This window comes from Odontesthes bonariensis, chromosome 3, assembly GCF_027942865.1.
Source record: "Odontesthes bonariensis isolate fOdoBon6 chromosome 3, fOdoBon6.hap1, whole genome shotgun sequence".
NCBI lineage: Eukaryota > Metazoa > Chordata > Actinopteri > Atheriniformes > Atherinopsidae > Odontesthes > Odontesthes bonariensis.
The window spans coordinates 37,702,255-37,761,893 of record NC_134508.1 but is presented as its reverse complement, the minus strand read 5'-3'; the positions used below and the strand labels follow the sequence as shown (position 1 = coordinate 37,761,893).

Sequence of the window (59,639 nt, the reverse complement as noted above, 5' to 3'; positions counted from 1 at the left end):
TGAACCAGCCAATGGGATACTTTCCCTCCAGATGGCTGATGATGCAAGGCTCTGTTTCTCTAACAACACACGGCCAGCATCTGTCACAGAAGTCTCTTTGTGGCTTATTGATCACTACACTGGGAGTCAGTGTGGGAAACAGAGATGTGCTCATTACTCACACACAGAACAGGGCACGTGCCAAAATACTCAACAGCATTTGGACACCAAGTTTAAAAAGTTGTATGAAAGTAAACATCAATCAGAAACATTTTATAGATGTATGTTATATTTTAGGTTTGGGCTCAATAAGCACTACACACACGTAAAATGGTCCCACTTTGTCTGCATTCAAATTTTCATTCCATGTGTAAAAGACATAATAAATGATCATGTCTCACGTGTGTGCTGTAATGATGGGCGTGTGCTCAGTCAAAGTCATTGATCTCAGCATCAGGCCTTAGATAAGCTTTCTCTGCAGGGTCACCGTTTTCCCAGAGTCACATAGAGCTTTGTGTGTCTGCTCCATCTGCTCCCCTGAGACCCAGTCATTATCCCCCAGGCAATAATGATAGCATGCTGCTGTCCTACAATCTTTATTGTCTCATAGAGCTCTGTGATTGGCTCAGACTGTGGGAAACTCCAGCTAAACCAAGACCCACACATTCAATGGAGATGTGGGACTATAAATGGGAGGAATGGAAGCAGAAGAGATCAGATCCTCTCTCACTGAGACCTCTACAGCACAGAGATCCAAACATGGCACCCACAATCACTCCAGCTATGACCAGCTCTCAGGAGCATCTTGCTTTGGACCACAAGGTAAACTGAAAATTCATGGAGACACAGTTGTATAGTGCAAATAATTAAGATTAAGATTAAGATTCAGATTAAGATCAGATTTATTGTCATGCATACATGCATACACACAAAATTTGTCCTCTGCTTTTAACCCATATAATGCCCTTGTCCATGCAAACGTGCACTCTTGAACAAGTTAATTAATAGCTATTTACTTGTCTCTGCAGCTCAGAAAGCCGCTGGTGGAGAAGTTACGTAGAGAGAGAATCAACAGCCACATCGAGCAGCTCAAGTCTCTCCTGGGTCCAGAGTTCCTCAAACAGCAGCCAGAGTCCAAGCTGGAGAAAGCAGACATCCTGGAGATGACCGTTTGCATCCTCAGACAACTGCAGCAGCAGAACCAACAGCAGAAAAAACTGCTGAACCACTTCAACCAGCTGCAGTCTTCACCTGATACAAACCTAAAAGAGTCTGACTTCTCTCCTCTGAGCTCCACAGTCCAGACCAGCCTCACCAAAGAGAAGAGTCCAGGCACTGAGGCTCTCTGGAGGCCGTGGTAGACTCCATGGACACAACTTCCAACCAGGAGTCCAGGTCACTGGACTGACTGCTGTGACATTAATCACCATTCGTCATTCTTCTGTACATACAGAAGACTATTTGTATATTTTCTTCCAAGTTAACGAAGAAAACATGTTAAAATGCATATTGCATGACCAAAATCTGATTACATCCGTAATTAATATTATTCATAGTACGGTATTTCATGAATATGACTGTGTTGAATATATTTTGATCAGTTTGCTCAGAAACATAAATTGCTCCTGTTTCATTTCATCCATCATAAGTGACACATTGCAAAATCTTTATTCTATCTTTCTTGAGGCTTTCTTTTTAATATCTTTCTGCCACATTTTTCCAGTGACCGTCATTATCTATTCAATGAATATTCATGTATGTGATCACACTACAACGAGAAGTTCTGATCTATTTTAAGATATTTTCTTTCTCACTGCTTTGGTTTATTAAAAGCAAATGGTGTATTGTTGGTCTTTTATCAAGACATCTGTTTATTTCCTCGGTCTAAGTGGAGCTCTGTTTAAAAGATAGAAGTTGTTTTGTGATGTATCATTACTTTTTGCTTATTTTTTCATTCTTTATGTGACTCATTGTCCCTTGTTGAATAAACAAACCAGATAAAAACCTTTTTGCTCTTCTTATTTTAACTCCATGTTGTTTGCAGAATGAGTGATGGGAGTTCTCTCAAACAAACAAAATTAAATCAATGTTTTTTTATTATGAATAATTTTACAAGAAATTCAACATGTTCAAATTCATATTATTTTACTCAAACTGAGGTGGGAAGCCCATTGGAACAATGATCTTGGCTTGCTGTGATCATTCATCCTATCATAAACTTAACCCTAACCCACCCTGATCTATGTGAATCAAACTTCTTGAGCTTAACTTTACTTCTACTTAACCCTTTAATTTCCGCACTGAGAAAGAAAAAAGTTAAAATGTTTTTTTTTATTTCCCTGGAGCAAAAATAAGTTGAATAAATGCCTTTCTCACAAAAAGTTGGGGGTACATTTTCTGGTAAAATATGACATTTTGAAAAAACAAAGTCATAGTACAAAGTTTTTTTTTAATAGCATCACATCCTTAAAGCAAGTTTTAGGTAGGTTCATTACTACTATTTTTTTTATAAGAAAGAGCATAGTCAGAGAAAAATGTGCTCCACCAATTGGTAAAGCAGGATGTTAAAGGATAAGACCGGTTTTTTGACATTGGGCGCTTGATTTCACATTATAACATGATGTTCTACTCACCCCTGCTTGTTGTTGGTAATTTGGAGCTGTTCCGAAGATATTCGCGAGGCGTCTGGCTGCTCTCTTGAGATATTCGGCCATGAAACGGTTTCCTATGGGCAAGCTTATACAGGCACAAACTATGCTGTTTATAATTTATTAATTACTGTACATTAGCACTGATAACGTGGAGGTGCGTCGCTTACTTAAAAAAATCCGGGTTACTGTAATTTTGATTTTTTTGTCATAAAGTGGGTGTTACTGACGTCCTCGTCTGCTACTGCCACAGACAGCCCACAGACCTGCTGCCTATTTATTCATTCGGCTAAAATTCAAAATTAGTAACCCGGATTTTTTTAAGTAAGCGACGCACCTCCACGTTATCAGTGCTAGTGTACAGTAATTAATAAATTATAAACAGCATAGTTTGTGCCTGTATAAGCTTGCCCATGGGAAACCGTTTCATGGCCGAATATCTCAAGAGAGCAGCCAGACGCCTCGCGAATATCTTCGGAACAGCTCCAAATTACCAACAACAAGCAGGGGTGAGTAGAACATCATGTTATAATGTGAAATCAAGGGCCCAATGTCAAAAAACCGGTCTTATCCTTTAAGGAAAGCATGTGATTTAGACACGTTCCACATGGATGCTAATACATTTAGCAGTAAATCCCTAGTTTCAATCTAAACACGTTGAACCGTTTATTTCATGTCATTAATATGTCTTTTTCCTGTTTCCTTCCACTATCCATTTCATTAAAGTATGAAAAAGGCCAATAACATGATGGGTCCAAGCAAAGCTTGCTCCAGTGGTCATATGAGTAAATTCTTTGAACCAGTCCTTTAAAACATTAAAACAAGTCAAGCAAAGCAATCATAAAGTCCTTTTTAAAAAAAAATTAAATAAAGAGTAAAGTGAAATTAAAGTATTTCATATAAGTAATTATGCTGTAAGCATGTACTGTGATAACTGACATGTTCTTTTGTAACTTTCTGCCTTCAGTTTATGCTTTGATACATATTAAATGTGGGCACCACAAAACAACTGGAAACTGGCATGCAGCCAGTCTCAGGTGGGTTTATCTTACTGCTTATCTCCTCCATTTGTCTCTGGGTCAATCTGCTGTCTACATAGAGGCTCAGGTTTCCCATTTCCCCTCCTCTGAGCCCCACGGCTCCCTGCACAAGGCTGAACGTGCCCCAGTCGCACGCCCTCCTCTTTCTCTGCTGCTGGGAGCCACAGAGACACACGGCTTCCCACACTTCTGTATGCAGCCTGCTCAGCACACACAATGGAAGTGTGTCTGCTCCTGAAAAGCCTTGGGACCCGTTCTCAGGCAGGGAGAGCACAGAAGGCCACTTCACAGATAAACCATCTGGTTTGGCTCTAGCTCACTGCTGAGATATATAGAGACAGAATATTAAAATATTAAAACATTATTCTGTCATATAAGTTGATAAGGTTTTATCTTTAATTCATGGTGGGAAAGAACTGTCAGAAAACTTTTTTTTATCATAGGAAAAAGTGTTATAACTTAGCAATAGCCTACTCATTCACTGGAATTTGTGTTGCTTTTTTCAGTATGAATCTGAAACTGGCCCTGTTATTATTTGCAGCATGTTTCCATAATTTGCAGTATTTTTCGTATTCTTTTCATTTTATTTTATTAAAGGGTCTTTCCCACCTATTCTCATGGTCAGTGTCAAAGTTTAAGAGTCACAGAAGGAAACAAAATTTTCCCGTGTCCACCTCATGGAAAAGATTTTCCCACTGACCTCACTGATGAGTGGCATTCAGATAAAGCATCCCACCTGTTCTTCATGACAGCCATTAAATTCAGTCCATTGTCTGGAGTTTTGATGTTCCTGATTGGCCAAGCGGCAGAGAGAGCTCCGGACGGGCAGCATAAATACAGAGCAGCGACACAGATGAAAACACAGACATCATCTGAACCTTTGGAAGCAACAGCAGAACTTCCTCAGAACAGAAGAAACAAACCTCGATATGGCTTTCTACACAGACCTCGCTCTTCAGGACACCATGAAGGAGGAACTCTTCAGGTGAGCTAAACTTATATTTCCTCTAAATACTTTGTTTTTTGTTTATAATGTGTATGTTGAAGTTTTTATTTCATGAGGTTATAAAAAATTCTTCAATATAAACTAAAAAAAACATGTGACTTTGTTTCTTTCAGGTGTAAACTTCACATGCTGGAGAGGAAATGCTGCACAGGAGTGGAGAAGCTGAAGGCACTCATTGAGGAGCACTTGCAAAATGGTTTTCCTATTTCAGAAATCCTGGAGAAAACAAAGTCTTTCCTCACCTTGAGAAAAGCTTTGCTGTCACACAACGGCTACTCCAAATATTCAAGGGACATTCTACGTTTGTTTCCTGATGAAGAGGAAGATGTGGTTCCACTGTGCTTTTAACAACCAGAGATGGACAATAGAAAATCACCTGGAGACCAGAATGAAGCTGCTTCAGTTTTATGAACAGTGAAGTACAAATTTACATGATGCCACTTGCATTTGTGTGTTGAAAACGTGCTCATTATAGAGAAATGCATTATTTGCATTATGACAAGCAAATATACTGATACTCAGAAGGCTCATTTCAGACATTTTGCAGAAGACTATTTTCTTAGGTCATGAAAAAACCTGTTCCACATGTATGACGTGGTTTTATTCTAATCTTAACAGCTGCCAGAGAGAGATTATTGGATTCAGAGTCACAGTGAAGAGGATACTGCCTGTGCAGAGCACCAACTGACTCATGATGTGCTGCTATTTGTGAGATCTATGATTCTTGTAGCTGTAATTTCTGTTTAGATAAGACCACAAGAGATATCCAGTCTCTTATCTATGCAAGTTTTTTTTTTAGGTTGTTGTTGTTTGGCAACATTTTTTATATTACTTTAATTTTACCATCAGAATTGAACCATTAAACTTGATTCAACGGTAACATTGCCAAACAGTGCAATGTTAACTATAATTCCTGTGAAAATACTGACTAGCCTAACATTGTGTGATTACACACTATATTTGTATCTTACCACCTTGTTTCAAGGTATTGTCCTTATATATCCTTAAGTACCAACCTTTTTTTCTGGAAAGGGATTCATTATTGTTTTGTGTATGCTGTGTATGCATATTTAGTTTGACTCATCAATTTTGTTTTTATTCATCCAAAGTGGATTTTAATTTGTTTTTGTGTTGGGCATATTTTAAGAAAATAACTATCCGAAGATGAATGTCTTTTCATGTGACTTTATATGAATTTATGTCTGTGGAATTAAACCTTTTAAAGTCATCATTATATGTGCCAAATTCTTTATGGATCATTGAACATTTGGGAAATATGGCTTTTCTTCACCTTTCCCTGTTCCAGCTATTAATGCAGTACAGTTAAGCCATTACAACCTGTTGTGACGTGCTTTTACCTTTCAATCCAAGAGCAACGCACATGACTTCAGTCTTTTCAAGTGATAATATTTTAACTAAAAAGAAATACTAACATGAAGGCAAAGTTGGTAGAATAAAAGTAGAAATTTTAACCCTAAATTTAGCCTTTAGCTTTTCTGAAAACCCTCAGGTTTTGGAAGGTTTATATAAATCAAGATCCTATGTCATAATGGGTTAAATACCATGAACAGAGACATCCCCCGTCCCATGACAGACAAACTAAAGGAAAAATTAGTACAGTGTCGTACAGTGTAGTAAAAAAAGATTTGGTCAACTTGAATAGTTTGATGTTAATATAAAACAATCTGAATCCAAAAACTATGATAGTTACAAGATTTTCACTCCTGTGAATACTTGAGATTTTGTTATCTACTTTAATAACACCACCTTTTGCATTGATAATATGTGTTGTACATGAGAAGTGAGCCATAAACTTACAAATTATTCTATGTCATTACTTAAGTAAAAGCCAGTATGGCTATGGAAAAATATTCCTTCACAAACAGACATCCTGCAAGAAAGATCACAACAAAGTAAAATGTTCTCAATAAAATGCAGTTCAAGTATTAAAGAAAAGGACAGACTGAGTCCCTCCGAGTTGTATATATTCTTATGGAATTATTGAATTAATAACAATACAGCAAACCAAGTTTGAGCAGTATGCTTCTGATTTTGCATGTGGAGCTAATTTGAACTGCTTTACAGTTTTATATAGAAGGATACCAAATACATTTGAGGGGTGTCAGATAATTAATTGGGGTGAAAAATAGGAAAAACACATACATATGTATGTTTTCATTTATTGTAAGTGTTCCCTTATCTTGAATTGTGGGTAAGACTTTAAATTATTGAGCATTTACTGAGATGAAAACATGTGGGAAGCTTGGAGGGAATAAGAATCAGTGTTTGGTGGAGCTGTTAACTACCTGAGATGTGACCCCAACTCAATTTTTGTATTAAAAGATTGCATGTATTTTTTCTTAGTTCTATGTTAATTCTTCAGCTGTGTGTTTTATTTTAAATACTTGTTAATTTAAATGATTTTTAATCATTTTTATTAAAGGTATCCAACTAAGAAATGTAGTTTTTGCACATTATTACCCCCTGAAATGCAGTGAAGTGTCTTGAAGAATCTTGAAGAGGCTCAATCTAAGTACAAGTACCCCAAAATCATTTGTAAAGCCTAGTGTTTGAGGTATAGTCTATCTGATTGATCAGCCATTGTATTCTAATAGAACTATCTCTATTGCTATTAATTTTTGTAATAAGCATCTTTTATCTTAAAGCAGATTATGAAAGTGGTTAAGAGTTGGTGCTTCGTAAATTACTAGAGTAGCTGATAAAGATTATACAAGAAAATGATTTGTTTTTTTTCTGATTGTTTTAATGCGCATCACTTGGCTTGAAGAGATACATTCATTGTGAGACGTCTTACAAATAACAAGCCCTTCATTGAAGGTATGGGTGCTGTTACTCACAGAGTTACAAAGCAGCACATTTGTCTCAGATGTCATCTGCTAAAATGCAGAAGGGGAACATAATTAAATACCAAAAAGTATCAATGTATTTCATATCAATGAAAAGGTTATGTGGAAACCACATATAAATTCTAAACATGTTCAACATGGAAAATCTATCTGCTAAATAGAGCAAATACATACAATGTTGTTAGGGTTACCAACAATATATAGATTCTCACTTTGAGAATAATAATGTCTACATCAAAGAGTAAAAATCCTCATCAGAAATATGTCACTATCTTTTTTTAGAAAACAGTACACTATCAAATCTGATGTATGCAAATATCACAGAAATTTCCATTCAAACCTTTACAAAAGGCAATATAAGCAAAGTGACTCTTAGAAATAAGAGAACCATAATAACGAGTACATGTAAATACAATTAGTACACCAGGGCATCACTTTTATGAAAGTCCTTGAGTGTCTACCACGGCCTCCAGGGGGCGCTGTTGCCTGGACTCTTCTCTTTGGTGATGCTGGTCTGGACTGTGGAGCTCAGAGGAGAGAAGTCAGCCTCTCTCCGGTTCTTATCAGAAGAAGACTGCAGCTTGTTGAAGTGGGTCAGCAGTCTTCTCTGGGACTGTGTCTCCTCATCCTCCTTTGACAGGAAGTGATTCATCTGTTGGACACAGCTGGAGTAGCCCTGATCAACAGCTGCTGAGTGCACAGCTTGATGCTGCTGCTGCAGTCGTCTCAGGAAGCAAACGGTCATCTCCAGGATGTCTGCTTTCTCCAGCTTGGAGTCTGGCTGCTGTTTGAGGAACTCTGGACCCAGGAGAGACTTGAGCTGCTCAATGCTGCTGTTGATTCGCTCTCTGCGTAACTTCTCCACCAGCGGCTTTCTGAGCTGCAGAAACAACAACAAAGTCATTAATAAACATATTCAGGAATCTGGTCTCAATAACACAAGAACAAACTTTTATGATAAATAACTGGATTTTCATGAATCTTAAATTTACCTTGTGGTTTGGAGTCAGATGCTCCTGAGAGTTGGTCATTGCTGCAGTGATTGTAGGTGCCATGGTTGGATCTCTGTGCTGTAGAGGTCTCTGTAGAGAATCTGATCTCTGCTGGCTTCATCCCTCCTACTTATAGTCCCACATCTCCATATGAATGTGTGGGTCTTGGTGTGCCGGGAGTTTCTCACAGTCTCGACCAATCGGAAAGCTCCGCTAGACAATAAAGGATGCAGGACGCTGAATGGTATTATTGCCTTAAGGATAATGGTTAGATCTCAGGGGAACAACTGGAGGGCGTGGGGGAAAATGCACAGAGCTCTGTGTGAATCTGGGAAAGTGTTGACCCTGTAGAGAGAACAGATCTGCTGCCTGATGCTTGGATCAATGACTTCGATTGAGCACACACTAATCGACCCATCACACACGACAGAAAATTACAATAAAAAGTCATTATGTTTTCAGTTTATAAAAGTAGAATATTCATATTTCAGTGCCTCATATTCAGCAGCGTCCTAAAACTGGCACACCAGTTTCACTTTACATAATGCAGAAAAGTAACCCCCAACATGACCAGTTTATTTGGTTTAGGGTAGAAGTAATTTACTATACTACATGAAGAGAAAATTAACCTTTTTAATAGCATGTAAATGCTTTTTCCTTATCAACAGGGTATTGCCCAGCCATTTGTTTTTTTATTAAATCTTATCGTAGATTTTACAAATAAGTTTTAACCTGAAATGAATAATTCTGCTGCGCCATAACCAGGACTTGATCAATTCAGGAATGGCCTCCCTTTCATCCTCCTGTCAACATAAACCGCCAGGAATGCAGGGGAACAATTTGAATCTAAAAAAGGGGGGAAAGAGCTTTTGAATGTCCATTAATCCTTTGGATGTCTGCATTCCTTATAGACATTTTACAAAAGCCTGGTAATGACGAGGCTTGATGACAGGAATTTCCATTCAGACACAGTGAGACAAAACTCATAAACTGACTCCATAATTAATGTGATGTGCAAGCAGACACACTTCCTTTGTTCTTGAAAGCTGTGAATGGACTGTGGGAAACCAGAGAAAACTCACTCACAGAGCCCCTGTGGGACAATAGATGCAGACTAGACAAAGATGTCTGTGATGGGGGGAGGAAAGCTTTACTACAGATTCAAAAGAGTTACATATTTTACTCAGTAAGGCTGTGAATATACTTGTGAAAGTCTTTTAATAATAATGTTGGGAGGATATTCTCTGCGTTTGAAAAAACTTGAATGTTCATTTAAAATAAAGAGATCTGTGGCTCATCTAAAAATATCTAAATTTTCAGTTAAATCAAAAACATCATATGGGCTGCTTTATCTGATTCATAATACCTTAATATTATTTATATATATATATATATATATATATATATATATGTGTTTAAATGTATATCTATAGATATATAGATAGACATATATTATTATCATTACATAATATATAATTTCCCTTTGGGATCAATGAAGTACTTTTCATTTTATTTCATATTTTTTATCTATGTTTATGTATTATTTAAACCAGACATATTTGTTTATATCCAACCAAGATTTAGACCAAAAACACATCCCCTGAATCTGTTATAGCAGACAAACCATTCAGTTGAGCCACCGTAACTTATAAAAGCTAATGTTAATTAACCACCAAACAGGCATCCATTAGAGAGGAGAGCACAATATCTAATATCATTCTCTCATGGGACTTCTGATCATCGAGCTATACCTTGAACAAAACCAAAAATACAGGATTGTTTACAAATTTTTATTGCCCTAAATACAGATAAAAATGAACACTTTTGAACTTTGAACAACTTTAGATAAAAATTTGTTGTAAAATAACAAATGGAAATGTTAAAAAGTGCAAAAATCCTACATTAAAAGCAGACAATAAGAATGTAACAGATGTAATAAAAGACTGTAGGATAATATGTATAGTATGCTTGCATTTTTATTGTTACATAAATGCAAGGGAGGTTTGAAACCTACATCTAACTATAGATTTTTGTGTGTCGTTCTCGTTGTTAACTATACCCCTGTTACACCACGGTCAAAATATTTATGCTTATTTCTTTCATAGTCTAACTCTAATTGAAGATATTGTCTATACAACAAACCTAACCCTTGGGAGAGAGCCGGGAGCTGCTTGTGTGGATGAATTAGCATTTAACAAGGCACATGTCCATTGTTGAGTGGGAGCTCTGTCAATGGGCAGAGTGTGGGAAAGCTGTGAGAAGGAGAGTCACAGTTCAGTGTGATTAGCATCCTTAGCCCCACAAGCACCTGACTATTCTCCAAGGGGAGTTGGCACACTTCTAGGGTAGTTTTTTTTTTTTTCCATCAACTTCTTTCTTTTTTTTAAAACGCATTTCTTCCTCTGTCGGCCTTTCTCGAGTGCCAACTCCATAACTTTTGCCAGTTTGATTTTTACTCTGTGTAACGGGTCATTATTTGTCTCGAAGCCTTTTTATTTCTTTTTTCCGCTGATGGATGCCAAAGTGTCATGGTGATGACAGCCTTGCAACGAGGTTTGTAAAGACTTACCGAACATTTGACAGACGTAACTTTGAATGGTGCGCCTGAATAAATGGACCGCAAACAATATAGTGCAAATACAGTTTTGTTGGACACTGGCTTTCTTTGAAAAGACTCACTATGGACCTTCGTTCCATTCAATCAAATCCACTTTCTGCTTTGATAACATAAATATGCTGTGTAAAAGCTAAGGATGAGAGTCTTTTTAGCACTAACATCTGCAGCCTCTCTTCTCCTCCAGATAATTTGTACTCTCAGTTTATGTCTCCTGTAAAACACAGGACCAATTGTTATTCTATGTTGCATTGATTTCTTAAGTTACCCAGCTAATATAAAATATATGTAATAACAGATACTAACATTTTATAATGTAATAATATTTTACATACTGAAGGTCTAAACTAGCATATGTAATGATGAAAGGCACCGGTTGCATTGTAAGACAACACAGTTGTTAAAGTGAACATTGTTTTCCCAGATGAAGGATTTTATAAAAACTGCAATTTAAAAAGGTTAGGAATATGTATAGAATGTAAATAAAAATAGATTGCAGAGATGTGCAAACCTCAAAAAGCAATATTTTATTCACAATAGATCATACAAAACATAACAAAAGTTGAAAGGGAAATATTTTACTATTTCATGACAAGAAAATATTAGTTTATGTGGAATATAAGGGCAGCAACACACCCTGAAAAGTTGAGACAGGGACATGTTTATTTCTGTAGCATCCCCCTCTTCTTTTGGATAAAGGATTCTAGCTCCTCAACAGTCCTGGGTCGTCTTTGTTGTATTTTGGGTTTCATGATGCGCCTAATGCTTTAAGCTGGATAAAGGTTTGGACCCAGTCCAGCACCCAGACTCCTCTGCTACAAAGCCATGCTGTTCTTAATGCAGTGTGTGGTTTAGGATTGTCTTGCTGTATGATGTTGATGTATCTTTCAGCATTGCTGGTGCCTTTCAGGTTTTGCATGTTCCACAGGCAATAATGCACCTGAATACCATCAGAGATGCAGACTTTCGAACAGAGCACTGATAACAAGTTGGATGGTCTGTCTTCTCTTAAGTCTGGAGGATGCAGATTTCCAAAAAGAATTTCAAATTTCACTTCCATAGAACTGTTTTCCACTTTACTTCACTTAATTTGAAATCTACTCAAACTACTCTATAGGTGATTCTAGGTGATAGAGATGATGAGGTGTGAGAAAAAGATAATGTGAATTACTCATTCCTTTAAATAAAAATATAATCATCAGCTGCTTTTTCGTTTAAGTGTGAAAAAGTTTATGCTGATCCGGTTTATTTGACTACAGTATCAGTACAGAGGTGATATTAGTTATAGGAGCACTGCACTGGGCGTTATTTGTTTGTAACGCTGTTAGATTGACCCCATCATCACCCCGTCTGCAGTCCTCATGACCTGCAACTTTAAATGAAGTTACCATCTGAAATGACTGACTGCTACCATCTAGTGTCAATATAGTGTATGACAATTTAAAGAAATACAAGCTGCATGCTTCAGAAAGTTTAAACAAATACCTGTTGTCTCTTTATTCCACCATGACGGTTAAAATCAGCTTAGTTCACACTGTGTCTATGTGTCACAACTACAAGATACAAGGAGCTTTCTTGTCATTCAAGACATATAAAACATGCAAAGGATGAAATGAGGTTCCCAGGTCTTGGTGGTTGTAATAAATAGACAACAATTCATAAACGATAAAGCAACCAAACTAAATTAAGTTGGCAGTTTAACATCACAACCAAATATATTGCAGCATTCCCTGAATAGTATCTTTTGTATAAGTTTTATCCAATTCCGGTTCGAGTGGGTCAAGAGGCGGGGTACACCCTGGACAGGACACAGGTCTATCGAAAAATTTAGAATCATCCGTTTGTGGACTGTGGGAGGAAGCCGGAGTACCTGGGAAGAACCCACACATGGACAGGAAGAACATGCAAACTCCAACAGATGCAATCCCTTCCATTCAGATTGATATCTCGGGGGTTTGGAGGCCAAGTGAACACCTCAATCACTTTGTTACGTTTTTCTATGCAGTTTTTGAGGTCCGCTGCTGTCCTGCTGGGGAGGCTGTTACTATAGGGGAGGACTGTTGATGTATCGAGGGGGTGTGACTGATCTGCAGAAATGTTTGGGTCGCTCTCAGTAAGATCCATGTGAATACTAAAATATTCAAAGGCCAAATATTGCATTATAACAAGATGAGCTGTGTAACTCACTGTACCTGCCTGTGGTTTTAATGTCATGGCTGATCAGTGTTTAAGATGCAGGGATGTCAAGATAGAGAATTTTCTTTGCAAGATTGCCATGATTTAAATTATTCACAAAACTGAGATTCTCTCAGAAAGTACAATTTTTTTTTCTAAAAAGTCAAATTTATCTCAGAGTTCTTTTCTGTGTGTGTGTGTGTGTGTGTGTGTGTGTTTGTGTGTGTTTTGTCTTGTTATTATTGGACTCAGACCTGAACTTTAACAGCCACATTAAATCTGTAAAATCAGCAGCTTTTTACCACCTAAAAAACATTGCCAGAATCAAAGGAATAGTGTCTAAACCAGACTTAGAAAGACTGATCCATGCGTTTGTCTCCAGCAGGGTAGACTACTGTAACGGCCTGCTCACTGGGCTCTCTAAACGGGCTGTAAGACAGCTGCAGTACATCCAGAACGCTACTGCTCGAGTCCTGACTAGAACCAGGAAATACGACCATATTAGTCCAGTGCTCAGGTCTCTGCACTGGCTTCCTGTCGCTCAGAGAATAGACTTTAAAACAGCTCTGCTCGTGTACAAGTCTCTTCATGGTCAAGCGCCAAAGTACATCTCTGACATGTTAGAGCCATATGAACCAACTCGGGCTCTGAGAACCTCAGGGAGGGGTCTCCTGCTGGTGCCCAGAGTCAGGCTGCGTTTCAGTTTTATGCTCCTAACAGTCTTCCAGAAGATGTGAGACAGGCCTCAAGTCTGACTGTTTAAATCCAGGCTGAAAACAGTTCTGTTCAGCTGTGCATATGACACTCAAAAGTATTTTATCTGCACTCTTCACTTTTAAATTAATTAATTAATGATTATTTTTAATGTTTTTTTAAATTTTTTATTTCTTATTAATGATTTTATTGCCTTCTTGTGATTTTATGTAGCTGTAAAGCACTTTGAATTACCCTGTGTACGAATTGTGCTCTATAAATAAAATTGCCTTGCCTTGCCTTATTGGTGAATGTATAAGACAAAACATGGATGCAACAAGATAGAATGAGAGACTGTGACTATAGTGTTCAAAATCATACAAAAAGAACAATTCTTTTTGGAACTTTATGGAAAGTGAACTAGGTGAGCAGATAAACAAGAACCACAACATCCGTGCTTTGTACAAATTTCCACTGTTGTTCAGGAAATGAGTAACCACAGCGTTAGTCATGTTTTTGACTCTAAGAGCAAAAAAACAATCTGAAACTTTAAGCATCTTTTCACGGTGTAAAAAAATATAATACCAATGTCCAAGACTGAAGAAGATCTCCAGAATCTGGAATAACAACTACTGTTAGGGTTAACCGGATTACTTGCCATTAAAATGGAACAGGTGTTTCCGATACTCGTGATATGAAGGCGACACCAACGCCACTCACTATGCGTGAATGCTGATTGGACAACGGAAGGGACGTACCTACGCCACGCACGCAGCGTCACACCATAGCCGACCATGGCGGAATGTGGTGGAGTTGACAGCAACACGAGTAGTCATACCATGGATAAAAGCATTACTCTTCCTCCAGACGAAATATTCCGCAATTTGGAAAATGCAAAGCGGTTCGCTATAGACATAGGTAAAGGAAACTTAACAGTTTTCTTCAATTCTTTTGTCAGTTTTGCACGAACGTTGCTATTCTTTGCGTTTTGTGGGCAGCGCTACCCCAGCTTGGTACACTCTCAACAACATGACTTTAGGTGAAAGTAAACATGACGAAGCTAATGTTGGCTGCTTAAGTATACCTTTAACGTTGACCTGTTTCACAGGAATTCTGATTACTCTGAAGAACAACGTCTTGAGCTTTTAGGATTATTTGCTTAAAGCGGACATGTTTCTATAACACAACCTGACCCAACTTTGATAAGTCCAACTATCTTTACGTTAGCTGCTAGCTATCTTGTATTAAAATATCTCCGATTCTTTATTACTTCGTTGGTCGTTCATTTGTTGCTTGTTAGCTTCCTCTATGCTACCCAGAGATTGTCATTGGTCCTTTTTCTCAAACAGGTGGATCTCTAACTAAGCTTGCCTACTACTCAACTGTGCAACACAAAGTGGCCAAAGTCCGATCTTTTGACCACAGCACTAAGGTATCGATGCAAATCCGCAGGCAATGTTCTGCCGTCAGCCGCAGAAATGCATGCACTCTTCACTGTTTCTCTTCTGTGTCTTGCAGGAAGCTGCCAGTGACAAACTGTATGAAATATCCGTCCAGGAGGAGGTCACCGCACGCCTGCACTTCATCAAGTTTGAAAATGCTTACATTGAAACGTGTTTGGACTTCGTCAAAGACCACCTGGTCAACACTGAAACCAAAGTGATCAAAGCCACAGGTGGAGGGGCGCACAAGTTTAAGGAGCTGATAGAGAGGAAACTGGGACTTAAGTGAGTGTATGAACCAAGTGCACATATATTTATAGCCTGAGCTCATTTAGCTAAAGCTGAAAGAGGGAAAATTCTACATGACCTAGTTGAAATAAACAAGATTCCTCACTGTAACGGCCCAGACAGCATGTCCATGTGGGGCCCATAAGGTTTAAATTTGGGCTGCAGATAAGGGTCCCAAGTGGGTTTGTCCACAGTTTCCACGGTGGCCCCACCTGTGTTTGCCCATATGGGTTTCAAGCTGCTGTGTGGCTTTAGTTGGACTTTGCATTTAGCCAATTTGAATGTGAACATTATTTTACTTCGTGGGATGTTTTTATCTGTATTACCTTTGTAATAATTTAAGGCTTAGGGTAATCCTAACCCCTAACCCTTCAAGTTGCACTTTGAAAACCATATGGGCAAACACAGGTGAGGCCAAATTTAAACCTTATGGGCCCCACATGGACATGCTGGCTGGGGAGGACCACTCAAAGTACTTTTCTGTCCTCTTCCTGCGATGTTTTTATTTATTTTCAACCTGGTGAGATCTTTGTCCATTTTGCCATCCACTTTGCTGGCTAAAAGAAAAATGTGTGAAAATAAAAAAAATAATGTCATGTGTTGGGATAAAACATATGTCATATCTTTAGTTTTCTGGTTTATAGTAATTAACCAAATAGATGCAAAGTCTTCTCATCTGACTGTATCTCACGTTTGGATGAGATCGAGTCAAGCTAATTCCCTGTTCATGTTTTACAGAGTAGACAAAGAGGACGAGATGACCTGCCTCATCAAGGGCTGTAATTTTGTGCTGAGGAACATACCCCATGAGGCTTTCGTGTACGCCAAGCATGCTGACTCCGAGTTCCGCTTTCAGACGGCTAATCCAGACATCTTCCCCTACCTGCTTGTGAACATCGGCTCCGGGGTTTCCATAGTTAAGGTAATAACTGAGAGTCAAGTTTTTATGTGTTGTCCAGGGAGGTCGCTCTTTCTCTCAGACAAGATTTGCTTATTCGTTCATTTATGTGGGGCCTGTCTACCCCACAGATAAGGAAATATCCATAGCAGTGTCTTATTTCCGAATGGTATTGCATAAACTAAATATTAGCTCGTCTGTAAGAAAAAAGGCATCAAACGCTGTATTGCAGAAATGAAGTGAGCTGGTTTATAAACGGTGTGGTCTTATCATCTTGCTTTACACACTTACAGCTCAATCAACACATTGTTAAAAACACCATTGTTAAACTTACAAACGAACAAGGCTCTGCTGTTTCTACTTGTTGTAACTTGTTGAATGATGCAGACAAATGATAGATATCAGATATATTGTCTTTCATCTAGCGTAGAGGGACAAGGCGTGTACCCTTTTTATGAAGGTACTGTGAGCTGTGTTTCGTCTTCAGGAAATGTGAACAGGAATTATTGTGGGGCTGATGCCAGAAAAATGTTATGTTATGTGTCGGCTTTGTACAGGCGCACCTAGATTTTTTGTAAAACCAGAAAACATTCCACTGATGAGTCTCCTGGGCAAATTCAGAAATCATTTTTGGCCATGTGGAAACTTGTTTCTTACATGAATAGGGTTTCTGACGAAGTTGAATTTGAAATGGATCTTTGGTGAAACGACTGCCGTTCAGTGAGAACAATATGTTCTGCTGCCTAAGAACACATATGAACATTAAAGCATCATTTTAGAAGTCGGTCAGGCCCGAATACTCGGGGAGGAAATGCTTATCACCGCATCCCTTGTCTGACTTTTTTTCTGGGGATATGATTATCTTGTAAGGAGAAAGGGTTACAGTATGTTTAAACTGTGATATAAAGTTGCTTGTGGAGGAGCACCCTGTAAGAATACTGGGTGTAGCATTCTTTCATGTTATGCTATATTCTCATCAGCTGAATGTCACCATTTAAAGCTGCTGCATATGACATCTGATGCCTCATGAAAATGATTTTAACATGAATTGACCTGATCTCATAAGATTTCCAGAAGTCATCCACACAAATGCGTATAGCGTGACCTTTTTACGCCAGTGTCTGGGTGATGGCACTTGACATCTGGGTTATGTAAACAGGAAGGAGAGGTTTGGTTGCATAGGAGCAGTAGACACATGAGAGGACACGTAGTAACTGAGGGCTTTCAGTCAGAGAGTGAATGTGGTCGTTTGCATTACACTTTCAAAATGTTTGTTTTTTCTTCATTTACACATGGAAACTTAAGAGAGTCGTTACTTTAATATCTTTACCTTGAAAGGAGTTTTCAGAAACTTCAGAAGCTTCTGCACATGAACAAAAACAGCTATGCTTTAAAAGATATCCTTTTAACAAGACGGTAGATGCTAATTTAGATGCTTTAACCTTCCACATGACTTGGATTAAAATAAACTATCCTATTCTTTCCATTTTCAACAGGTTGAGTCAGAGGACAAATTTGAGCGAATAGGAGGAAGCTCAATAGGTGGAGGGACATTCTGGGGTCTTGGAGCCTTGCTCACCAAAACAAAGGTATCTTAAATAAAGTCTTTTTTTTAGCATCAGTTACATTGATTGCTACTTTAAAGTCACTGCCCTCTCTGTACAGTACTTTGTTCCTGTCAGCCTCTTGAACTATTTCCTTTTTCTGCAGAGATTCGATGAGCTGCTACAGTTGGCCTCAAAAGGGCAGCATACAAGTGTCGATATGCTCGTTAAAGATATCTATGGAGGATCTTACGGGTGCTTGGGTTTGACTGGAGATCTTATTGCGAGCAGTTTTGGGAAGTCTGCAACTGCTGACAAAGGTGATGCACGAGCATGTTGATTTCATGTATGTATTAATGTAATTAGAATTTTGTGTCTTTTTTGCTGTTTATTTTTTATTATGACAGAAACAAAACCACAATCTGTCACTTTACTGTCAAATGCTCTTTTTATGGACTGGAAAGATGGTCATATAATGTAGACTCACTGAATTCTTGCTTGAGGGGCAGCAGATGTGGGAAGCTGAGATTTATGGGCATTTAGATGTCTTGCAATAGAGACAAGTTTCACAATGTAAATGTTCCTCTAAAACTATTCTTTCCTTGTTAGAGCGAAATAAACCTCTCATTTTAGTCTCATTCATCACATCACTATTGGAAAAGTGCATAAGCTATAGGAATTATAGCATGAAGTAGCGATTTCCTTGACTATCAAAGATCGATATCCAGCTTTAAACGTACATACACGTACATAATGTCTGGTACAGTGGATAGATGTGTTTGTTGCTCTGAGAAGGCAGGATTGGAACTGACAAACCTGCGTTGATGCAAGCTGTTGACCATGCACCCAGTGCTGCCTTTGTAACTGTTGGGAAATTAAAGAGTGACTCTTGTTCCAGAAAAAAAAAAAAACAGCTTTCCTGAGTTATTTGGTTTGATAAAGCTTTTTGCTGTCTCACAGCTGCTGTGGAGCTACTGTTTTGGTAGTTTCTACCATTTTAAAAGTGTGAAAATTAGGAAGGAAGCTGTTCTAGTACTCTTTGTTTACACTTGGAAACTTTTACCACTATTACAACATGCTTGGTCTTTATCTTCATATAACTCTACTCTTAATCATAGAGTTCTCCAAAGAAGACATGGCCAAGAGTTTACTCCACATGATCAGCAATGACATCGGGCAGCTGGCCTGTCTGTACGCCAAGCTCCACAACCTGTCCAGAGTATACTTTGGAGGCTTCTTCATCAGAGGACACCCTGTTACCATGCACACAATCACCTACAGCATCAATTTCTTCACCAAGGTAAGTCGGCATGCACTGCTACAGGAGTCCGCTCATTATCCGTTTGGTTCTTTTTCTCATCTTATCTATTCTTTTTTCTCATCTTTATCATCTGAACTTAACAATATTTAACCGTGTTCTACTGTTTAAGGGCGAAGTTCAGGCCTTATTTCTGAGACATGAAGGCTATCTTGGAGCCATTGGAGCGTTTCTTAAGGGAGCAGAGCAAGACAGTAAGGGGGAAAAATGCAAATGCCTCTTGTGGTTATCACAACCATCATGCATGCATAACTCACAAAAGCAGAGTGGAAGCGTGGGAACGCAGCTGGTAAATTCTTCCATTTTAACTAACAATGAATGATTAATCCCAGGACTTCAGTAGTAAAACTGTAAAAATGTCTGTTTCTCTGTCAATCTGGCTTTAATGTAAACAGATTTCATTAACTATAATGGTGGCAAAATAAAGGAATGTTTTGTAACTTCACGTCCAGTGAAAAATAAAGTGGACCCTCTCTCATTTCTGAGGTTTTGCATATCAGGACATTTGGGAAAAAAAATAAAGAATTCCATCATCCAATCCATTCGACTCTTTTTAAGATGCTCAAATAATATAAATACAATCTCAGATGAACAATAAAAGATGCCATATTAATCAGTGCCATGATATGTTTAACAAACACCAGTCAAAATACACCTGATTGAAATGCTGTGATAGGATCTTAAATGTGTCATCATTTTATTTTTCTTGCCTTTAGATCCAAACCAGTACAGTTGGGGTGAGAATTATGCAGGAAGCTCGGGCCTGATGAGCGTTTCTCCAGATATGAATCCGATGCAACGTGCTCGCAGTGGAACGGTAAGACCTGAGGCTGGAACATGTTACTACATGCATCTTAACCTTTTTACTGTCTCCTGAGGGTTTGTTGGGTTTAAATTTTCTTTCACATTTTTTTTTTTTTTTTTTTTTTTTTAAATGGAAAGTGCAATCAGCACTGAATTCATGTAATCATACAAAGACCTTCATCTCATCAGTCTTCATAGGTTGATAATCATTCCTTTCATTTCCTCTCCACACATTCTTCTATCTGCCTAACTCTCTCCCTCAGTTCCCCGTAAGTACCTCCACCTGCATTGTTTGTGAGCTCTTCTTTAATGATGCGCACACCGCCTTGTTAAACGCTTTCATCACTTTTAAACGCATTCACTTGTGTGCTCAGTTGGATAAGTGGACAGCTGAGCGCTGAATCTTCTGCTGCTGTTTTGCTCCTAACAAAATCATTCTCTGATCAAACTGTAAAAATTGACTGATATATTTTCTGACTTTGATTGTCAGTAACAGTGTTTTCTGTGCATCTTGATTTCTTGATATGATGCCATGAGCACACAGTCCTCTGTAGAACATTAGGGGCTCTTAGGCTCGACTATTAGCTGCTCTGGGACCCATCTGCATTCATTTAGTGCTACTAGCAACATCAGGCAAATAACTGGAGATGATGTATTAGCTTGTCTTTATTTTTCTTGCTACCTAAAATAGATGTATAGATGTAGCATGTTTTTTTTTTTTTTTTTTTTTTATTTAAAGTAAAAGACATCCACTAATGGATTGTTGGAATAAATTCTGCCATAACCTTCTTTCCTCTCTTTTTTTTTAACTGCTCACAGCTTCCATGTTGTTTCAAACTACTAACACGAGTGAACTCTGTCAGTGTTGAATATATATATATATAGATTTACAATAAAAAAATAAAAAGTGCAAGAAGATTGGGAGACTAGGCTTTGATATTTGAGGAGCTGGAAGATGCTTCTAAATGTCTACCTGTATGTTTACAGGACTGAAAGTGTGTGTTCATTTCGGTCTCTTTCCTGCGTGTAGTTTGACATGTTGGAGATGGATCGTCTGGAGAGGCAGCTGGTGAATCTACCTCTGCTGCAAGACCAATCCTCTTACATCCCAGACACTGTCGACCTCACAGAGGACGCTCCAGCCCGGGAATACTGGCTCTACTGCTTTGAGGAGGCTTTAGACGGGGTATGCTAGCATGGTTTGAAAATGAATTAAAACTGTGGTAAATGGTAGTAACAATACTTGTGGGTATAAAAAAAAGATCAACAAAATTCCAGGGTTAATTGCTTCTCTCCTTTCCCGGAGCAGGTGGTAAAGAGAGCTGTAGCGAGCCAGCCTGACATGCCGGAGGCAGTCGATCGGGCTGAGAAGTTCCGTCAGAAATACAGACACAAGCTTCAGACCCTCCGCCATCAACCATTGTAAGGATTGTTACTGGTTGTGCCTGTAGCCGAGGTTTGAGTCAGAGGATGCTTTTTAGACCATACTAAAACTCTTCTCCTCGTTGTCTGCATTAGTTTCATGTCTTCATGCCTGCTGTAACTGCCTTTGAGCTTTGTCGATGAATAAGAGAAATCTCGATGATAATTTTGTCACTGTTTCAGTTTTAAGGAGTGGGGTGCACCGCGTAAGTGTGTATTTGTTGCGTTCGAGCTTCAGCAAAGTGATATGAAGTTGCATCAAAAGGATGGTTGTGTAAGCTGTCTTTGAAATTACCCCAAATGCCAGACTTTCAGAAAGCATTTTCATTTTCCAGTGAATCAGTTCAGAGAAAGTAGAGAAAAGTGAGTAAAAAGTGCTTTTCAGCCCCATTTTGTGTGTGTGTGTGTTTGGGTTTCTCTCTGACGGCTAATGTAGAGTGCTTCTATTCTCACCTAGTGCTTACGGATCCCTCACTGTCAGAAGTCTGTTAGACACGAGGGAACACTGTTTAAACGAGTTCAACTTTCCTGATCCCTACTCTAAGGTCTGAGTGAAATCTATCAAACCTTTGTTTTCCTCTTTATGTTCTCTTCCTGTGCATCACTGGTTCAGCTTTCACTGATCCATTTTTTTAGACTTTTACAGTGACACAGAATTCATTTTCACCTGCTAAATTTAGGCATCTCTTTGTATTTTTCACATAAAGCCATGTTTACATTTCTGTGTCACTAAGCAGTCTGTTGTTGGTTCAGTTTGAAGCAGCAGCAGTGTGTTTTTGTTGCGTTTCAGATTAAACAGAGGGAGAACGACATGGCTCTCAAGTACTACCAAAAGGCAGTAAAGTCCTTGGAGGAGCTGAGCTGGGAGGACAGACAGTTTGCCCTGGTCAGGGGTGTCCTGGCTGGAAATGTATTTGACTGGGGAGCCAAGGCCGTGTCAGAGTGAGCAGAGTTCTACCATTTGTAAACCGGCTGGTTGGTGCCTCTGGTAACTGTGGGTACAGGAGACACGTGATTTAAAATAAAAAAAAAAATCCATTCTGTTATTTCATGTTGCCACGGCAATACTCAGGCAGGTTTCTAAAAGCGCTGGCAGTGCCCTATCTACTCAGTGTGTTAACCCACCAAAACGGATTGAATATAAACAGTCATGCTGCTACCAGTAACAGCCATCAAAGAGGCTTTAAAGATTGGTTTAATTTGTGTTATTCTTTGACTACACAAGAATTCCAAATGGTTAGCGTTTTTCTTATCCAGATCATGTTGAGGCATTCTTATGGTTGCTTTCAGGCAGACTACATCAAAGGCCAAGTTCTGGTGGCTCATAATGCCACAAAACATTTAGTCGTAATCTTTTGGGAGTTTTATTTCTGCTTTGGTTCTCTGTGACCCATATGCACATTTCATATGTTTGTGCTGATCCCACTTTTTCAAAATTTGTCTTGATATATGCAGTGTCCTGGAATCTGACCCTGAGTTTGGGTTTGAGGAAGCGAAACGACAGCTGGAAGGTATTCATATGCTTCTCTTTAACACTATCTAAACAGCAGTTAGGTGAGCAGCAGCTTCGGTTCTTCAGCTTTGAGCCAAAATCATAATTTTGTCCAAAAAATTGAAATGAGAACGTTTGAAGCATTGTATTAATGCTCAGATAAAATGCCCGCGCTCTATGCAGTCTTTGCGGACTGCTTACATCTGCACCATTTACCCTCTAGCAGCTCCCCTTCTAACACCTCACATCTAGCCCTGCTCCTCCACTTCTTTTTATGGAGAAACCTGGAAGATTGAAAGCTTTGAACTGTTCCTAAAACTTTGTGTTTATTTCCCCTCAGAGCGGCCATGGCTTGTTGATTCCTATGACCAGTGGCTGGAGAGAGTAAAGGTAAGGATTTCTGATGCACTTCACTCATTCAGACACACAGGGCAAACCTGGGTGATACCCAGAGGAAGTTAATTACGTCAGGCCCTGTTTTTTTGGATTAAGTGTTTCTTTGTTTTATGCTCTCGATGATTAATGCTTGAATGCAATTCATCCTGGTTTTCTCTTACAGGGTCCTCCTCATAAGTGTGCCTTGTTTTTCGTAGATAATAGTGGAGTGGACATCATTCTAGGGGTGATGCTATTCGTCAGAGAGCTTCTCTCTCGAGGAACAGAGGTGAGAAACTAAAGATAGGACAACAAAGATGCTACATCTGGTAAAATGTGCCTTAAACTTTGTTGTGTTTCAACTTTTTCAGGTTGTTTTGGCCAGCAACTCTGGTCCAGCTTTAAATGACGTAACAAACGTTGAACTGCAGATTCTAACAGAGAGAATCGCTGCTATGGATACTGTGATTCAGTGAGTGTGGATGAGGGATTTTAATTGTGATTCCTTTTTTTAGTAAATGCATTTACATCGGAGTAAATTTTTCAATCTTATGTCCACACAAATGCTTGACATATCCAGCAAAATATTTCTCATGGAACATGACACAGATCAAACTAAAGTGATGCTGGGATGTGAATAGTTGTAGACTTTGTTAAGAGCATGTTCATCTGCAAGAGGTATTTCATTCATTTCACAGCATAAATGTAGCCTTATTTGTAAGTCGAGTGCATCTAGATGTGCATTGAAATGATACTGTATGCAAGTGGCTGGTTGCTAAAAGCTGGAAAAAAAGAATTCTGGTCTGTTTGGTGTGTAGGGCTGGCCTGAGGGAGGACAGGCTCACGTTGGTCCAGAGTGGTTCCAGTTCCCCCTGTTTGGATCTAAGGTTGGTTGTTTTCATTGAGCCTCATTTTTGACAAGCCACATCCTGCAGCTGAAAGAAAATAAGACCTTCCCTTAAATTTGCACCCCATCTCAAAATAACACATTGCTCAGCTTTCTCCAGGACACCAGAAACTCCCCCGCTTCTCAAAAAATGGATCAAGTTATGTTTTTGGAAAAAAAGGTTAATCTCATCTAGTTGTAAAACACCTCAGGTTTTGGGGTGTAATTACTCCACAGTTTTCATGTCAGAAGTCTTGGTTATATGGAATGCCATTTCTTGTCTTGTAAATAGGTGCTTCCCACAGAAGCCTAGTAAAATACTTTCAATGATAAAGAACAAGAAGTCAGACTGAATCAATGACATGAACCAAATTGAATTTGGATTTCGTGAACTGTGTGTGTGGCATATTTTGCCAATTGAATTAAGACTTCTTAAGAAGACAATATATATGAGCGGATGCATCTTCAATTCGAACAACATATATGCAATCTAAAGTCCAGGACCTTCTTGGCTACCAACAATTAACTGAAACATGTGAAGTATACCAGTATTGCCTCTATTGTCTAGCTCTGATATTGGCTAGATTTATATAAGTTTTTTGTGCTGTATTTAAAAAGAATAATGATAATCTGCCACTGCAGTGTTACGAGGTCATGTGATAAATTGTTCCATGATAGACTGCAGAGATGATGGTTCAAACATTAATCCTAAGAAACGTAAAACAATGTTTTATTTTACAATTATAACAGTGCAGTTGAAAATGTCACTAAGAAGCTAATTTGGATTCTTAATATCAACAAGTCTTAAGTGAACTCTTTCTCTATAAGAACTTGTACTATTTAATCTTGTCCAAATGGTGAGAACCACACTCATTCGTGGATGTCTTTGTTCATGTGGAAGGTTTGTTTGAATGCAGCCTTGAGGAAAATGAACATAAATATCAACAGTCTCTGTCTGACTGAGACCGGTCGCTTTGACAGAATGATGAAGCTGCTAATCTTTCGTATCTTGTGTCTTAAAAAGCGTTTAGTATTTGACAAAAGGTTGAAACAATTTGTAGTCCGAGACCACAGGTGGATTAAAACTCCAGATTTCAACTTAAGGCTTGAATGAGACATCTTAACATAACACATAAAGACAACTAGAGGTATAAAAGACATCCGATTGCACAAGTGGGGTCTTGTCAAGTAACGGAATTCTTCTCCAAAATCTTTTAAAAACCATGAATGAGCGATTGTTCTCCTGAGACATTTTTATAAAGTGGCCTATATTTCCATTTGCTGAAGAGCATTCATTTTATGATTCTCTGCACAGTTGGCCTCTAGAATGTATTGTTGGCCAGGTACATTTAATGGATGTTACTGTATAACATGCTGTGCTTGTTATTTATGTGACTGTGTGTTTTTTTACTTGATCTTAGCTCAAGGCATGATGGTGTTGCAGTAATTTAGCTTCTATTTAAGATTTTTAAAGAATAGTATTAATATGAGTAGTCATGTTGATAAAGTTATATCCTCTTTTAAATACTTGCCTGTTTAAGATTAGTTATCAATTTCAATGTATTTATATTTCTTTTTGTTAATTCTATATGCTTTGAGCAAATGCTCTATCTTCTGATTGGATGTCAAGCAGTTCCCGTAAAGGCGAATCAAAAAAATATTCCATCAGTAAGTGAGGGTATGCACCAGAGTTGGTCTCACTAAAGCAGGACTGTGACATAAGCTGAAGTGCTCTCCATCTTTGTGGATCTCCAGCCGCCTGGATAAAGTGCTGGCGATGGTGGTGCGGGAGCGGAAAACCGACCTGGTGATCATCGAGGGAATGGGCCGAGCCATTCACACCAACTACTACGCCATGCTCAGCTGCGAGAGCCTCAAGATGGCGGTCATCAAAAACTCATGGCTGGCTGACCGACTGGGAGGAAAGCTCTTCAGCGTGGTCTTTAAGTATGAGGTGCCTGCTGGAAAACTTAGTCAGGACTCTGCAGCTCTGACGCCCTCATGAGACACCAGGACAGATCAGTTGGAGCTCAGAATGTAAGGACTGAGATTGTACCATTACAACTGGGTCAAACAATGATTGTAACGCAGATTGTAAAAAAAACTCAATTAGGCTTTTTAAGATGACCATTAATAGGAGGATTTTACTTTTTTCTTTTTCTAAACTTTATTGATTTTACAGTTTGATTCTTGAACTTGAAATGGGTTTTGTTGCAGGTCTCTGTCCAATGCTCTGTTCAGTCATTTAGTTTACTGACTGTCATTACTGCCTTTTGATGTCATTCACCTCCTGACAAGTCACCGCTGACTGTGCTCAGTAAAAAATAATTAGAAACATTCATTTTGAATAGGTGCATCCGTCATTGACATGCTGCCAGCACGCCTGTGTTCACAAATGGGAAAGCAAGAGTCGGGTTATGTGTGTTGGAGAAAGATGGAAGAATTGGAGAAATTCCAGCTTTTAGCAGACTTTATACATTTAGCAAAGTGTATTTAATGTGCCTTAAGCATGATGCGATATAAACATCATTCACTTGGATTGCTTTTAATTCCAAATGAAAGCAACGATACTACATAAACATCTACTTTTGTTTTACAGCACGCTCTTGTTGCAGACTTGGAAAGTTCCGTTTTTTCATCACTGCCAGCATATTAATTGCGATGAGGAGAGGAACTATTGTTCCTTTCACTCGTGTAGCTGTTGAAGTGGAATCAGGGGAGATATTTGATGGAAAAGCAGCACTTTATCACAGCGATTAAAGAAGCCGGGTTGTGCTCCTCCACAAGGTGGCAATATTCTACTGTGATGTAGATTTTAATATCTTTGTCAAATCTCTCCTAAGGTGCTTGGTGTCAAAATTAACACTGCATATTTCAGGTTAAATGTTCCGCAAGCTTCACTGTAGTGATACGAGTCCATGTATTCACTGTAGTCAGCTGACATGTATAAATACACACTGTAATACACCCTTCTGTCAGAAAAACATTTGTTTAATCGCAATGATACTGCAGCACCTGGTTGTACCAAACACCACTGTATGATAGTGTCTGGTAATATAACTTCATAGTAAATATCTGACTTCAAGGCAGGATTAGATAAGAAAAGCATTTATATGGAAATATCACCAAGATACGGTTCCTTGATATATATGTGGACTCGTATTGCAATATTGTATTTCTCATTTGTACATATGTGACATACAAGTGTGTGTGTGTATTTATATCTGTATATCCAGATATATATATAAAATTCAGTTGCATCTTTCCAATTATGCACACCAAGCACAATTTTTGTGTATTATTCCCCTGACAATCAATTTAAATTAAATGGTAAAACCCCTTTATTTTATCCTTTCATTCGTGGGTTCATTTCTCTTTGTGGATTTGTCTGGATAGTTTTTTAGCTCTGTAGAGAAATGAGGAGAGCTGCCCTATATTGAAAAACAAACCCGCTCCTGGCTGTATCAAAGCTCGACACCCTGGTATGTGGTGGTTGATGCCTGCTGGGGAGCTGCGAGATGATAATGCACAAGGAGCCCTGGCGGGGGGTCCTCCTGCTTTCCCTCTCGCTCATCACTCTGACAAAATGCACCACACCAGTTCTGAAACGTACCCTTTTTGGTTTTGGTGACATCTGCTCACAGTTGATCTGCTCTGTTTGTTTGTTTTTTTACTTTACATCCTCAAGTGTGCACAAGAATAACGCCGGTTTGTGTTGGTGTGCTCATCAACAGATTATAAGACACTTGATTTTCCCTGCAAAGAACCACGACATCCTAACTGCACAGCTGATGTGTGCGTTGGTCTTGATTTGTGCCAGTGGTACTGATGCCAAAACACTGGCAGAACACACTGGATGCAGCAATATTTCCTGCTGTTTTATGCAGGTGATCACCTCACATAATGAACATTTATTTTCCACCAAAAATGGTCTAGTGTTTAAACATTCATGTGAGCAAGTAATTAGTAGAATATTAAAGAAGGAATTTCATGTTTTATCGTCCATTTCATGGTAATTAAGATATATTCAGAAGTAGCCTTTTAATAATGCATGCAACTCTTAAATCATCACATAATTCTGTCTTTTACAGGATAATCTGGAATTTGGTAATATCAAGTCGTACCTAAATTTGTTGTATTAGCTGCAGTCAATCCAGAAACGTTGTTTTTAGCCGCTTTAAATCACTTTCAGTGACATTTATCAAGAGAAGCAAAACTATTGTTTTTTGTTCAAAATCTGCAGCTAAACTATCCCATTACTCGCCATTCCTTTATCATTATCTTTATTATTTCTGTGGTATTTTAGGTGATGCTGTGTAGTCTCGGAAGTCACTGCAGCTGGATTTGGTTTGCTACATCAACAGATCACATCACCATTAGAACATCCTTTATTCAAACTAATCTGGCTTGTTAACCAGAACCGCTTAACATTACTTCAAACTGGCCAGTTTGACCATCCAAATTGAGTTTAATTAGAAGATTTGCACTTATTTTGTTCTGTGCCAGAATGATGTTCACATTTAGAAAATAATAACGCTCCAAAAGTCAGCAGTTACTGAAAGTTGGAGGCTGAAAACCTTATCACAAAGCAGCGCGAGTACTTTAAATTCTATGAAAAAATGATAAAAATGTTACCTCAACATTGAGCTCTAGCCTCAGTATTTCTGTTGATGCTTCATTCTTTACATGTTTTTCTGCACCTCATTTGTCCTTCAGCAGGAGTTGGATGGGTATTGTGAAAACCATTGCACCGTGAGCGCTCTGAGCACTTGTGTCGAGTCACAAAGACAATATCTATGGACTTGTTTCTGCAGCTGCAGGGGCACAGACCATTATCTGCAATTTTTTTCACTGTATAACTTTCTAATTATAGACGCACAGTTACTACAGGCCCTGAGAAAACAGTGCAGCATTGACTGTAACTGTTTGCACAACACTAATTAGCAATAGTTACAGTAAACAACGATTTCAAAAGACTTCTCTTTTTTTTTAGCTTTGATTTCAGCACACTGTAGCTGAACCTTTTGTCACTTTGACTAACAATAACATCAATTTTAATTGATCAGGTGACCTAAAGCAAACAATACTGTGTGTGTCTCTAATACTTATGTGAATAAACAAAGTCTGTGCATTTCGCAATATGTTTTGTGCAGATTTAGGATTTTAGTCAAATGTCATCCAACACTGATTTGTTCTACTTGATACCACAGAAGTGTGAACTTTAGTGAACAAGCCCATAAATATAATTTCAGGTATCAGAAATGCTAAACTGGCACTAAGGAGGAAAAACTGACACTGTGAGTGAAGATAATGTGTTTGAATTTCGTGAGTGTGGCATATTCTGACGATTGAATCGAGACCTCAGTAGGGCAGCCGTATTTTGGAAGCAGGTTTTCATCCAAGCTGGCTTTTCAGTTATTGAAATGACTTTCTCAAGAAGGCAATATGTATGAGCAGATGCATCTACAATTCAAACAACATGTATGCAGTTTAAAGTCTGGGAGCTTCTTGCCTACTGAGAATTAACTTGAAGTTTTTCAAAAACCTGATCTGGATGGATGGATGGTTAGAAGATATTCTTGCTTCACTCTTCCAAACTATTTTAAGAAAATAAAACTCTTATATTGCACCATATCTTTTGTAAAAGAAGGTTGTTCTATTTATGTTCTAGACATATTGTTTATTAGACACACACATTTGTTTAATTTATATATTTTTTTTGCATTCCCAATCCCAAACCATGATATTACAATTTGATTGGAGGCATATGTTGAACATTCAGAACACTGCAGCCGCAAATAATTTGCTTATTGTGACAGATGCATCCTCACTTCAACGGCAGCTTTCTGCTTTAGCAGCGGAGAAAACTTGGGGTACCTGCGGCAACTGTTCAAGACTTAATGCTGCAGTTAAATCAAGACGTGACAACATGTTTATACTCCAAAGATTTAGAATCCTGCAAATTTGTCACTTACTCCCATAATGATTTATTTGAAAGCATTTTCAGTTTCATAGAAATCACACAGAATGCACTTCAAATGACCATTTGCATTTGACAGAGCTGCTGATATGCAAATTATCTTCAAATGTGCCTGACATAGATTGTGGGCAAGAAGCAAAATATGGAAGTCTCCTCTTGAAGCTAAACAAGAAAAGCGTTTTGAAATGTTTCTGTGTGGGATAGCAAGAAAACAAACCACCTTTGAAGTGTCATACTCAGTGAAAATATCATAAACATATGTCTAAAGAAAGAAACCAGCTTTAGAAGTTTGTAGGGAATACAAATCACAACACACAGTGCATGTTTTATACTGTATGCTTTCCTGTCAGAGTCAAAGCTGGACCCCTGTAAGATGTTTGGGCACGCAACATTTATTTCAGAGGGCTTTTTGAATATTTGTCCATTATGTGCTCTCAGCAGACTCACTCTGTCTGAGTTACACTCAGCTTCCTTGTCACCATTGTTTGCATTCCCACCAAATGAGTACAAACTTTGTTCAATGCTTTCAATAAAAACCAACAAGCACATTTTTAACTGCAGACACACAAAGCAAAATAGCAGGCAGTTTTAAATGTCAAACATTTTCCCAAAGGGATTTATACACAATCGCTCAGCAAACACACAGTATCGAATCTGCCGACACACAACAGGCTCAAAGTGAAGATTTACAATGGGCCTGCTTAAATCCTCGGCAGAATCTGTAAGCTTGACTTGAGTCTATGAAAGATTCAGTCACAGGCTTTTACTGCAGATTATGCACTATAGCAAACTCAAACATCAGTGCTTAATATCATTAAGACTAGCTGGAATTCTCTTGGGTATTAGCTTTGAAAACAAATAAATTATGCTGAATGCAGTCATATATTTTGACATTCACAAGGGAGAAACAACTATTTTAGATGGTTAATAATTTATTGATGAAAGACAGTCAGTTGTGTTCGGGCAGTAAACTGAACATTTGCATTTGGTCCCATTTAGCCACCACAGCATTAGTGAGGTTGACCACTAATATGTGCCGACAGGACCTGGCTTGCTTTTCATCCTAAATGTAATAGATCCAGGCTATTGAGGCATTTGTTGTGAAAATTTGTGAGCTAGCTGTATTTGTATTCCTGTCACTGTGAAAAGGCATATTTACACCTGAAAGATAAGTTTATGACACTGGATTTAGATGTGGTTTATGTAGACTATATTTCTGACCTGGCTACAGCCCTGGAAGGACAGAGTTTTCTGACACGCCTCTGTCCAGACCAGCTGCATACATGAGTCTGTGAAACCTCCACGGCCCTACACTGGAACAAAGGATCCAAGAAAAGGAGATTTGTGTTATAAGTCCTTTTTTGATTAAAAAAGAAATGCTCAAAGTACTTCTGTCTGTGGTAGAAAAGAAAAATAGAATATAATACTGAACATGGTTGGAGCTGCATTTTTACTACTTGAATATCTCAAAACACTTCTGAATATCTAATTACCCTTTGAAATAAGCTCTGGTAAGAACTTCCAGTGTACTTTCTGTATGTTACAACATATAGAAGGCTATTTCTGCATAAATAGGACTTTACTATTGTAAAGTAAAAAGAGCACTTTAGATATTTGTTGAACAGATTTAATTTTTAAATGCAAATAAAAAGGAGTAACAACAACTTAATCATCTAATAAATTTGGTAAAAATATGTGTTTTAGTTGAGTCACTAACAAAGGAACTATAGTTTTCTAACTATAAAGCCAAGCAGAAGGCAAATTAATCTTACAAAAATACGGTGTAGTTCATGTCTGTATTGTTTTCTCAGGACAGTCAAGCTTTTAAAAAAAATTTTGTTGCCATATTTCAAATCTGTAATAAGTAATTGACAATTTAGCTAAAGGTTATTCCTGTCACACAGTTTGTCAAATGTAATACAGACCAACCAGTGAAATATGAATGTTCTCGCTTCATTACCATTATCCGTGAGGCTGCTATCCAACCTTGAATCCACCTATAATGAGGCTCCCTCCTAGCCTTGTCTTACCTGCCAGCGCGAGTCTCTCCGAGACACACGGGACTTACTGACGCGCAGTCGGGAGCGCGCACGGTGTCCTAGTGTCTCTCCTCTTCTTAAGAAGCAGAACAGGGTCCGGATGCTCTGCACATCCGGGGAGCGGACCACAGAGGTGCTGCCTCCACCGCCGCCGCTGCTGCTTCTGCGCTGTGTTTGTGTCCTGTCTGAAGCCATATGACCGGCCTGCCGCTCAAATCTAAAACAAAATCAAGGAAGAACAACGACATACAAATATAAAGTAAGACATTTGATTTATTCTGGAAATTCAAGATTACAAGTCTGGGTTTGAGCGTGATTTCTTAAAATGTGTTTTGTGGCGTTTTTATGATGCTCAGACGAGTTTACTGTGACTTTGAAGCGATTTATGGGCATTTTATTCTCAGTAGAATAGATTATCTACAGTTGTGCTGCTGTGGTGGACAGGAATTCGTAAGGATTTGTCATTGTTATTCCACACAATCCACATCCCCTACTACCCACTTTATCTGTGCGTAAAAACGCAGCAGTGGGCTATTATATCGTAAGGATGTCTCAAGTTAATAACCGTTAATGCAAATGGTTCCCTCTCAGTTTCACTGATGGAAAAGGCAATTTGGCTGCTGGAGAGAGTATAACTTAAACGGTTGGGAAAAAGAGTGAGTGTTTGCAAACATCAAATTTGATGAGGTTTGATACCGGAAAAACAGATTCATCCCGTGACTTTGGTGATGGCTTTGTCTGCTGTTGTCATGCTTTAAAATCAGAGCAGCATCATAAAGGAGTTGGTTGGATGAAGGGTGGGTGAGGAGAATCAGAAACGATCGGAGATTATCTCTTCTTGACAGCTCATTGTTGGTCCTGCACACCAAAGGCAGTGGGAATGTGTGTGTTTGTATGCGTGCGTTTTACCATGAAATTAAAAGTGGAATACGCTGCAAAGAGCTCATTTTTGTTCCTTACATTGTGAGTTGATTATAATGAACAGAACAGTAAGTCAATCACCAGGAAAGCCTCAGCCATGATAAGAAAGAGTGTGGAGGGACCCCACAGAGAGGCGATCTCAGGCCAAAACAAAACTAATTTGCTAATAAGTGAACAAAAAAGTTTTTTTTTTTTTTAATTTAGAAGCAAATCAAATTGAGTGAAACTTGCTAAAGATACTGGCTAAAGATATGTGGCTGCATCTGTTTGATCTGGACTCTCTCAACACTGGCAGGCAGTGAGTGCTGCTCAGTGCCACGAAAAGGAGGAGGGGGAGGCAGGGGGAGGCAGGGGGAGAGAAACTTTGGGTTCATATAATTAGTTTGCATGCTTCACTTAATCATCTCTAAACAGGAGTGTTTCCCTCCTGCTGATGGGTCAAACTGTTCCCATGTGGAATGTCCAAAGACAGACCCAGCTGTCCACATTTCAGGGGTTAGCAAAGAGCAAGTTTTGTTGCTGGCTGCAGAAGCCAAAGCCTTGTTGTTTTTGAGGGGATTCAGCTGGTGCTCTTCTTATTGCATGAATTGAAAGATTCCACCAACACTCTGCTCTAATTTACACAAGATAAAGCCTCCATTTCTCTCCGTTTCTACTCTGCTCTCTCTCAGCATTATATCTTACTTTCTCCTTTTCTCTCAGCTTCTCACCCCCTCCTCCTCCTCTAATTCTCGCTCCTCTCAGCGGGATGCCTCTTGCTGTGATTCATGTTGCTGCCTGTGTCTCACAGCATTTTTTGAACATGCGTCTAAGTGGGTGTCTGAGGAAGGTTTCCCTGCTGCGAATATGCATTTGTGTGCAAGCATTGATTGTAACGGCGCAGAATTGTCGCTGCACTCAAACGGGTGATGAGGGCCACGTCGCAGGAGGTTGCTGATGTTACTCGTCACCAGATACAATGTTCTGGTCTTGTACTGCATCTGTTGTACGAGCAACCAAATTACCACTGAATCATTTTGTTCCTCCCTGCTCTCTGCTCCGGCTCACTTGCTGACAGATGGACCTTCCTTATGGCTCTATTTTTTTTCTTTTTTATCACTCTGTGGTGCTTCCAGGGGCCTTCACAATCCAATGCACACCTAAAAGCTGCAAAAATCCCCCAAGTCAATGTGTGAATACCACCTATATTGTTTGTGGAGGATTTGGGAGACAAAGCACTTTTATATTGCCAAAGTCAGTTGGATTGGCCCCTAAGGAAATGAAGTTTTACGGTGTTAACTGCAGCTTGGCAGATGTGTTTATTTTACAGAGGCATTAACTTGAGCTGTAATTTAAGAGGTTGCCTTTAAGAATATATTTATGATCATTTTGTGGCTCAAACTACACTTATTTTACCAAAAATAAGAGATATAAAAACGTGTTTATGTCACAGACTTTCTGCATTGGTACATTTTTGTGACACAGCAGATACACATTTGTTTTTCTCATGACAAATACATTTAATAATGTATTTTCCCTCACATGATCTTTCAAGTTTATTCGGTATATAAATGGAGATATTTTGTTCCCTTGCAGCCACACACTTCCAAAGTAACCTGAGGTCTCTTTTTTTAAGGTAAATTCATCACCTTCAAAAACAGACCTATGCTCAAAGTCTGATTAATAGCTTGTTTATGACATTCTGCTCTAGTAAATAGGATATGCTGACTATTTCTGGCATTAATCAACAGGAGAATATTCTTGGTTTGGACCTCAGACTGTTACATTTGGGCAGGGAAAGAAAAAAAAATCCTGAAGGTGATCTGTCTGACATAACAGCTCTTCTTCAACAGCTTGTTTCTGGAGTCTTTGTTTGCTGGATCCTTATGGCCCTGCTGGTTGCTACGAGAGATAAAACAACAGGAGCAGATGGCTCCTGGAGGTTTGGTGTCACAGCAGGTGAAGCTGAAAGATGCACACATGCAGCAGTTTAATAGCAGGGTGGCCTCCTGTTCCGCTTCACTGCTTTTCCCCTCCAACCCTCCTCATCTCAGTCACAGATCTAGATTCAGGCTCTGTTAAGTATATTTTCATAACAAGTGTGTAACTGAAGCACCGCATCGCTTAAGGGACTGACCACTTGTTCAATGACTGGAGAGAGGTCTCTGATCTCATCAGAGCTTAATCATCCAGCACTCCAATAGTGCCCCCTTTGCAATTTCTTGCAAGATTACCAATCATTTTACACTTACACACTCTGCTCTGATTCATGGCTCCCTTGTGGCTGTCTCAGACTGTGCGCTTTGTTTATAAAAGCTCCTGCCACACGCACACTCATACATATATATTGTGTTTTTTACCAGCGTAAATCTATTGCAGCACCAGTTTTTATGCTTTGGCTCCCTAAAAACAGAGAATTTTCATTTAAGATTTTATTACATTTTACGTCGCAGTACACAATTTTTCTCAATACTCTGCTGTGCTCAGAAATCCATAAACTTAACATTACAAGCTCAACAATCTTCATTCAGATAAAGATTTTGAGTGAAGTCAAAGAGACATCTAAAGCTTATTTGTCTGTTCTCACTCTTTTTTCCCCCTCTAGTTTATACATTTCCTGTGACATCATCGATATAATGAAAATCCACAAGCATTCACAGAGAACATCCAACCAAATACATTTTTTTTTCTAATTTGCTGAATGGGAAGAGGTTATCACCCCATGTAAAATGCCTTCCAGTCCCCTCAGAGGACAGGAGAGTAACAAAATCAATTTTATTAAATTCCTGCATTTAAAATTAAACATTTAAATGCAAAAAAAAATACAATATTGAAATGCTGCATTTACTCAGGTTGAGTTTTAACAAAAAAAAAAAACTGTCATTCAATTTACCAGTCCAGTCTCATTCCAGAGACTGAACATGATAGCTATGCTCGCACACAGAGCCGTAGTGTCACAGTAAACGCTCAAGAATTGAAGTGTGGATGAAGTAGATACGTTTTATGTTGACTGTTATTTTGTATAGGCCAATGTTTACACCATGGCAAACCCTAAAATACACAGAGATACACATGGCCCTATCCCAACTAATTTGAAATGTGGTACTGCCAACAAATTGAAAATGAGCTAATATTTCCCAGGAAATAGTCAAATGTTTCTTTTTTAGCATTCTGTATGTAACCAATGAAATTGGGGATGTATAAAATTAAACATGAGGCTTAAACACAGTTCTGTTTAATGTAAGTTTGCTAATTAACACCACCAGCCATTCCTTCCTAGCTCCTTACAAGTGTTTTATGGGTCTTAACATAGCCAAACATGAATTTTGTAAGTTTCTTGTGAAGTAAAATATTGTCATGTAATTACTTTTAAAGGGCAACATGAGCATGTAACAATTTTGGAGTCATTTAAAAAAAAATTTGAGCCTTTATAATGAAATTGGTGCTTTTTTTCCCCCCAATATGGACACTTTCTGGAGTAAGACTACACTGAATAGATTCAATAAAAAGGGGATCTTTTAAATGTTGAAGTATTTGAAAAAATGGTTTCTTGTGTTTTTAGGAATTAAGTGCAACGTGGAACTATTTTCTAACATAACTTTGGAGCTGTTTATTTATGTGCAGGTAACTTTAGATTCTATCCTGTCATTGGAGTTAGTACGCGCCAATTAGGACAAATAAAAAATTATATAGTGGTAAACACAGATGTGACCAATACAGAAGTTAAAATACGAAGAGGGGAGTACATTTAAAATGTTTTGTTGTACAAATTTTTGTTTTTTGCAATTAAACTCTACACGGCACGTTTGAAGCTTTATTTTATTTTTTTTAATTATTATTTCAGTACAAACTCATCAAATCCTCAGAATTATGTGGGCGTTTCTATGACTGGCAACCTAGCACCTATTCCCGGATTTAGATATATTTTTGCAAAGTTTTGATTGTTACTATACATTAACTTCCCATTTTCATTTATTTACATATAGAACAGATAGGAAGGAAGAAGCTCAAAATACTTTGATTAAATGGGTCCCAAGGCCTTTCAATAAGAGCTCCTTTAATGCCATCGAAGTTCAAGTCTGACTATAGTTAGTTTAACTTTCTCTTACAACTTCAGTTGCTGTTTAAAAGTTGCCATTTGAGTGGTAGATTATGTCCTTGGAGAATATAACCCATAAGGCCACCCGCTTGGCCTCCCATCACCTCAGAGCAGATGCTTGTCCTGCTGTGCTCTACCTACAACCCACAGCCTTGTATGATACAGAAGGCTGGCAGGAGGCTGTAGTTGTTTATCATATACAAGAGACTGTGCTTAAAACCCAGAATGCCACCCAGAGTGTTCTATTATGATCCTCACCCTGCATCTCGTCAAAAGGCCACCTGTTGGCAGCACATGAAAGTCTGAGGGAGGAAAACAGTGTGCTGCTGTGCCCAGACGCGGTCGCCTTCCCTTTCACTTGACAAGTCTATTGAGGACTGAAATTTGATGGGAGCTTCTGTTTCTATAGAGGCATCACATCTTTCTTTTATACTTTGAAAATTCATTTTTTTGAAGGATCATATATTGCTCAGCCTCTGCTTTTATCTCCAGTGCAAGTGATTGTATTCTGCGTCTGTTTCTGAAAGCAACGGCTTTATCTTTTGATTACTGTCAGCCTTGGAAGAGAAACACTTTGACAAAAGTCTTTAAGCCTGAACATATGTAAAAAAAAGTCTTAAAGTTATTCAAGATTTTTGAAGAAATGTTGATCAGCTGGCCTGCTCATTTGTTCTTTTACTCTATAAAATAAATATAAAAACTGGGACCAGTTAGTGTAGCACCAGGGAAATGCAGCAGAAAGATGGCAAAGATCCCCCTCTATGCCCCTGTCCACATTCGTTTGTAGTGGCAGATTACATTATTTCTTTTCAATCATTCCTATCCACTCTGAATAATAAGTAAAATGAAGCAGGTAAACTTAGAAATGATTTTGTCATTGTTTGGTTGATTTTCCCCCCATTTAATTCCACTTCAAAGGTAAAGTCTAGTGTTTAATATGTCGCCTCAATCTTTCTCTGTCTTCACCATCTTCTGTGTGAGAGAGGACCAGCTGCTGCAATTTTAAAGCTCTGCATCCATATGATATTATATTGGACTGGGTCTTTTAAAGACTTTTCACATGTAAAATCAACACATTTTAAGCCTTTGTGTCTCGGTTGCAAAAGGTTGAATACCCAAACTGACAATTCAGTTCACTTTTTGGCTTTAGTTAATAGTACTTGACTCATCTGTAAAAGTATGGGTTTGATCCTCTGTGTCAGTATCTCCCGATGGTACATCACAGATATTTTGTCATCGATGGGCAAAGGTTCTGTCTGACTATTGACGAGGAGCAGGGTTAGGTGTTCGAGTTAAAAATATTATTTCCTAAATTCCGATTTGCATAGATTTTCTACTTTTCAGCATTTATTTATCATGTAAATTATTTGTTAAAGAAAACACAAAATTTGGACTCCGCATGACAGTTTCATATGTAATAGAATATACTGCAAGGCTCCCAGGCATTCTACACCACTCTAATGCATAGATACTACTTTTGATTAACTGGTCTAACTTTATGTTTCCCCCTCCAAGTAAAAAACAAGAAAGAGATGATGTAATACAAGATTTCTGCTCATGTTCAAAAGTTTCTGCACGTTAAAAAATGTGTTATATTTTTCTGCTTTGTGAAAATATTCTGGAAGTACATAAATCTCAACAATTTACACCCCTCAATATGGCTTATAACAGCATCCTGTTAAGTACGCCCCTAAGAGGAGACGAAGGGAAATGTGATGTATATGAGTGTTTCCACATCAGTCTTAATTTTTTTTCATTTTGGAAGTCCTCATAAGGAAGATGGAGGGAGATGGATTGAGTAGCTATTATATTTAAATATGAATCTCTTTTCTTGCATGAACTTCAGAGAATGTGTGGAAAATGTTCTGAGAATCCTGGCTTTCTCTGCAGTTGGCATTCACACTTGCCTTTTGGTGGGAGATTCGCTGCTTGATATGCATTTTCACAACTAGATTGGAGAAGAGGCAGGACAAGTTTGTTGTCAAGAAAGTTGTCAGAAAGATGATTTTACAGCACATCGAGAACACTGTATAAGGCTCCCTGCCTATCCACAATGATGACCGTTAAAGCAGCAAATGTCTCCAGCATACATTTGCTGACCGTACAAGCTCGAGAGGATTAAACACTGCACTCAGATATGGTCTCACTTGGTTATTTTCCTGATTTCTTTGTCAGAACATGACTGAGGAAACTGCCTCTGGAGCAAATGTTCTGGACATGGAGCCTTCAAAACATGTCCAGAAAGGTTTAGGGCTCTAGTGCATGTGTGACAACAGAGTGATAAAACAACAACAACAACAAAAACAGTTGCAGTCGCACATGAGACTTTAAAATGGATCTCTACAATGAAGATCCTGCACTGCCTGTTGGTGGTGTCAAACAGATAGCCGAAAAGAAGTGTGTGAATAAGAAGTTAAAGCCAATGTTCGCATCTCCCCGCAAAGACAGCTTATGCATTAAGTAGGTGTGAATGGGTTTCATTGTCAACTCTGGAAAGGGAGAGGTTTGCCCAGCCACCAGACAAATTATTTATTGTGTGCAGTTCACTGGTGTTTAGGTATTTACAGACATCAGAGCTATCACTCTTCTCATACTCATGACTTGTAAACATCTCACTAAATGCCTCTTTGACCGATATTTATGTGCCCTGAGTGCTCATGTGACACAATTCCTTAGACAATCACATGGTTATGTTTGGATGTTTTCTTTGCCACTCCTCTAAATCAGGGTTAATCACTTAACACCAGCATCACTTCATGTGTCAAACTGTCTCGGCAAAGATCTCTCTGTGTGACACTCTCCCCTTCAACAGTCCAAAGGTCTATTTGGAGACAAAGATCTCAATTCAGCAGCCAGCTTCACACTGTTGTTTGCAAACTGCACAGCTGGTTGAACTCCCAGAGGCCAGCCGAGACAGTCTATCTTTGAATCCCCTGGAGTGATGCCTGCACTGGCACTGCAAATTTCCGCTGACATCACCAGCATCGTCTCCTCTCCACATGCACACGACAAGCTGCCTGTGCCCTGTTTCTACAAACACCTGAATATCCCAGGTCCACCCAAGGATGTGTTCTTTTTTTCACCTTAGTGTGATGAAATCAGACCTTATCAACCACACAACTCCACCTCACAGGCACAGACAAGACACACACCCACCATCAGCTACAGCTCAATGCTTCTTGCTCATTGATTTTCTGTAAGCCCTGCATCGCTGTTTGTCTTTTAACACAAAGAACCCGCCTGCTTCGGCACTACAATGCATGTCTGTGGCGAGGGTTGTCTCGGTCTCTTCAAGTAGAAGATAAAACAGTAAAAGTAAAACACATTTTAAAGCAACATGGGTGGCTTAAGAAAGTCTTGAGCAACCCCTTATTTCTTTGTCTTTTGCCAGGAAAATAGGAAATCAAAGCAGTGATATGTTAAGTCATGTGAAAACATAAATGGAAATATGCTATACAAAGCAATAACAGAGTTATTGTACCACATTCATGCTTCTAGAAAATGTGATGAACAATAGATATATTAACTAAATATCTGCAGTGCAATGCAAAATTAAATTAAATCACAACAGTATTAATATTTTACATTTCTCATATTTCAGTATAACAGCTACAGTCATTAACTTAATCAGGAGGCAGAACCTTCTCACTTGACTTCTCTCTGTCGAATTGTTGAAAGTGCTGACAGAAATTTGCTTAGATTAATGAGTTCCATCGTAATCAACAACATTAAGACACAATTAACAGTAAAGAGTAACTGATATTTCAGTTGTAATGGACAGTGCAACCACATGGCGACGATGCTCCATGTCTGATGTTCAAAGTTGTGGAAATGTGTTTTTCAACAAGAACATAAAATCATATTTAAACTAAAAACATTTTTCAATTTGACATAAACAGTGAAGTCAATGTTCTTTTTAGATCTTAGTAAGTTATTTTTTTAATACTTTTTGGGATGAAAGCGATTAAATACAGATTGTAAAGTCTTTTATTAGTCACATGACCATGGAGTCATAAGCATGCAGTAGTAGCTCTTTTTTTTTTCTCTTCTTCGCTTTCCCTCTCTCTCTGTCCCCCGGTCCGGTTCGGCACTATTATCATATCATGTTAAATATTGTAACAAAAATGAATAAATAAAAATGAGGAGTTGATGGGCGTCAAGGGGAGCTTTACATTCATAAAGCTTCCCTTGGCATAGCAAATGTGTTTAGCATAAACGGTATTCAGATTACAATTCTGCTGCCATAATGCTGGACAGGACAAGGGAAAAAAAAAAAAAAAAAGCACGCAGTAGTGGAAATTTTATTAGCTAATTATCAACTTTATTAGTTATGTTTAAGTATTTGCCAATTGCACATACAATAAATGTGTTTGTTATTTGAAAATACACAGAGTTCACTACATATACCCTTCTATCATTTAGCATACAGTTGATGGTTTTAGATGTTTCCAATAATGCAAACGGTGCAAACAATAATATATTGTGAGACTGCTATTTCTCTCACACTTCGAGTATACTTATTTTCCAAGTTATAGCTTTGCAATCACTGAAAATACCATGATGAATACAAATAAATCTCCACTGGTATTGACTGGACCCAACTATATTCTGTCAGAAGCCTATGGGCCCGAAGGTGGAAATAAAAAAGGAATTATGTTTGCACTGTAGGGAGTAGCAGGGCCTTGACACTGCTTAAACCACATATTGTTTAGGACCAGAATGAACTCTGTCTACACAATGAGGAAGATGTAGTAGCATTCTCAGACAGCAGGTGCCAGATAGAGATTAGGTTTGGGCCACATACACACAGAATGATATCAAGAGGTATAATAAGATCTCACAAACTAAGGTCATTGGGAATTTCCGTGCATGCTGAAATGTACATGTCTCTGTGACGGTCTGTTCAATAAATTCCCCATAAGAGGCTGCAAAGGTGAGTCCGACTACTCTTTTCTCCACAACACCACTCCAGTGCTTTGACGGTTACAAACATTCTTATTCATGTTCTGTTGAGGTTCAGCTGTTATACAGTTATAGAAAACCTCATATTTTAGTTCAGTCACACCTCACAGAAAGGTACATTTGGAGGGCTGTTGAGACCATCGAATAGGCAGTGATGAAGGATGCATGCAATATGGTGTCTCATAATGAGTAAGGCATGAAGGTACAGGAGTGAAGGCTGGGAAAGCATTTTCAAAAAGAGGAACAATTGGACATCCATGCCTTTTAATACTTTTAAATATTCAGAAGATGTTTCGAGACAGGGCAACAGCATAAAGTTACTTTTAGTTCACACGTATGCAAAAACTGAGAAAGTCTCGTTGCAAAAGACAAGAATGAATAGATAACATGTTGTAGCAGTTTACAAACAAACTATTTTGAAAACACAGCCTTTTAAAATCCAGTTCCTCACAAATGATCACCCATTATTAGATGGTATTAACTTTTGTGGTCCAGAAACATTAGGATTATATATGTCTGTGGTTTCTAGAAATAGGTAACTGGAATGCAACACTGCAGTCGGCCTTAAAGCCATGTCTGTAATACTACGAAATCCATTCAAAAAACAGCATCTTTCTGCATATACTAGACATGTTTTTATTTTGTTTGTTTTAATTTTAAAAGCCAGTTTTCTTTTTTAAAGATCTAAAGGGATACTTTTTTTAAGGAGTTGATTATCTTTATGTCTTTACATCTCCTAATGGGGCAACAGAGAGAAAGTAAAGCAATAAATTCTCCTCTCTTCAGTGCTTCGTTAGAGTAACACGTTAAGAGTTAACACACTTGTTTTCCCATTGACACTTTTTTTTGTGATTTTGTTTATCAAACTAATTCTTCTCCGTTCAAAAACCTGTAAAACTAGCTTTTTTAGAAGCTTTCTCTTGAATAATAACCTTTGCTCATAAAATCTACGTGAAGTGTTAGTTGTTAGTGAGAGAATCTGCAGTACTGACATATAATTTCATCTCTCAGCAGGTGGCGTTGTGCTGGACAGACAATGGCACTCTCCTGGAGTCTGCTGCTGGTCTCCCTGTTTACCATCCTGGCACTGTCACATGGCTCTGAGCCTGGAGCTCCTCATGGCAAGAGGAGAAAGGCACAGACCTTGGTCGGTGGCAGTAATGCCCTACAGTACCCCCCACAAGCTCTGCAGGGCCACGGTCACAGCAGGGACCTTGGGGGACCCAGCAGTCAGAGGGTCCGCTCTGCCAAAGGCGGAGCTGGGCTCCTCTCTCATCGGGCCCTGCATCCTCTGGCAAGGCCTGAGGATGATGGGACAGGCCTGGAGGGTCTGAGCCCAGTGAGAGTGGAGATGGGCCCCATCAGGGAAAAAGACAGAGTTCGTATGAGTTTAAAGAGTCCATCCCAGGGTCGGGAAAACCAGCTTATGGGGACACCCAAGGGGAGAGGACATGGGAATGGGCATGGGCACCACTTTGAGCAGAGGAGACAAGGAGGCCGACGTGACAAGGGCCGACACAGAAAAGGTGAGCTTTGCATTAGGTACACATACAGCAGATCATCTGTCTAACAAATAACTCTTGACTGCACTTGTTTGGACTATTGAACAAACAACAAGAAGCTATTACCCTCTTATACAAAAGATAATGCCATAGTATATGTGGTCTGACTCACTAGTCATTGCTCATGGGAAACTTGAATGTAACCAATCCAAAATTATTGGCATTAGTTACATTGATGGAAGTCATAATGTGGGTTTCAGAAATGGGCCACTGTGTTTAATTTCATGCTTGTGGTATTATTGTTGGGCATAGAGGGGCTAAAATCAATTCTTATGAAAGGACATGTCAACGGACTCACGAAATACAGTTTGTCTTACTTTTATCTACCTGGCTTTGATTCAGAACAATAGAGACTTTTCTGATGCTTCTTACAAATTAGAAATGCAGTAAATGATACAGGCCACATGATGAAAATTGGGGATTATTTAACATAACCAACTTTGCTGGTGGAGAGATGTGATATTGTTGATTAGTTTTTTTTTTCTTTTGTTTTTTTTTACTGATGCATGATGCTAGACAGTTACAGGCCAAAAATAAAAAAAAATGATTCCAAAAGCAGAGCTCATACACAGAAACTCGGTCACATAAGCAACAGAATACACAAAGAACAAACGTGGAGATTGAGGGAAAATACCAGGAGTATAGAAATAATAATAACTAAATACACAAAGATACAAGAAGCTTGTGGAAAAGCTGGACTAGTAACAATTGCAACCTGGCAACGGGCAAAGAAAACCTGCAAGTATTTATACATTGAAAGTGATAATTAACTGAACACAGGTGTGGAGGAAAGCAAAGCAGGAAAGGAAAGCGAATTCAATCTTAAAAAGACAGAATATCACACTCTTACTGTAACAAGGTGGACAGATTTTCCACAGACAGAAAATCTAGTCAAACACAAAGGAACCTGGGTTTTAATGTCAGTCTTAATATGGGAAACAGTATCTGATAGAACAGTCAATTTCCATTTTGTGAAAGTGGGAATTCATCTGCAATTAATCGGTTGATTCAGTTAAAAGATTCACTGAATGTACCATGCTGTGACATTTAGGAGACTGAAACAGATGCTTTAGGACAGTCCAACAGAATCCTCAAGGATGACAGATTTTTAGTTTCCCATACCTCAATGTTAATTCTGAACAAAGGTTTGTTGCTATTTAAATTTGGAAGTTATATGTTTACACCACATTTTATTGCTTGTAAAACACATATTTTTTGTTTCTCTCTGTCCAGGGTTTCCTTCGGAGCCTGAGCTGGGCTCCCTGTTGAAGGACAGAGACCAATTCGAGGATCCTCCCCCTTCCTCGTCCTCATCAACCACCTCCCCCTCCCTCAGCCTGACCCCACCCAGTGAACCCCCCTCCCCCATCATTAGCGTCTTTGGCTCTGGCTCCTCCATGGTTACCACGGTGACAAACGAGCATCCCCCAACGCTGCCCCCAGCCTCCACCAAACCCCAGGTAACCCCAACAAAACTAGAGTGCTTATTAAAGGCTGTCTCTGTTGTGCCTCAGTGTGATTCCACTGTGGGGGGAAACTGAGAGAAAATGGGCCCCTTTACTGCTGTTATACTGCTGCAAACCTCTTAGCTCATCTTAGAAAAGGCACTCTCTACAGTGAAGCTAAAAGCACTGCTGGTGAAAAATGATGAGGTTTAGCAGTCCTACCTCACTGGGTCCTGGTCACAGTGTGCTTTATAGATATAACATGTATTTTATGATAGAAGTGCCTCTGATAGAACTGTCCTTTGTCAGGACAAACTGCATAATCAAAAACAGGCCTTTTTTTTTTTTACTTTGGTTGCATATTATGGAAAGTCTGTAGAAGTGGTTTGGGTACCACTCACTAGCTATCAATCCTGCCCAGAATGACACTCAAAAAGCATCCACTAAAATAAAAGAAGTTAAAAACACGCGTGTTTTCTTGAAAATCCTTCTGTTTTGGAAGTTTTGTGTCAATAGATGTCAGTACAGCTAGAGAAATAAGTAAAACGGAATCATCTGTACTGCATCTAAACTACAGCTTTACCAGTGGATTTATCATATAGGACAAATGAATTAAAAGTTAAGTACTGCTGAACACTTGGTGCAGTAAACCTGCAGGACACCTACTTATCACGACGATATAAGAAATCATATTTACATACTGTAGGTCCCATTCAAATGTCTTTAACTAACCACAATTCAAAACAATATGACAAGATTCTAATTATCATCTTCTTCATTCCAAAGTTTTCCCACGAGTCACTTGAACAAGCAGTTTATTACTATCCAATCTCACGTTGGATTGTTATGGGATCTCTAGCAGCCATGTGAGAGATCAGTTATCAGTTTAGCAAATGCTACAACATAACCCTTCTAGTGGCTGCAGTAATTTTGACGGGGAACATGGTCAAGTTAGGTTGTAGAGTTCAGTAGAAAAGAGTGGATGTGGGGGTACCATTTCCTGTTGTCTTTTTAAAAATTTTTTTTTATAAGTTTTTGTCCTGTAGATTTTGTCCTATTTTCACTCAACAAGTTTTTATACGTATGTAAACTATTTGATTTATTTTTATTAACTATTAGAAAGAAGAGATATATAACAGTCCGACCTGGTTTCACAGCAAAACATGAAATATTTATGAACTAAAATGCTTTCTCTTAAGAGGCAGGATGTCGGAAAAGCATTATTCTGGTGTTACATTGTTTCTGTGTTTGTTTGAACACAAACCAAGCCCCCCCCCCCCAAAAAAAAATTAACCTGTATTTATGTGTGTAACCTGTGTATGTATTTATTATTGCACAACGCAGTCTAACTCACATTTGTGAAACTTGGATGATATCTATTGATGTCTGTTCTTACTTTTGTGAACTTGTCACAAAAATAGTTCACACCAGTTTTAACTGTTAAAAAAAGTCTGTATTTTGAAGCTGGAGAGTTTGGCAATGCAGGTTCCCACATCACTGTCACACAGGACGCTGGTTTTTTTTTCCTGTTCCACCCAATGCTTTTTACACTGTTTTTTGATCGCATTTTGTTTCAGTTTCGCCTTTCCACTTGGGTGGAGTTACACTCTAAAAAGCAATGTGTTAGGGATAATGCCTGACGAGGTGTCCATTATCATAAAAAACTGTGCAAGTTGTGTTAATTTTACCATTTTACCAAGAGACTGAGCTGCATTGCAACCACAATGACAAAGGTCCTCTAACTCTGAGTTACTTTTTTCTTTTGTAACCCAAACTGATTTTTCCCTTTAGAATTAATCTTATTTTTAATCGTTACCATACTGTAACATCATAGACTATTATACTAATATTATTATTGTAATATTATCAGTAGTATTATCATCTCTTACTTCAAAACCTCTTACACCCACCTCTCCTGCTGTTTCTAATGTCCTGTTACAATGTCAACCGAAATTTTTACGATTTAATCTCAGAGACAACATTAATTTAAAATCCAAATATTTCACGAACAGGGAATATCAACCAACCAAATGGTACTTGCATTTTTCTGCTTAGCTTTAAAAAGAGAATATCTATTCTTCATTTTTTCGGTAGAGAAATATTTTATTAAGATTTTCAATATTTGATTACAGTTTTGAAATGAATAATGATTATGCTGTCTGAGATTTCTCATCAGTCTACCATTTCCTTAATGTCTTGTGAAATTTGATCTGCTCTGAGATTGAAGGAGATGATCTATGTTTTTCTTTGTATGTATAACATTCTTGGGCCACCAAAGAATAAACTGATTACCTATTATGAACCCATATTGAGCAGCATGAGTGGGTGGCATGGCTTCTTAATTAGTGTTCGATCTTCAGTTGATGGTTTAATGAGCAGCTGAGCAGAAGCAGGTAGCCCCCTGCAATTAATCTAATTGATATTTCCAATGGCTTATTTCCTGAGGATGAAAGGAAACAAGTATGGATCTGCTTCTATGAGGAGCTTAGTGAACTCCCCTCACTGGGCTCCGTGAGGCCCTGAAATGGGAAAGAAAAATAAAAAAAATTGTGTATTCTATAATTATCGAAGCATTTAAACTCGTTCTAGCAGAGCCTGAAAAACCCATTAAAACGTGCGGGAGAGGAGCACTGGCGTGGGCCAGTTGTACAGGGTCCTCCTCCAGTTTTAACCGAATCTAGTCACCTAATACAGAAGTTACAGTATTTATTCTGGTGCAATACAGAGCAGTTTTAGTAAAAAAGAAATTGCAGCAACAAAACCAGAGACTGGACCCAGGAGCAGTCTGAGATGTTGGTTAATATTTTCATCTTTTCTATTTTTGATAGGTCTGCCCACTGTGGAGCGTTGTTTTTATGATTTTTACTCTGGCTTTGTTACATTCTTATCAATATATCACCTGCTTCTCAAGCCTGTTGACTGGAGTTTAAATCCCCGAAGATGCCTTGTCATTATTTAAACCTGTTAACTACTGTAAATATATCAATGTAAGCACTTTACATTTACCTCTATAGTACCTTAAAGTTTGAAGCCCCCAGAACTGTCTCAGAGTGATATTTTCACTTTGCCATACACTTGTGTGAGAGACCAATATACTGATGATTTGGACGCTCTCTGTTGAGTTGAATTTATTATCATTGTAACAGAGGTTGTCTGGGAATCACATGATAATAATGACTAAAAAACATAATTTATAATCAACAATGAAAGACAATGAAACTTCTTGATTCCTCTGTTATACACTTTGATGTCAAACATTTCTGCTAGTTGTTTGTGATCCTTCTATGTTTAATATTATTATCTATCAAGTACTTTTAGTTGCCTAAATTAAACTGTTAAAATTGAAAATGTACAAACTATATGAGCTATTAATATGGTTAATTTCAGGAATATTTTATTTATCCTTCAAATAATTAATCATATTCATTCTCTGGAACCCGTGATGAAACGGCTTGCAATGACTCTGCTCAGAGACAGCACAAACAACACCATACTGGTGAAATAAATGCATTCAATTCCATTGTACTCTTAGAGATACAATAAACTACTTACCTTCAAAAGAGGGGGAACAGCATACAGTGAAAATCATTGTAAAAAAAAAAATCATGATTTGATGTCTTACTAAACTAAATCACACATTTGGTACAGGAATGATAAAATATCTATTCCAGACTGTTGACCACCTGCAGGCAGCATTAGTGTCCTGCTGTCCTCAGTGATGAGAAATAAAAATTGTGGTTGTGGTTAATGAACCAGAAGTTTCAATCTGTAAACTTTGAATGTCTCAGCAACATGGACGGAAGTTTATTTGTTTGCTGGTCTGAGGGCAGGCATTAAGTTTTTTCTTTTTTTTTGCTAACAATCAATTGTTTTTTAAAGCTCTGCTGCTACACCGTTGTCTCAGTGAGAACATTTTATAATTCAAAGAAGCATCACTGCTGTTAGTCACAGCATAATGTGTTTTATTAAGGACACCCTGAATGTGTTTACCTCTAAATCAGTGACCAGATCAGATCTTGTCACTTACTGCTGCTGCAGTGACGAGATCTGATACATATGTCTGACGTATATATATATATATATATATATATATATATATATATAAAAATATAAAATCTGGAATTAGTTTCTTATTCATATCCTCATGATCTCATCACCGTTTTATTCAAATGCATAAATATAGTAGAAAGCATACTGGCACTATCTGAAGATCTGTGTTTCTAAGTATGCATACCAGCGATGCTTTAGCTGCCCCATGTGGATTTCTTGTATAAAATAAGAGCTGGGCTGATAATATTTTTACTGAAGAATGGTCAAAAAAGAGGTGCTGTTTCAATTTAAGTTTTATTTACAGAAATCTGGACGAGGACAAGGACAGGGAGAGGTGATGCCAACGTTAGACATGGCTCTCTTTGACTGGACAGACTATGAAGACATGAAACCTGTGGACATCTGGCCATCCTCCAGGAAGAAGGGTAAGTCAGCAAATATGACTAATGCAACACCGTTTAGATTTAAAGTGAACAGATTTGATGGTGGCAATAGAAATTGAGCTAAATTGAAATTGAACTAATTGTGTCAGATTATTTTATTATAGTTAAATGAAAATACTAGCCTAGAAATCTAGACGCCCCTAGCGACCGCAAATTGAATTTGCTCCGGGGCTAGTCTAGTCACTTGTGGTCGTTTTGCGAGGCTGCAAATCGAAACTTAATCGGGCCAATCAAATCGTGAGGAGCGGGGTCGGAGGCCGGGCTAGCCTAGCAAGCCAGACCCGTACAGCAAAAAGCTGTACAGGGGTCTAGTGACGCTGGATAGCAGTGTGGGCGGGATAAACGGTTGTCTGTCAAGTTGCCTCTGCACTCAACGCCACGCAATAGGATGGCGCAACAACCAATCAGAGCGATGAAGAAGGATTACGTAGTCAGCGCGACGGACCAACGGAGTAAGCTGGTAAATTAAACTTTTACCGTACCCAGTGGGCAAAACTCCGAAAACGTCCTTTTTAAAAAAAAAAAACTTAAGTGCAGTTATCTGTTCGTCTCGCAAAGAAAACTGTATATCTAAATTTTCTAGAGTCGCTGCCAAAGCCAAATCGAAAGACTGTTCGCTGGGCGCAGCCATTGTTTACCTCTCTCTGGAACTACACACTGAAACGTCGCACCTCTGTCGTCACTAGGTAGCCCGGCCTCCGACCCCACTCCTCACGATTTGATTGGCCCGATTAAATTTCGATTTGCAGCCTCGCAAAACGACCACAAGTGACTAGACTAGCCCCGGAGCAAATTCAATTTGCGGTCGCTAGGGGCGTCTAGATTTCTAGGCGGATGGCCACCCTTCCTGAGTCTGGTTCTGCCAGAGGTTTCTTCCTGTTAAAAGGGAGTCGTTTCTCTCCACAGTCGCCTCAGGCACGCTCAGGCCGGGAGATTGGACCGAAAAACAAAAAGTTTTCAGTGCAATCTGTTGGTTTTCTTAGCTAGGAAATTGTTTTTGAATTGGCTCTATATGAACAAATTGGATTATTTTATGAATTATGATTATTATTAATTAATTGAATTCCAATTGGCTTGAATTGGACTTACTATCTAAGTGCCTTGAGATGACATTTGTTGTATTTGTGTGAGCAAATGTTTCTGCATGTTGGTAGTATCTCCTCCCTTTGATGAAATATCCACTTTGCAAATATTGCAAGTTGCCCTGTTTACGCCTTTTTTTTTTCCTTTGCAAAATTGCCAAACAATTCCAAGGAATTGAAACACTGGGAACCGGTTCTCAACAAGAGCCGGTTTTCGATTCCCATCCCTACTCCTACCTTCATATAAGCATTTCTGAACACGTAATAGTTGTTCAATAAAAGATTCATGACAGTTTTAGATAATTAAGAAACAAAAAAAAAACAAAAGCATGCTAGAATTTGCAAAAAAAAACAAAACACTGGAATGTAACATATTTTGAGCCTTGAAAATATAGTAATTGTACATTTTTTAAGCATACATGACAGTTTCACATCATATAAAAGGCATATTATAATTTTGAATAGCTGAGATATTAAATTAATTGGAAGCCCAGAAAAGCTGAAACCACTATGTGTTATGCTGTGGAGCATCATAGCTAATTCACATTCTGGTCTGAGGCTGTGTTGCTGGCATTCCACAAAATGAAGTAGAAGCAGTTGTGACTACTTTTACAAATGTACAGTATATGTCACAAAGAAAATATCACAGCAAACAAAAACAGCCCATTTGTAGGGCAGATCACCCAAAAATGAATGTTTGCTGCTGCATAGTTTTGCTTTTATCACCGTACGAGTTGGAAGCTTGTTGTGAGTTCTTAACCCGAACTAGTTGAGTTTACTAGAAAATCGCGTGGAAACCCGTTGCCTTATCCCGTTTAAGTTTTTACAAAACATGAAACTAAACCTTTTAAGTTGTATTGGCATAGATAACTTAGACATATTCAAGTTTACATTAGTAGTCTTTACTCAAAACCATTAGTTCACATAACTTATCTCTTTTCTGAGGTCTAGCCAACCATTTTAGGTCAATTGCACATAAATATAAATAAAAGCAACACTTAACATCATTTGTTAATATAAGTAGTGTATTGTCTTCTAATTTAATTAATGAATTATACTGTTTTGATTTAGAGATTGTATAAAATATTGTAGCAATGGTAGAGGTGGATACAGAAAAAAAGTCTCAGTCCAGACTTTCTAGTGCAGCAAGCACTTTTATCTTGACAGGCAATTCATGAACAATAGTGAATTACAATCACCTCACATGTCTTCAAAAAAGTGGGGCTAACTTTCTGTCTCACCACTTTCAGTTATGGTGCAGATTTTATTCAAATGCAACACGAACAAAAACCTTATACTACACCGTCACTGCGTACAGAACATAAACACATACAAACTCTACCACAGCACTAAATATAGCACATAAACGGGGAACAGAGAGCACCCATAATGCAATGCGGCAACACACCCACAGCACGCCACAATATATTGTTTAAAAAGAAAATTGTATGGGAAGGAAGAAATTAAAAAAAAACATTTAAATTGTTCAAGTTATTTTATTTCAGAAAACACTGAAATTAATAAATAAAAATTAACACAAATAATTCACTGCAGCAATAATGAATAAAGACTGGTGCAGTCTTAAGCTAACCTTTAGCAAACGTTTAGCAACCAGACCGATCTTAATAATTGCTTTACACGCTCTTCCGTCTACTTAGTGTAGTTAAAACTACTTTAAAACATCCACAGTTATTTTTAAATACACAAATCAGTTTTCTCCAAAAATCGAGCAGGTCACGCTCTCACACAGGACAGGTCTTGACTCTCAGTTGAACTTCAAATAGGCTCCGCCCCTCCCTCACAGAACGTAACTTTATATGTAATCTCTGCTTAACATGATCATTGCAGTGTATATTTTCAAATTTCTAATCCAAAGAACTAATTTGATTTAGTAATTACATAGATTTTTACAAAACATAATAGAATAAGTAATGAACACTAAAACGTTTAATTGAAAACAAAATCCGGGTTTACAGTGTGAGGTCAAAAGTCACATCTCAGTGAGTGTAAAACTACCGAAGCTCATAAAAGTAGTTTTAACCCATTCAGACTAAAGATGTTGTTTAAAAAAGTACTCCAAAGTATATGTATTGTTTAAAAGAAATATCAAAAACAAATGACACATATTGAAAACCTTTTCCAACCAAAACTTAGCCACAACTAGAGATCAAAAACAATTACAGCCTCTGTTACCCAATTTATTGCTCAAGATTTATGGTCTTACAGTGTAGATGAGAGTGAGTACTTTTAGAGATGTTGAGGTTTAAATAGAATATAAATGGTATAAAGGTATAAATAAAGAGGGTATAAATAAATACCCTGGTATAAATAAAGGTTTAAATAGAATATAAATATGTATTGTTATAGGAGGCTAGGTTGCAGTAACTCCTGAACTACTTCATCCTTCAACTGTGAAGACGTCCAAATTCAAATGTAAAGGGCTTCAAGTAAAAATATCAACTTTGTCATAGTGACACTTATTCACTTTGTTTTTTTGAGGCTGTGTATTGATCAGAAGACTTTGGTATCAAACTGCTGTTCTGAAATTTTTCTTGCTGCAGACAAGAGGCGAATTAAGAACCTCAGCAGTGGAAACGTGACAATAGATGCTGATGCAATCGAGCCGTGTGACCATCACCTTGACTGCCTCCCAGGTTTGTATAAACATGAATTAAACAACTCCACGATCATCCAAATATTAGCAATTCAATTCACATGGAACTCCAGCTCTACTGCCTCCACTCATTAATACTCAAGAGAATTTTTTTTTTTTCCTGGTGCACAGGTTTCAGCTAAGGTTATACACAAAATAACACAGATATTAGAAAGTAGATAGAAAGATAGAAAGTACACCCTCTTTCAGTTTTAAGGTCTGATATATTAGGAAATTAAAAAAAAAAAATCTGATCCTTAATTATCTTGAAATTAGATTAATACAAATTGACCAACAAGACATGACATATTACACCATATCATTATTTGCTGTAAAATAGCTTTCTAATACAAAATGCCAAAACAATTTGTACAATCCATGGTTTATTGGCTTGTAAAACCACCTCAAACCTGCTGCTAAAGGTGATTTTACATTAAAAAAAAAGTAATTGTTATGATGTTATCAGTCTCACATAGTTGTGGAGGGATTCTGGACCATTCTTCTTTATATCGTTGCTAAGTTATTGAGGTTTGTAGACACTCATACTCATACATATACAGCTCTCTTAAGGTCCCACCACATTATTACAGTCTGCCCGCGGTCTGGACTTTGACTAGGCCATTGATACACCTTGATTCACTTCTTTGATTGCACTGTGGTATTGTGGTGGCGAGCACCGTCACCTCACAGCTGGAAGGTTGCTAATTTGAATCTTGGCAGGGACTTTTCTGTGCTGGGTTTGCATGTTCTTTCTGTGCCTGCATAGTTTATCTACAGGGACTCTGGCTTCCTCACACAGTCCAAAAACATGCATGCTAGTTTCATTGGTGTTTCTAGATTGACTCTCAGACTGGCGACCTGTCCGGGGTGTACCCTCCCCCTTTGGTATGAGTTGTTTGTGCTGATAGGCTGTGTTTGGTTTTCACTGAACATGGTGCTGTGCATTATGACCAAATATCTCCACTTTTGCCTGGACTTTCCAAAGGAAGTCTTGTGATTTGGTCAGATGCAACTTCAGATGCAAGCCTCAGCCATGCTGCCATGTTCTTTTCAGAAAGAAGACATTTTCTACTGGCAGCCCTTCCAAACAAGCCATACTTTTTCAATCTTTTTCCAATTGTACATTTACCAAGCTAACTGAGACTTGTAGACTGGGGCGGCTGTGGCTCAATGGTTAGAGTCGGTCGTCCAATAACCAGAAGGTTGGCGGTTTAATTCCCATTCTTGCCACTCAAAAAAGATTGGTGGAACTGATAGCTGGAGGGATGTCAGTCCACCTCCTTTTCATGGCTGAGGTGCCCTTGACAAGGCACCGTACCCCCATGCAAACCGCAAAACATCTGCTTTTATAAAGGTGGTCACACTTGTTAATAATGATCAGATAATCAAGTACATTACCCTCCTAATTCCTATGGAATCTTTTCACACTTTTTTGCACTCCTTCTGCAATTTGGTTTACTTTTTTGTTAAAAAAAAACTTAAAAAGTAATAACACAGCATAATGTCATGTGATGTTGTTCATCTAAGGTTGGATTACTTAATTTTAAGACCTAGTTTCTTTTTCACTCCTCTGTATGTACCAATAACAATAGTTTTATTGTTAAAAGTTATATATTTCTTCCACACAAGGTTCTTGTTGTGACCTGAGACAACACGAGTGTAAACCTCACAACAGAGGGCTTAACAACAAATGCTATGATGACTGCATGTGTGAGGAAGGTGAGTGAGAACATTTGTTTATTCTAGCAACATATCTCAGTCACTAATTAAATTATTGGATTAGTTAAAGAACACAGATTTTTACAGTGTTGATTCTGGTGAGAGGCTGGCAACACAACGGATGGAACCGAAAAGTTATACTTGATCAAATCAGCCACCCATAAATTTGGAGTGCACCTGTATTCAGACCATTAAAGTATTTGCTTTAAAATGGATATACTTGTGTTATTCAGAAAGTTGCTGGGTTGGATGTATGCATTGCCCTCAGGCAAAGTGAGTCGCTGCCTTCTTTTTCGCCACTGTTGATCGATCTGTTACACTCTAAAAAGTAATTCAGGGAACTCACCACCACTCACACCACAAGACACGGTTTAAAGACAAGCTGTTAAAGCAAGTTGTGTTGTCATGTCATTCCCATCCGGAAGGTCATTATTGTGGTAACCAGTGTTGTATAAAGTACTGAAATCTCACACTCAAGTAAAAGTATAGGTACCCCTCCAAAATATGACTTTGGTAAAAGTCCAAGTCACTGACTGAAATGTTACTTGAGTTAAAGTCTTAAAGTATCCGAAACGTCTTGTACTTAAGTATGAGAATTACTGTAAAAATAGATGTACTTAAGTAATGTAATGAAAAGTATAAGTAAAAAGTAAACCAGGCAAATGCAGTTTGACTGACATTTTTTATATTTTGGTAAACTTTGAAGGTCAAATACACTTAAAATCTACACACAATTGGGGCGGTCGGTGGCGTAGTGGGTTAAGCAGCCGCCCCATGTACAGAGGCCTGTACAGTCCTCGCTGCAGCTGGCCCCGGTTTGACTCCCGCACCGAGCGGCCCTGTGCTGCGTGTCTTTCCCCTCTCTCTGCCCCCTGCTTCCTATATCTCTTGAACTGTCCTAACATTAATAGGCATAAAAAGCCCCAAAAAATACTTAAAAAATAAAATATTTACACACAACCAAGTGCAGGCAAAATTTAGACCAGGTTTAGACAGAAAATACAAACTTTGTGAACCTTTAAGTTTTTCTTCTTCAAGTAAGGTCAGTGCTGAAAATGAGGCGTACATTACACCATTAAGAAAAAAATGAAACAAAAGAGGCTGCTACTGTTATTGCCATCATTATAAACAAAATTTAAAGAAAAAAAATAGGAGAAAACTGAAGCTTATCTGGCATCTGAAGAGGAAGACCTTTTTTGTAAAACTACCTTAAAACCTAAAAAAGGGGAGTTTCTGTAAGATAGAATTTCCACGTCTTTGGGCAGGCATAACTTACCTGACTCTCGCCCTCTGGTATACGCCCCCGCGTGTAGTTGGTGAACGCAGCCAGATGACGCGAGTCAGGTTAAGGCATAACATGCATGGGGTCAAAACACTGTTGCTTTTTTTTTCTCTCTCTCTCTCTCTCTCTCTTTTTTTTGTAACGAGTAACTAAACCGAACAATGAAAATGTATTGGAGTAAAAGTATGCAATTAAGTTCGGAAATATAGTGAAGTAAAAGTAAAAGTTGTCAAAAAATTTTAAACTCGAGGAAAGTACAACGTATTCCAAAATATACTTAAGTATAGTAGTGAAGTATTTTTACTTTATTACTATACAACACTGGTGGTAACTGCATCATGTAATTCCAACCCAAATTTCTGTAAAAAGCAATTTTGAAACAAATTTCAAGTAATACTAATAACAGTTTTTCCACTGTGTCATGAACGGTGGTTGTGGCGAGGAGAAGGAGGACCCAAAATTCAGACTTTCCAAATAATAAACTTGATTTATTTAAAGAACAAACAAAAGGCGTGGCTGAGCCGGAATACAAAAACTTAAAATTATGAAGAAACAAAATTTGACTATGACTATAAAAAACAAAAGGAAAAACTTGACACAAACAAACTTGACTAGTTATAAACAACTGTGGCAAGGAAGCATTAATGACGGCGACTAGGCCTGAGAGACAGTGAGGATCTGGCAAAGTGAATGAGGAAACCTGGAAACTAAATACTGAGGGAGTGATTGGTGAGTGAGTGCAGCAGAGGGGAAAAACACAGGTGACGTGAGCGAAGGTGATGGCAGGGCAAGAGAAACTATGGGGAACATGGAAAAACTAAAGACTAAACAGGAACTTAAAACTTTAAAAGACGTGACAGAATGGAAAAACATGGCAAAACTAAAAACGTGACCAAAACTAACAGACATGACACACTAAGTTTAGGAAGTCCGCTCTCATACTCACTTCATGTGCTAAACAAATTCTGAGAATTAAAACCAAACCATGAAGAAAGTAATGGCTTAGTATACTTTTACAAACGTGCATTTCATCTGCTTTATTCACCTTTTCATATAACATGCTTTCTATGATTCTCTTTCAGGGTTTCGTTGTTATGCTAAATTTCACCGGAAGCGCCGTGTGACTAGGAGGAGGGGTCGCTGCGTGGTACCAGAGTCAGTCAGCAGTGACCAAGGAGGATTCATCACTATATGAGGAAGAAAAAGGAGGTGCATGAAGATCGACCACTCTGACAAAGACGACATGACAGCCATAACACTGCTAACCAACCAAGTGCTTAAAGGTGATGTCTTGCTATCTTTTTTTTTTTTTTTTTTTTTTTAAAATCAACCACACAATATTAATCCCTTACACACAAAAATATGGTAATTTAACAAAAAAAAATAGCTGGTGACTAAATTGGAAATTGTGTTGGAATGTTTCATTATGGGATGAGCCATGTACCCATATCAAGCAAATCACCATCTTTAAGCACCTAATTTATCTGTTAGATACTGCACCATCTTTCTACTTTAGTTCAGTTTTGTTCTCTCCAGTGTAATTACAGGAAGACCTGCTTTTTCTAAACCTCACTCAATCCTCTGGTTCATAGAAATTGTGTTTTCACGCTTTAAACTGGTTGGTTAACAGATTCACTCAGCAGTTGACTCTTCACTGAGGACAATACGTAGATGTCACACAGTTTGAGTGTTTATTATTACCGTAAATATGGATGCTGTAGGTGTTATTTGATTATGGGGAACAAAAAGCTGATTTTGTTTTAAAAAAAAGACTCTTTCTTGAATGTTTCAGAGTCTCTGTATCTGTATCTGATTCTGTTTTCATCCTGCTGACCTCAGTTGAACAGTTAAAAATAATTTCTAGTGTTTGATACATTTTTGGAGTCCCAGATAAGCGGCTTTTACTGATTTAAGATCATTAAGATTGGGTTAAGTAAGCTGTGTCTCACAGAGCTGATAAAGAAAATGCAGTTTGCTGTCATGTTCTGCACTGTGTTGCATCAGGTTTATGGCCTCCATGCTGACCTGGTGTTCCAACAGCTAAAAGCTATTTGTAAATGCTTTTTGAATCCAGTTGCTGGTCCTGAATTGTAAATATGAGGCTGTTCCAAATGCCAAGGACATTTTTTAATTGAAGCCACTATTCTAAAGTGCTTAATAGTAGTATGGTTAACAACAAAATGTCAGTTGGCTTTCCATCTTATATGTCCTAATATGTGTTTTTTATTTATTCAGTATTCAAACATGTTTGTCTATTCATTGTGTTTTACAACCTTTTCTGTTTTCATGATTAAAAACTTACTAAGACAAATTCTGTGTGGTGTAAACTTGCCCATACATTCACCACAAATACTTTTGCTATTTGCTTTGAGTTCTAAACAATAAGATTAGCAAAACAGCCTAATACCAAACATAAAAACGTGTTAAAAAAAAAAATTGATTTCTAAATCGCTTAAATGTTGTCACACGAACGAATAATTTAACACTGCTATGATTATAACACATACTGTAATCTGTATCTTGCCGTTTGGCACATGGTCGTCTGGAAACAATGAAGTTACGTGAGTTTGTTTAGATGCTATGTTTTATTCCTGCTTGCTCTGACATGTTTTGTGTGCACAGACTAACTGAACTCTAACTTCATGATGGTGTTTTTATGCTCAAAATGTAGGATCAGTTTCTTAAATCATTTATAAATCCACTTATAATCTTGATAACCAAATACTAAGCATATCTGTTAACTGCTTACAGATGAAAAAAAAACAACCAAAAAAACACTTCCGGTACATATGACTGCCTAAAATAAGTTATGGATTTGGCCTTTGAATGCAATTCCAGCTTATCAATTAACAGATCTTGCATGCGGCAACGCAGTTTAATTTCTCCAAGTAAGATCCATCTTCTTTTTACTTTGCTTGTCTGCAAATCTTCTCCTCTCTC

General features: G+C 38.2%; 2 protein-coding genes and 2 pseudogenes across 3 annotated transcripts; 3 read left to right on the top strand and 1 right to left on the bottom strand.

Annotated features, from left to right (window-relative positions):
• The first annotated feature begins 677 nt into the window (after positions 1-677).
• LOC142377915 (transcription factor HES-1-like) lies at positions 678-1,340 on the top strand (annotated as a pseudogene).
• Positions 1,341-7,462: 6,122 nt separating this feature from the next.
• On the bottom strand, positions 7,463-8,653 carry LOC142377914 (transcription factor HES-5-like; annotated as a pseudogene).
• Positions 8,654-14,808: 6,155 nt separating this feature from the next.
• On the top strand, positions 14,809-27,842 carry pank4 (pantothenate kinase 4 (inactive)). Of its 2 annotated transcripts, XM_075461727.1 has the most exons (20): positions 14,809-14,932; positions 15,364-15,446; positions 15,533-15,741; positions 16,483-16,666; positions 18,139-18,231; positions 18,353-18,506; positions 19,305-19,486; positions 19,617-19,698; positions 20,221-20,321; positions 21,339-21,494; positions 21,618-21,730; positions 22,188-22,275; positions 22,521-22,672; positions 23,186-23,241; positions 23,563-23,612; positions 23,782-23,886; positions 23,969-24,069; positions 24,416-24,484; positions 26,239-26,520; positions 27,083-27,842. In XM_075461727.1, the coding sequence occupies exons 1-19, from the start codon at positions 14,809-14,811 to the stop codon at positions 26,486-26,488; spliced, it is 2,352 nt and encodes a 783-aa protein (XP_075317842.1). In that variant the 3' UTR covers positions 26,489-26,520; positions 27,083-27,842. The 2 variants fall into 2 exon arrangements, with proteins under 2 accessions (XP_075317842.1, XP_075317840.1); XM_075461725.1 differs by having other exon boundaries at positions 26,239-27,842.
• A 4,753-nt stretch (positions 27,843-32,595) lies between these two features.
• Positions 32,596-59,010, top strand: draxina (dorsal inhibitory axon guidance protein a). Its single transcript, XM_075461724.1, has 7 exons — positions 32,596-32,761; positions 43,475-43,989; positions 45,259-45,485; positions 49,825-49,945; positions 53,607-53,699; positions 55,328-55,417; positions 57,782-59,010. Exons 2-7 carry the CDS (start codon positions 43,500-43,502, stop codon positions 57,892-57,894), a joined length of 1,134 nt encoding a protein of 377 aa, XP_075317839.1. The 5' UTR covers positions 32,596-32,761; positions 43,475-43,499; the 3' UTR covers positions 57,895-59,010.
• Positions 59,011-59,639: the final 629 nt, after the last annotated feature.

What these genes read in the sequence shown, in the direction of transcription:
- pank4 (XM_075461727.1), top strand. Translation starts at nt 14,809, where the DNA reads ATGGCGGAATGTGGTGGAGTTGACAGCAACACGAGTAGTCATACCATG. An exon ending in CCTTGCTCACCAAAACAAAG is followed by an intron (nt 18,232 to 18,352) that starts GTATCTTAAATA and finishes CTTTTTCTGCAG; the next exon opens with AGATTCGATGAGCTGCTACA. An exon ending in TTGAGGAGGCTTTAGACGGG is followed by an intron (nt 21,495 to 21,617) that starts GTATGCTAGCAT and finishes TTCCCGGAGCAG; the next exon opens with GTGGTAAAGAGAGCTGTAGC.
- draxina (XM_075461724.1), top strand. Translation starts at nt 43,500, where the DNA reads ATGGCACTCTCCTGGAGTCTGCTGCTGGTCTCCCTGTTTACCATCCTG. An exon ending in CAAGGGCCGACACAGAAAAG is followed by an intron (nt 43,990 to 45,258) that starts GTGAGCTTTGCA and finishes CTCTCTGTCCAG; the next exon opens with GGTTTCCTTCGGAGCCTGAG. An exon ending in TCACCTTGACTGCCTCCCAG is followed by an intron (nt 53,700 to 55,327) that starts GTTTGTATAAAC and finishes CTTCCACACAAG; the next exon opens with GTTCTTGTTGTGACCTGAGA.